A 72089-nucleotide genomic window follows, 5' to 3' on the forward strand; every position below is an offset into this window, starting at 1 on the left:
CAAAGAAAGGGGAGACATTCACTTCTTGAAGAATAGGAGCTCCAAAACAGTGTTCATCTGGGAGTGTCCCTGAGCTGCATGAATGGCAGCTGTACTAATGAATTTGGGCTATTCCTGAGACAATCTCATGTTTTCTATGACAATCCAGCTGCCCAATAAAGACCCCAGATGCTGCACACTGTGGCTCTGATTAGTGGTGGGCAGCATTAACATTTTTCAAAAGGGCAGATGATAATTCCAAATTCAGACAAGAATTCATGAGGTGGCATTTCACCTTGGTAAAGTGCAACCAGACCAGACCAGTGAAATAATCATTTTCCCTGGAACTGTCCAGGTTTATAGGAACTGTATTGTCATTTTCATCAGATCCCTCAGGTCCTTCTTGTGCCCTGTATTTTCATACAAAGCATGCAATTTTTCCCAGTCCTTCCCTCTCACATGAAGACCATCCAAATTTACCCACTACCAGAAAAACCCGAAGAAAAGAAGTGATCTGACCAAGTGTCTGTATGGAGATGCACAATGCAATCGAGGAAGTATGTCTTCATCCCATAATGCAGTCCTGATTTTTTCCTAGTATGCTAGACAGTTATGCTACAGTCCAATGCCAGAAGTCTGTGGAAGTAGATTAAATAGCAGTTTAGTAATCAGGAGATTTGAATATTGTTCCTCCCTTGGCCAGAGACCTGCTGTGCCTCCTGGAACAAATCTCTTCTCTGCATTTCTTTTTTCTCCTCTCACCTTTCCTTTGCCCTGCCCATTTATATGACCAGCTCTTCAAGGCAGTCTGTTTTGTTCCATACTGATCACCAATGGACCCCAGTCTCATCTGAGCTGTCTAGACACAATCATTGCTGAAATAATAATAATCATGCTGAAAGCAAAATGCCAATATTTTTATTCCGATGTGACGCCTGTTTTGTATTCCTCTGGCTTTGTCCCCTACATTAGTGATGCTTAGAGGCAAAACAAAAAGCTGATCATCTTACCACCGTTAAATGTTATTAATGACTTTTAAACAATTGTCAGTGAACTTAAGTGCTTGTGTGAGTGAGGGGTTAATAGTGCCAACCTAATAAATATCTCAGATGCTGGCACACCAATTATGGGCAAACTGTCAGTGACGCCTGGCCTCAAAAGTCTCCATATGGAGAAGCAGCCAAGCAGCACACAATGACACTCTTGTCTGAGCCATCCTCCTTGCTCCCACCCAGGACCCACAGCTCACTTTGTCAGTCCTCCAGTCTACTCTCTGTAATGCAGCCTTCTCTTCTTCCCCATTCCTACCCCACTAATGTTTTTCCCCTGGTTGCTTCATAGCCTCCCAAAATATGTTCTCCACATCCTGCCTAACACCTGCCCCTTTTTTTCCTGTCTCCTCCACTAGACACATTATCCAGGGAACACAAGTACAGCACTGTTCTCGTGCATAAAGGACAGAAGAGACTTACAGGATCAGTATGATATGGTCAAAGAGCACATTATGCTCAACTGCAGTCCTGGTAGAAATAGAAACCAGTGTGAGCTTATGGTGAAATCGGGGACCTGAACAGCACATTATATTATTAAAGTGACCCAGCATAATAAGACAGTGATGTCAGTAGAAAAGTGATGCCCTTATATTTGATTCTTCCAGTCTGTGTGCCCTTTCCAAGCTCTGGAAAGGTAAATAAGTGTTGTTACATCCATTTCACAGGACTCTGCCTGTGAAACTTTGGTGTAGAAAGGTTGAGTTATTTTGTCCAGATTTATAAAAAAGATACTTACGGCAGAACAGAGACATTAGTTCAGGTCTTTTTGCATCTTGATCACTGGTCTTTATTTCCTCTCTGTCTGTGATTGCCAGTCTCTAAATTTTCATTCATTCCCAGGAGGTAAGATTTTTGTGAGAATAAAGCTCAGTGTTTTTACTGGCTGCGTGAGGAACATGGCTTAATCAGATGATTCTGAAAACAAATCCCAAGTGCCTTCCAGTGACTTATTACCTTCCCTATGGTCTTACTGCTCTTCTGAGTATTTGCTCAGAAAAAACACTCATTTGCTCTTCTCTCAGGTATCTCCAATCCTTGCCCCATGCTGCCCCTTCTGCTTGGACCACGTCCCTGAAACCTTTTCATTGTCCCTTAACTATCTACCCATACAAACAGTGAACTCACTTCTGCATTACCCCCAAGGAAGAAAATTTCCTTTCTTATAAGCATAGCAAGAAATAAAACCCAAATCTGAACAAAAACAATGGCCCTTTCCTACTGTGACGTGCAAACTACTTTCCTGAGGCTGGTATCAACTCCCTCCAATTATGTAAAGCTCATTTGCAGGCACTCATCTATTCATAGTGGATGGGCAGTGAGCAGAGCCAGGGCTGCCTGTCACCAAGATGAATAGACAGATGGCAGGGACAAAAGTGGTCACATTTGGTCCAAGCCACAGGTGCCATTTTTAAGGTCAGGCCTTCATCTTGTAGTGGCCAAGAGGAGGCCTGTGATGATGATGACAGTGCATTCGGAATGATACTGCTATTTGTTTATCATGGGTTTTGCACAGCATCTGAGGATCTTCTTATCTGCATGGATGACTCTCTTTTTACCCACTGCACATCAGAGTTTAGATACTGAAACAAAAGCTGTTTTCTTTCCTGGGGAAACAATGAGTACTTCTTAGACATCGCTGAATTTCTTTCCATCTCTTGTTGGAAAGAACTACCTGTAACTCCATCGGAGTGGATTTATTTGGAAGTTTGGCAAGCATCACTATCCTCAGATGACTGGACTTAGTTTTCCCTGGTTAAACTGCATACATCACAAAAATGGCCTCCTTCCTCTTCTCCATTTGCAGCCCTGTGCAGACTGATGCTAGGCCACTAACACATTCTTCAGGTGATGAAAGCTGATGCAGGTTCTCAAAACACAAACATGATATGTCGATTTACCTTGAATTGAGACTTGTATAAACAAGTTCTAAACATCTCCAGCAAGTGCAAAGACCAGAACATAATTAGATTTCACTTTATCAGCAACCCTAGAAGAGGGCATTGGTGTTCAATGCATTTTCCTCATTAACTGAAGACTAAAACTTGAATCAGAAAAAAATATTTATTTACAAGCTGGAGATATGCTTTAAATAGGAAATTAAAAGCAGATAGCCGTACAATGTTATAAGAATAAATGAGGAGGAAGGCTGACAAAAAAATAGAGAAAAAACATTTTTCTCACAGCTTCGCATATGACCTCTTCAGAATGTGATTAAGAAATAAAAAACAACAAAAAACTTCCTTCTGGCATATGTAATGTACTTCTACTGATAAATAAAGAGTAATTTGGATTAGTGCTATGTCAGCCCATTGCAAAATGTAATTCTGTGCACGTGTGTGTTTGATTTTGAATATCAGAAGTCAAGTTCAGCAATGATGTGTCCAAAGAAGGGCAACGAAATTGGTGAAGGGTCTAGAGCACAAGTCTTATGAGGAGCGGCTGAGGGAGCTGGGGTTGTTTAGCCTGGAGAAGAGGAGGCTGAGGGGAGACCTTATTGCTCTCTACAACTACCTGAAAGGAGGTTGTAGCGAGGTGGGGGTCGGTCTCTTCTCCCTAGTAACAAGCGATAGGACGAGAGGAAATGGCCTCAAGCTGCACCAGGGGAAGGTTAGGTTGGATATTAGGAAAAACTTCTTCACCGAAAGGGTAGTCAGGCATTGGAACAGGCTGCCCAGGGAAGTGGTTGAGTCTCCATCCCTGGAGGTATTTAAAAGGCGGGTAGACGTGGTGCTTGAGGACATGGTTTAGTGGTGGACTTGGCAGTGCTAGGTTAACAGTTGGACTCGATGATCTTAAGGGTCTTTTCCAACCTTAACGATTCTATGATCCTATGATTCCATGATGTGATGTCAGGAAAAGGGTCCCTTTCCAGAACAGGAAGTAAATCAAGTTGTTGTGGTTCTGACATGATCGTGGTGCTATGGCAGCATAGAATTTGAGACTGGAAAGAACCAAAAGGTTGTGTGACCTCTTATACTTTATAACACAGGGTAAAGAAGGGAAAATAAAACATACTGCCTCTACCTCATTGTCTGCACATCCATCCTAAACTTATTTGACTGGACAGGTACCTACAGTCTCTCTGTCTGTCTGTCATGACCAAAAGAGGAACCAGGAACACCAGCCTGCCCGGATAATACTTAACCACTTACTATTCCAGGGCTCATTTCTGGAGTTAATGGGAAGTGGAATAAAAGGAAGAACACACTTGTGCCTTACGGATGTTCTGGGATTTGTTTCCTCACTCTTCTGCAGACACAAAGTGTAAACAGGAGAGTGGACTGAGTCCATCTCTGCATCCTCCGTGTGGAGCAGGGAAATCCAGTTCCTTTCTTCTAGCACAAGTCTATTCCCTTTGGTTGTAAGCTCCTTCTCATGAGAAGTCCCTTTACCTGTGCCATACTGTGTTTAGCCCAATGGGCAGATACTGATGGAAACCTAGAGTGACAGGGAGTAGGGGCACCCACTCCCTGTTTAACCATTTGCTTCCCAAATCATTACATGTTGCGTTTCCTTCCCTTCACCCTTCATCTCCAGTGAATGGTTTCTTTCAGTGATTTCCACTACAGTTTTTCCTACATTTTTGGGCTGCGTAGGGTGTCACAACAGCTTCTCCAAGACAGGATGAGACCCTCTGGCTGCATGTTGCCATGACCACAGGAGGAACAACTCAAGGAGGCCATTGCCTCGGCTCTAGTTGCTAAGGAAAGGATGGTGTCACCAGCGAGGTCAGCCTCACTTGACGCCTGGTGGCAACTGTCCCCATGTGCATCTTGGTTACCACCTTCTGGTGGGAAAATGTTTTTATATGCTTCCTGGGGAGAGCATTGTCTCATTGGACAGAGCCTAGTACCGGAGGAGGCTGCAGTTTATCAGCTCTGTCCTCACCACTCCACTCAAAGTGTCTGTGCCATCAGGGGGACTGATGGAGTTGGGAAAGCCCCCAAAACCATATAACTTGACATTAAAGAGAGGCTGTGAAGCTCTTGCAAGCAAGAGTATCTTTCAGGGAGACATGCAGAGAAAACTACTCTCTCTGGTGGATGACTTCTATCGTGAAGCTGCACAAAGCCATTACTGAAGAAAGGCACAAATTTGCTGGAGCTTGGAGGGGGGAGGAAAGGGGAAAGAACCAACAACAACAAAAATAAGACACATGCTGCTCTCTTTCCTCTTCAGAGGCTTTTGGAGAATCTCCTGAGGACTGGAGGCAGCTGCAGAGGTGTTGTGAGGAGGGGACAGTGCACAGGACCCAACTGTAAATTGACCCAGAGTAAGCAGTGCAATGGATGGTACTCCTGGGGTAGGACTACACATCCCACCCTGATAAATTCACCTGGATATCTCTTCCAAGAGTCATAGAATCATAGAATCATTAAGGTTGGAAAAGACCCTTAAGATCATCGAATCCAACCGTTAACCTATCACTGCCAAGTCCACCATTAAACCATGTCCTCGAGCACCACGTCTACCTGCCTTTTAAATACCTCCAGGGATGGAGACTCAACCACTTCCCTGGGCAGCCTGTTCCAATGACTGACTACCCTTTCAGTGAAGAAGTTTTTTCTAATATCCAACCTAAACTTCCCCTGGCGCAGCTTGAGGCCATTTCCTCTTGTCCTATCTCTTGTTACTAGGGAGAAGAGACCGACCCCCACCTCGCTACAACCTCCTTTCAGGTAGTTGTAGAGAGCAATAAGGTCTCCCCTCAGCCTCCTCTTCTCCAGGCTAAACAACCCCAGCTCCCTCAGCCGCTCCTCATAAGACTTGTGCTCTAGACCCTTCACCAGCTTCATTGCCCTTCTTTGGACATGCTCCAGCACCTCAATGTCCTTCTTGCAGTGAGGGGCCCAAAACTGAACACAGTACTCAAGGTGCGGCCTCACCAGTGCCCAGTACAGGGGCACTATCACCTCCCTGGTCCTGCTGGCCACACTATTCCTGATACAAGCCAGGATGCCATTGGCCCTCGTGGCCACCTGAGCACACTGCTGGCTCATGTTCAGGCGGCTGTCAATCAACACCCCCAGGTCCTTTTCTGCCAGGCAGCTCTCCAGCCACTCCTCCCCCAGCCTGTAGCGTTGCATGGGGTTGTTGTGACCCAAGTGCAGGACCCGGCACTTAGCCTTGTTGAACCTCATACAGTTGGCCCCGGCCCAACGATCCAGCCTGTTCAGGTCCCCCTGCAGGGCCTTCCTACCCTCCAGCAGATCAACACTCCTGGCCAACTTGGTGTCATCTGCAAACTTACTGAGGGTGCACTCGATCCCCTCATCCAGATCATCAATGAAGATGTTGAACAGGACCGGCCCCAACACTGCGCCCTGGGGAACACCACTCGTGAACCGGCCGCCAACTGGATTTGACTCCATTCACCACCACTCTCTGGGCTCGGCCATCCAGCCAGTTTTTTACCCAGCGCAGAGTGCACTTATCCAAGCCGTGAGCAGCCAGCTTCTCCAGGAGAATGCTGTGGGAGACAATGTCAAAGGCCTTACTAAAGTCCAGGTGAACAACATCCACAGCCTTCGCCTCATCCACTAAGCGGGTCACCTTGTCATAGAAGGAGACCAGGTTAGTGAAGCAGGACCTGCCTTTCATAAACCCATGCTGGCTGAGCCTGATCCCCTGGTTGTCCCACACGTGCCGCTTAATGGCACTCAGGATGATCTGCTCCATGACCTTCCCCGGCACCGAGGTCAGGCTGACAGGCCTGTAGTTCCCCGGATCCTCCTTCCGACCCTTCTTGTAGAGGGGCGTCACGTTTGCTAGCTTCCAGTCAGCTGGGACCTCCCCGGTTGACCAGTACTGCTGGTAAATGATGGAGAGTGGCTTGGCAAGCTCCTCTGCCAGCTCCCTCAGTATCCTCGGGTGGATCCCATCTGGCCCCAAAGACTTGTGGGCATCCAGGTGGAGGAGCAGGTCGGTGACTGTTACCTCTTTGATTATTGGGGCTTCATTCTGCATCCTATCTCCATCTCCCAGCTCAGGGGCCTGAAAACCCCCAGGACGACCAGTCTGACTATTAAAGACTGAGGCAAAGAAGGCATTAAGTACCTCAGCCTTCTCCTCATCCTTTGTGGTGATGTTTCCCTCCACATCCAATAAAGGATGGAGATTCTCCTTGGCCCTCCTTTTGTCGCTGATATATTTGTAAAAACATTTTTTGTTTTCCTTAACTGCAGTGGCCAGATTAAGTTTCAGCTGGGCCTTTGCCTTTCTAATTTTCACCCTGCATAACCTAACAATATCCTTGTAGTCTTCCTGAGTTGCCTGCCCCTTCTTCCAAAGGCGGTAAGCTCTCCTTTTTTTCTTGAGTTCCAGCCAAAGCTCTCTGTTCAGCCAGGCCGGTCTTCTCCCCCGCCTGCTCGTCTTTTGGCACATGGGGACAGCCTGTTCCTGCGCCTTTGAGACTTCTTTCTTGAATAACATCCAGCCTTCCTGGACTCCTTTGCCCTTCAGGACTGCCTCCCAAGGGACTCTCTCAACCAGGCCTCTAAACAGGCCAAAGTCTGCCTTTCTAAAGTCCAGGGTAGCGGTTTTGCTGACCCCCTTCCTTACTTCTCCAAGAATCGAAAACTCTATCATTTCATGGTCACTGAGCCCAAGACAGCCTCTGACCACCACATCGCCCACCAGGCCCTCTCTGTTCATAAACAGCAGGTGCAGCGGGGCACCTCCCCTGGTTGGCTCGCTTACCAGCTGCGTCAGGAAGTTATCATCTCCCACACACTCCAGGAACCTCCGAGACTGCTTCCTCTCTGCTGTGTTGTATTTCCAGCAGAGATCTGGTAAGTTGAAGTCTCCCACGGGAACAAGGGCTAGGGATTGTGAGACTTCAGCCAGCCGCTTGTAGAATGCTTCATCTGTTTCCTCATCTTGGTTGGGTGGTCTATAACAGACTCCCACCAGGATATCTGCCTTGTTAGCCTTTCCCCGATCTTTACCCATAAGCACTCAACCTTATCATTACCGTCATTGAGTTCTAGACAGTCAAAACACTCTCTAACGTACAAGGCTACCCCACCACCTCTCCTTCCTTGCCTGTCCCTTCTAAAGAGCTTGTAGCCATCCATTGCAGCATTCCAGTTGTGTGAGTCATCCCACCATGTTTCCATGATGGTGACCACATCATTGTTTTCCTGCTGTGCAATGGCTTCCGGCTCCTCCTGCTTATTGCCCATGCTGCGTACATTGGTGTAAATGCACTTCGGTTGGGCTATTGATCTCATCTCCAACACAGGCATGCCACCCCTAGGCTCATCCCCAGCAAGCCTGGTTTTGTCCCCTTCCCCCTTTGCATCTAGTTTAAAGCTCTCTCAATGATGCCTTCTAACTCCTGTGCTAGGATCCTTTTCCCTCTTTGCGACAGGTGAACCCCATCTGTCTCCAGCAGGCCTGGTGCCATGTAAACTGCCCCATGATTGAAAAACCCAAAATTCCACTGCTGGCACCAGCTTCTGAGCCACGTGTTAATGAGGTGGGTCTTCCTGTTCCTTTCCGTATGCCTCCCGGCTACTGATGGGATGGAGGAAAACACTACCTGTGCTCCCGATCCTTCAAGCAATCGCCCCAGTTCTCTAAAGTCCCTTTTGATCATCTTTGTACTTTTCTTGGCTACCTCATCGCTGCCAACCTGAACAACCAATAGTGGGTAATAATCAGATGGTTGCACCAGCCTAGGGAGCTTCCTAGTAATGTCTCTGACCCGGGCCCCAGGGAGGCAGCAGACTTCCCTATGGGATGGGTCCGGTCGGCCCATTGGGCCCTCTGTTCCCCTCAGAAGGGAGTCGCCTATGACAATTATTACCCTTCTTTTTTTCTTGCCAGTGGCCGTTGTAATGCGGGAGCTGACTGGTTCCCCCTAGTCAACCCCTTGGATGGATCTTTGTCTGCATCATCATCCTCCTGGCCCTCGAGTTCCAGAGCCTCATACCTATTGTGTAAGGGCACCTGGAGGGGCGAGGAAGGCTGGGAGAGGATTTGTCTGCTGCGCCGAGCGGGGATCTGCATCCATCCTCCTCCGTCTCTCGGGTCCCCTCCCTCCGCCTGGCGGCACGAGGGCAGGGGAGCCTCTCCTTCTCTTGATGCTTCCATCTGGCGTGCTCGTCTCAGGGATGGTAGGGAGTGGCTCCACCAGCCTATCATCTCCCTCTCGCACTCCCTGATACTCCTCAGTCTTGCTACTTCTTCTTTCAGCTCTGCCACCATGCTGAGCAGATCCTCCACCTGCTCGCACCTCACGCAGGTGTTGTCTCGGCAGCCCTCCGTCACCAGAGCAAGGCTCTGGCACTCCCTGCAGCCAGAGACCTGGGTGGCTGCATGTTTTAGTGGGAGCTCCGTCTGCGTCGCCACATCCCTTCTGGTGATGGCTCTTGTCCGAGTAGAGACCATGGCTAAGTCTCTTCCGGGAGGGCGTAGACCACAAGGAGAGCTCGCCAGCTGCCTGCTTGCTCTGCCTGCGCAAACTGCCACGCAAACTGCCGCGCCATGTCCTTTCTGACGCGCCATGCCCTGTTTGCCCGTCCTGGTCACCGTGCTCCCCAGGTGCCTGTTTAAATCTCCCGTGGTTGCCCCAGCAACGCCCAAGCCCCGTCTGCCTCACTCGCGAGAGCAGCTGGTTTTTCTTTGGCACGAGGGCCCCACCAGGCTCTTTATTGGGTTCCCCGGCACAGGAAACCCCCTTTTCCACCCCAATCTAGCGCCCAATCGCAGGACTTACCGTTGCTGCGGCCTAGGTTGTTGCTCGGTGAGCTTAGTATTGCCGTGGCTGGTTTGCTAACTGTATAAGAGCTTGCAGCCTGCTCAGGTGTATCTACATGGGACTGCTGCAACTACAGCAGGTGGATCTTGTGGCTTTGTGGCACCCTGCACCGTGGGCAGCCTCACATGGAAACACTCGCTGTCAATAACATTGCGGTGCAGCAGTGTAGGTGAGTAAGGAGGACTGAAGGATTTCTTTTTTTTTTTACCTGCTGCATAAATAGAATCAAGGAAAATATAATATAATATAAATAAAAACAAATGGCTCAGTCAACTCATCTTTAATGCTTTGCAGCATGACATCTATTTTGTCTAATGGAATACAACTTTCATACACCAACTGGAAATTTAACCTTGGCCAAAAGTTATGATGTACATTACAATACACTTTTATTATGTTACACTGTATTGTTGTTGTTTTTTTAATCTATTGCTAAGCCCCTAACAGTATGTCTGTGTTGATGAAACCCATCTGTGAAAAGCACAAAAGCACATTTACATATTATGTAAATGTAGCTGGGTCTTCCTTTTGTGGAATTGGGGGTGGGAATTTAATATACTGTCCTAATATTGCAGCCAGATGGAAAAAAAGTTTATGAAAAATCTTTTTTTTTTAAGTAAGAAAAAAAAAATTCTAGGTAAATTTGGCTTTAAAAAAGTCAGATCTTTCTCCTCGCCCTTCCCAGTAAGATCTTTTAGAGTTAATGATACAGTTTCTAATAAAAAATAAAATAAAATACATGAGAGACTTTATTAAGTGCACCGGGAGACAGATAGGTCATTAATATCAGTACTGCTGTCTTTTCTATATTACACTCATATTTCAACAACCTACATTTTGGGGTTATTCTTTTTTTTAAAAGGTGCCATTTTGGATTATTTCTTTATTAGGGTTTGTTATAAAATATGCACAAAGGTATGTAGATTTCTGGGAGAGGCATGGGTGAGGAGGAGATTATTTATTACAGTTCTTAAACATCAGCCAAAATCTATCCATCTAAATTGTCTTGCCTTAGATGCATTCTGCCATTATTTGTAAAATTAAGCCATTTGTCCCTGTGCAGGAAAGGGCCTAAAATTGAAATAGCCACTGTGTGAAATGAAGTATCTACACAGCCCTCCTCTGGGCAAGCTCCCAACCTGAGGAACAGGCACCAGGAGGTTTGTCACAATGTGATGCATGAAATGAAGTGTTTGTAGCTCTCTAAATCCAGATTACCAGCTGATTTCCTCCCCTAAATTCCAAGGCACCATCTGTTGAAATCACGAAGGCCTCCACTATCAGGGTCTCTGAGATGGCAAAGTGTTGTCATCTCCATCTCCACAGATGGGGTGCTGAGGAGCAGAACAGCTGAGGGTGTGTTTGCACAAAAAAATTAAGGTATATTCACAGCATAAGGAAAGGCACTCACATGCTGGCTACATTTCCTTAGCACAGGTAATGGCAACAAGGAGCATATGACAGTGGAAGGTTTAGCATGGACAACAAGTATTTATGGCCCCCTTACAGTCTGGATCATCCTTTGGATCCTGAGTCTTTCCTCCTCTTTCAGTGAGGTTTGGTGAAAGCTCCTCCTCTTTGGGAATCCTTTCTAATTTCTTTGCAAAGGAAACCATGCAAATGGCATGGTTTAGTTGAAAGACCTTACCAAAGCACGTAGATATCATTGTGGGCCAGTACATTTCTAAGGAAGTAACAGAAAGCACCAATAACAGGTCTGGGCATGTCCTGTAGGACTTACAAGGAAATTTAGGTGCCTAATTCCAAAACTGCAACCAAAAAGGCATGACTCCACAGCATCTCTTTTGTGCAAGCTGTTTCCTTGTTTGATGAGAAAGTTTTTAAAGTATGTGAGGAAAAAACTTTTGTTTGGTGCATTCACATGGGCAGTGGGAACACTATGTTTTCTTCATCCAGAGTGGACTCAAGCTACCTCAGCTACCACCCAAGACAAAAGCACCCTTATCCCCAGGCAAGCTCACTGGAGGAAAAATCCATCCCTGGTCCCAGATGGATCACTGTGCAAAAAGGAGTGTAACAAACACAGGTGATGTTAGTACCCATTGCCATTTTTGGCAGAAAGGGGAAAACATTTAACTTTGGAAACGCTTCTCTTAGTCCTCGAGATCTTGGAGGTCTTGGAAGGATCCAGTTTGCTAATAAAAAGGGTCACTGGATGCCTATATGTGTTCCAAGACTTGGCCCGAAACATCTAGGTCCTGGGGATACTAAACAGCTGAGTGTCTGTTTCACATCTAAGTCACGTTCAATAGACATCTTCAAAGCATTTGACAAATTCTTATGCTAGAGAAAGGTCTCTTTTATCCAGAAGTTCAGAAAAGAAAGTGTTCACACAGGAATATAGTAACTAACTTTTCTTTTTGAAGTGAGTTGAAGCAATTTCTTTTCCTTCCCTGAAGCATTAACTAGCATAGGGTAATTAGAGATAGGTGAAATGCTTGGTGTCCATGGTGGAAATATTCTGTACCCTAGTGACTGAGAAAATCATTGAGAAAAATGGAAACCCTAATTTGTAGCCCCTGTCCCCATTTATTAAGTTATTGTGTGGGCAGGGATTTTATCTCAGTATTTGCATATTACGGTACACAGAAATGGCAAAACCATTATGTTTGGCTAGCTATGCCCAGGTCTCAGGTCTTGAGTTTAAGTTTATCCTTTATCTCATTTAAAATGAGAGCTGGAGGTGCTGGAGCACCTCAAAGCGTGTGGCCATGGATAAGCCCACAACAGAGCAGGTACACCCCTGGAGGGACTGCAGTCATGGGTAAGGCCATGTTGGAGCAGGTTTACTTCTGAAGGGACTGTAGCCGTGGGCAAGGCTACGCTGGAGCAGGTATCTCTGAAGGCATTGTGGCCCATGGAGAAGTCCACCCTGGAACGTGTGCACCTCTAAGTGACTGTGGCTGTGGATAAGTCTATGCCACAGCAGGTATACCCCTGGAGAGACTGTGGCTCATAGATAAGGCTCCACTTGGAGCAGGTACATTCCTAAGGGACTGCAGTCTATGGATAAGTCCAAGCCGGAGCAGGACCAAGGGGAGGAGTTCATTGCAGTGTTAAACCCAATGGTCTGGTCCAAAGGGGCCAGGGGTGGAGATTGTAATGGAAATACCTTTAAATTGTTGTAACCTGGGATTTGAGTTGCATGTTATGGGAATTGCTATAGCAGGAACCACTGGAACCAATGGAGGAGAAGCCTTACAAGAAGCAGTGCAAGTGCAGCAGTGACCCGACCTGAGCTGGCTTTGGTGCCCAATAACTCCACGCAACACACCACCTCTCCTGTCCTGAGCGACCACCATCACAGATGGAGCCCAAAGTCATGGACTAAATGAACTCAGTGGACATTTTGTGGACATTTATGGATGTTTATGGACATTTCACAGACATTTCACAGGGGTGGTCCATAGACTAAGGGAATGATACCTGTGTATTGTATCAAAGGATGGGAAGGGGGGTGGTGGTTAATGAGGATGTATTGGATAGTGTGGGACCTGAGCATGATGTAAACGGTATGGCATTGGTGGAAAATGTGCTGCTTTCAGCTGGGATGACAGAGTTAATTTTCTTCATAGTAGCGAGTACGGGGCTATGTTTTGGATTTGTTCTAGAAACAGTGTTGAAAATACAGAGATGTTTTCTTTATTGCTGAGCAGTGCTTACACAGCGTCACGGCCTTTTCTGCTTCTCACACCACCCCACCAGTGAGTAGGCTGGGGGTGCACAAGAAGCTGGGAGGGGACACAGCCAGGACAGCTGACCCCAACTGACTAAAGAGATATTCCATACCATATGATCAGCATATAAAGCTGGGGGAAGAAGAAGGAAGGGAGGACATTCGGAGTGATGGCGTTTGTCTTCCCAAGTAACTGTTACGTGTGATGGAGCCCTGCTTTCCTGGAGGTGGCTGAACACCTGCCTGCCAATGGGAAGTACTGAATGAATTCCTTGTTTTGCTTTGCTTGCATGCGCGGCTTTTACTTTACCTATTAAACTGTCTGTATCTCAACTCATGAGTTTTACTTTTACTCTTCTGATTCTTTCCCCTGTCCCACCAGGGGGAAGTGAGTGAGCAGCTGTGTGGTGCTTAGTTGCTGTCTGAGGTTAAACCACGACAGGCCCAAAACTGAACACAGTACTCAAGATGCGGCCTCACCAATGCTGAGTACGGGGCACTATCAACTCCCTGGTCCTGCTGGCCACACTATTCCTGATGCAAGCCAGGATGCCATTGGCCCTCGTGGCCACCTGAGCACACTGCTGGCTCATGTTCAGGCGGCTGTCGACCAACACCCCCAGGTCCTTTTCTGCCAGGCAGCTCTCCAGCCACTCCTCCCCCAGCCTGTAGTGTTGCATGGGATTGTTGTGGCCCAAGTGCAGGACCCGGCACTTAGCCTTGTTGAACCTCATACAGTTGGCCCCGGCCCAACGATCCAGCCTGTCCAGGTCCCTCTGCAGGGCCTTCCTACCCTCCAGCAGATCAACACTTCCACCCAACTTGGTGTCATCTGCAAACTTACTGAGGGTGCACTCGATCCCCTCATCCAGATCATCAATGAAGATGTTGAACAGGACCGGCCCCAACACTGAGCCCTGAGGAACACCACTCGTGACTTGCTGCCAACTGGATTTGACTCCATTCACCCCCACTCTCTGGGCCCAGCCATCCAGCCAGTTTTTTACCCAGTGAAGAGTACACTCGTCCAAGCCATGAGCAGCCAGCTTCTCCAGGAGAATGCTGTGGGAGACAGTGTCAAAGGCCTTACTAAAGTCCAGGTAGACAACATCCACAGCCTTCCCCTCATCCACTAAGCAGGTCACCTTGTCATAGAAGGAGACCAGGTTAGTGAAGCAGGACCTGCCTTTCATAAACCCATGCTGGCTGGGCCTGATTGTCTGGTTGTCCCGCACGTGCCACGTGACGGCACTCAAGATGATCTGCTCCATGACCTTCCCCAGCACCGAGGTCTGGCTGACAGGCCTGTAGTTCCCCGGATCCTCCTTCTGACCCTTCTTGTAGATGGGCATCATGTTTGCTAACCTCCAGTCAGCTGGGACCTCCCATCTGTACATGGTACATCTGTACCATGACTGCCTTAGCAGAAGGAAGAAAAACAAAAGTTTGTTCACAGCTCTTACCATTTCTAGTTGCCCTTCTCTCTCCCTTTTCTATTTACTATATCCTTTCTTAGCCTGGAGCGGAGCGGAGACAGAAATGTACACAGGACTCAGGTGCACTTTTTATTGATAATGGCATAATGATGTTTTCTTTTTATTTACATTTTTTACCACTGCTGAGCAACATGCTGCTGCTGGTAGTTTCTGCTGTGTTTCCCAGATGACTTTCTTGAGAGATGAAAGCCTAGCACAGTGTCTATATAGTTAGGGTTTTTCTCCCCCTTTTTCATTATTTTGCATTTATCAGCATTGAATGTCACCTGCCGTTTTGTTGCCTGATCATTCAGCATCATGAGATCTGTGCTCCTGGCTGTCAGATTTATTTTTATTACCCTGAGTACCTCAATGCCATCAACAGATTTTGTCTCCACTGCAACAGAAAGGATCCCTGTGGGACTCCCTTGGTCACCTCCTGCCAATAAGAAAACTGACCATTTATTGCTGCACTTCACATCTACTTCTTTAAGCAGTTATTAACACAAGAGAAGTCTCTCCTATTTCTTTCTGCAATACCCTAGTTTCTTTACAAGCCTTTGGTAAGGGACTTTTCGAAAATCCAAGTGTGCTTTTATTCATATGCTTGCTGACTCTTTAAAAGCATTCTAATAAATTTTGTAAGGGGTAGCTACGTCCTATAAAAGTTGTGTTGCCTCTTTCACATTACATTATATCCATCTACTTGTCTGCCAGTTCTATTCTTGATTACACTTCCTTCCAATTTGCTTGATATTGTGTCACACATGCTGGTTTGCGGTTTCCCATTTCTCAAAATTAAAAGAAATCCCTGATAAAAAGAGCTCCTGTTTAGCAAGAACTAATAATCAAATTATAGATGACCATGAAGTACTCTTGATTGCTAATAATACTGTGAGGCTAGAAGGAGTTATTTCAAGTTACTGAGTGTCATTTCATTTTATTTAAAAACTTGCAGGCTATTTATAATCTGAAGAAATTATAAAAGGTAGAAGCTAAATCTTAATATCTGGCTCTCTGGATGGTGAATCAGGGTTGATTCCCTTCATTTAGTCTCTTGAACTGGATTCTTTGTCATGTCATAGTTAAAGGAAAAAAAGAAGAAATGAATGATTCTTTGCTATGATCATTTTATTCTCAGAAAAAGGGACCTAAATTAAAAGCAAAACAGTACACAAACAGTGATTACTTCCATCATCTCCTGCATATTTCTCTATAAAGAGTTTTTGAAAGATATTACACCTTGGAGAGTCAGCTGACTCCTGAGGGAACCAAGTACTCTATTATCAAAATTAGTAGCAGACAAGTAATATTGTATCACACGTAATTAAAACAATTTGTAGATGGGCAAAATTCATTAAAGGGTTGGTGAATCCTATTTGGTATATCATGGAGAACCTAAGCAATTTATAAGTGGGCAAATGTGACTAATCTTAAATATATCCTATGAAACCAAAGAAAGCCTTTAAGTCAGTTAATCAAAAGAAGTCAGTCAAGCAGTTGTCTTGAGACAGGCAAATCAATGAATGTCAAGAAGCTTAAATCTGTATTAAATCCCATTACTTATCTTTTTGTACCAAATTTTAGCCTCAGTGTCCTCTCCAGGAATATATATTCTAAAAAAGCTGGCATTCAAAAGTAGAAGCCCTCAGCCGTTTGCATGACAATAGCATTTCAACATCCTGGTAAAATTGTTCAAAGAGAATTTAAATTAAGTTCTGTGGCAAAGCTTCCCAGCTGCACATCACCTCTTCTAATGTCATCTCAGTGATGTCATTACATGGTAGGAATAATGCTGAGTTATTGAATACTGCTATTTTATGCCGAGTTGTATTGTCTTTTGTTCTCAGTCCTTCTTCTTAGGCCTCTGGTTGCTGCAAACTCCCAGGAGTGAACTGGAAGAGCTGTTGGCCATACTATAAAGCTGAGCAGAAGGAGAGCTGCCTCTTTATTTCAGAGGATTTTATAACCTTCTGTCTTACTTTAGGCAAGGAAAAATGTGCATCTCTTTCAGGCTTGGCTGGATTCAAAATTAGTTCTTCTCATCCACTCCTTAACATCTCCATGGCCTTAGAAACATAGCTCAGGACTATGTAGTCAATTTAATGCATATGTAGTATACTTCTAACTGGTTTTTGTATGTATGTGTATCTGGTAGGAATGACTCAGAGTTCCTTTCAAGGCAAAGTTTTAACTTTTTGCATTTATTCAGGCCATTTAGTTTCATAAGGCTTAATACAAGCTGAAATTCTGCTTCAAATAAATTGCAGTGAACTTCCCTTTTATAAAAGAGTAAGGGAAGTCTTCCACTTCTCAGAAGAGTCTTTTTAAGAGTTGGTCTTTAAGAAGGCTTTCCAAATTGAATGATCAGGAAAAAAATATTGCTGTTTTCCTTAGTAACCTGTGTGTACAAGCTTTAGCTTCTTTTATTTTTTTTTTTCAATTGCTAAGAAAGGCTATAGCTATAACATAAGTTGCAAGCAAGAAGAATGGTTCAACTTTTCTGCTGAGTTGATCAGAGCATGTAAGAATTTGGTTAAAAAACACTAAGCCTAAATGAATAAGCAGTACTGAGAAGGAATGTTAAATTTTGTTCAGTAGTGCAACTTTGCAACACACTTCTGCTATGCCTCAACAATGGGCATAACAAGCTCTCATAATCCTAATCTTCAGCATAGATATACCTTAAAGGTACATCCAGTGCTAAACAACAAATATGTGGTCTTACTGAAGTCTTAATTTTATACTGTATACACTATATAACAGTATACAGACTTATATTTCAAAGGCTTCTGTAAACTTCATAAGTAAAGATGATGCAACTAAACTTTACATGTTCCTAAATTTGTTTGTATCCTTAAGCAGCACACTGAGCAGTCTCTCATTTCTCTGTTTAAGTGAAAAGAAATAAGCCTTTGAAGGCTGTCAAAGAAAGATAATGTCTATGTAAGTTTAGGTGTTTAAGGTAGCTGGACACACTCTCCCCTCAGAAAGAACCCTATGAAGATATCAACCTTTTCCTATTGACTTGCTGGAAGTTTCATCATCTCACTTGTCTTCAGCTGTGTAAATTTTGCATCTCATTCAAATTGGTCAGTTAAGATGTCTTCTTTGTCAAATAGGTAGTTGCAGAAGATTGTGTTTTGATTGGTTTCATTTTATATGCCACACATCTTAAATGACAAACATCATAAGGTATGAAAGCATCACTATTCCTGTATTCACTACAGGGGGAGCCTATGAGGCTAGTTTAGATTAGACTCCTTTCTGCTAGGTAGTAAAGTGTGGTAAAATGAATCACATTTTTATTTTACGATAACTGCCTCAGTTACTGCTACAGGTTAGGCTCATATCATGTACAAACTAAAATCTAATATTTACAGATAGATATATCTCAGAAGAATTTTACTATTTCATGGTTATCAGGAGATAAAAAAAAAGCATCTATAAGATTAAGAGAAAACATGAGTAGTATAGAAGTAATCACCTTCTCCTATAGAGCCTTTTCGAGCCATAAATATATGTTTCTTCAAGTTCAAAAACTTAGAGCACTTTTAGAAGTGTTCAATAAGAAATCATCAGGAAGTTTTGATTTGATTTCAACAAGAAGTTTTTTTAGTGTGTGGAATGAGAGCTGTTTATGATATATTCTGTTAACATACCCCTACGTTCCTCTTTGCTCTTTACATTTTTGAAAGTCAGGATTCTTTCTAAAGCTTATTTTATAAAATCTGGTTTTGTGAGATTATGATAATGTCTATACCAGCTGGATGTCTAGTACAAGGAGTCTTGTTCTTTGAGGAGACATTCATGTTAGTTGCTTGATTCTTGACCAAATGGTTCCTAGCTTTACAACTGCATTGCATTTACAACTTTGCAATTACAGGCTCTTGTAAAATACTCTATATAAAGCACAAAATGTAATACTTATTTATAGTTTAAGCTCTAGTTTAAATTTACTAAAAAGATGTTAATGATTTTCTTATTGAAAGTGTTTTCTTCCATAAATGCTATAAAATATTCAATATTTATAAATATATTGCCAAGTATAGCTGAAGACAGTGAAAGCTAAAACATGTTATAATTATAAAAGCTGATTTTTAGACTTTGTATAATACTGGCTGTTCTATAGCCTGTGGTATTATCTCCTTTAACATGTACAGCCGATTCTTGGATGAAAGCAATAGGACCAGTGTGGACTATTTTTAATTAGCTTGAATATTTGAACAGCCTGAATATTTTAGTAAAATACACACCCAGATACTTTTAAACCTATTTTAAACATAGGAGATTTAAAACAATTACAAAGCTATCTTAAAATTTCCCAGCAAGCTACTAACCACCCAGAGTAAATTCTGCTAAGAATATGGTCCAATGCTATCTATAGGTATTCAAGGATCAGGAGTGATTGCACCTCTCTAGCATTCTGCTGCAGGCTTGTATATCTCAATGTCCTTTAGTACTGGTTTCAAATTCATTAGGCACAGCTGGGAAAACAAAAACACAAGGAGAGAAATGACTTGCCAAATGGAAACCAGAGGCAAACCCAGAAATTTCCTCAAGACTACCCCCATGTCTTGATGACTGTTTGCACGGGGTCACGAAAGAAGTTTATGGTGGATATAGACATTACAGTGCAGGTCTGTAGAAACACAGAAGTAGTGGTTCAACAATGCAGCTATCGGTTTCCCCAGTACTGGGTAAGGAATTGGAAGAAGCCTTCAGGGTGGTGCACAGCAATAAAACAGTGTCTCCCAGAGTGTAAGATCTAGACACTTTACTTATTCAAATATCTATTAAAAGGCAAGAAAAAGTTACATTTTATGTTTCCTGACAGTTCAAAATTTTCATGCATCCCTCCTCTTGGATGGAATTAAACATATACTAAAAGTAATAGAGTACCTTGGAGATCTGAAGGTGATGATTTTGTTTCTGGGGAGAAAGAAGGAATCATGGTAGCTAGTGGGGAGGAAGAATACTAAAACTTTGTGTTTCTTTTTTTGTTTGTTTGTTTAAAAAAGACTGTCATTTCAAAAAGTCAAATGTATTTTTTTGATGTTTTTAGTGTCTGCCTCAAAGAAAGAGCCACCAGTGCATACGGAAACCACCAATAATGGTATTCCTAGAAATAACTTTTCCTCTTGTATATACGTACCTGATATTATCTGAAGCATCCGAAAATGTGTTTGTGTACAGCAGCACTATAATAGGATTTTGTGAATTGTTCTTATCTAAGTGTTATATATGCATCCAGAGGGAAAACTTTACTTTAACCAGGTACATTATCAGAAAATAACAATCTGGGGCATAAACATCCCAAGTGTGCACCTTTTTTATGATGTCAAAGAGAGCAAACAATGCACATATTTTCCCATTATTTTATGTTTGATTTTTTCATTATTATTATTATTATTATTATGTTAAGCTGCCTGTGTTGGATTTGTAAATGGGCTATGACTGTTATATTATGGCATCTGCTTATCCAAACAAGTCTCTCCTGATAATGGCCCAGCACTGCAGGCCAGGCAGTGGCAATGGGAGATGAAACAAAGGGTTTCAATTCAGCACAGAAGAGTTTTTCAAAAAGTTATTTCCAATGGGAGAGCATGAATACAATCCCCTAAACTGTTCAAAATTAAGATCAGAGAGAATACTAAAGACTCTAATGGCAATGGTTCTTTCAGTTAAAATTCACAGTCCTGTGAGAGCAACACACAGGAAAAGAGGAGAAACAGGAATCAGCAATGTGAGTAGGCAAAGGTAACATTCTTCATATTCTTGCTATGTTCAGGAAACCTTTTTTTTTTTTGCTCTGATTTCAGCACTTCTCCACTGCAGTGTTATGTGTATATTCCCAGCTGTAGAAGACAAGCAGTCGAGATGAGCTGAGCAAGTTTTCATCAAAAGAAAGTTTGCAGGACTTCAGTTGCAAAGAATAGAAAAATAGATCTAACTACTAAGATGAGAGAAAGACACATTTCTTTAGAGACTTTATGGATAAGCGATTATCATTTTCTTGGTGACAATGTCTGTCTTTATCCGTTTTCCATCTGATCTTGGATTAGAGGCAGACTGGTCAATAGTTTACCTAAAGAACCCTTTAAAAAAGTGATTTCTGTGAGTTCCAGTAACCAGATGCTGGAATCTGATCCAGATGGTGACAGAAAAGAGGTATAGAGAGGTGTGGATGGTCAAAAGTGGAAAGAAGACCCTCAAGATCATGATAAATATTGCTTTTCATTTAACACTCTTGCTACAAAAACCTTATGCTTGGCTTGAACCACAGCTGGCAGAGCCCTGCTGTGGCATTTATTTTCATTAGTTGTAGGGGCAAGTTCCTCATTTTTCAAACTGAGGGTAGGTTGAACCCTTCTGCAACCCCAAGAGGTAAATTTGGTGTAAGAAATAAATAAAATAAAGATAAGATTCTCCATGTTTGAGAAAGCATCCTTTTTTCAACTACCTGAATACAGTAGAATAAGTAGAGACTCCATGTCACAGCTTCAAAACGTACCTATTTCACTGCACGATAAGAGCGTTTATAGTCATTTACTCTTTACACTCATGAAAATTAACAAGTATCACTGGAAAATTCTGCAGTGCAGCCTTTTCTGAATTTGCAGAAAAACACATAGCATAAAGATTTGCTACCTGGATTGTTTTGTTTTGTTTTTTTTCTCTGCCAAAGAATACTTCTGCATATAACTACCACTAGGTTAAGTGCATGTACATTTGCAGTGTAATGCTACCTAGGAAATGACTTAGGCAGTGCCATCAGCTATGACAGAATAACTTTATAATAGCCTGATGTTCAAAGGTGTTGAGTTACCTTCACTTTCATTGAAGTTGATTTTCATTATGGCAATCAAAATCCTTTAAAAATCAGTCCTCAGCTGCAGTAAGAGCAGTGAAGATATAAGCAACAGACTGTTTACAGAAACTAAGTATTGGTAAAGTGATCATGATAATTTAAAGTCTAGCTGGTGAAGCTACCAATTTTTTCTCTCTCTTTTCATTTTGTTGGGGTTTTTTGTTTGATTGTTTCTTTTTTGTTTTTACTTCTGAAATACTCTAAAAATGAAGAATCAATTCATTAAGGCAACTTTTAATTTTTTGTCCAACTCACGGTACAACCTCAGTTGCAGCTGGTGTTTCCTTCAGAGTCCACTTAGCATGGCAAGTTCCTGGTAAACTCATCACCTTATCACAGCAGTTCCCATGCTAGGAAGCATCATTTGGGAGAAGATGCTTAATATTCCTCCTCTCCCTTTGCAGTGAAACATTTGGGAAGCACCATGAAGTGGCTGCACATGGACTGTTGAACAGTAATTTGCCACCTTTGCACAATAACATGGAGCACTACGCAAATGCAAGGGTAGTTGGACCCTGGTTCTTCAAGCCCCCATGATTGTTCAGTCCTGAGGCTGAGGAAAAACATGAAGGTAATTTATTACTTCTCATTGCTTGCTTTTTCCTGAAGGGGAACTTTTACTCCCACACACTGGTTTTAGGTACCTATCACTTCTGTCTGTCCAAAAGAGGATATAAAACTTATCATGTGATGCTATCCAGAAATGAAATCCTTTGCATCTGATGAGATGGACTGCAGATGAACAACACTCAAAGCATGATGATAATACCTGGCATGAATCATTAGCTCTGGAGAGTAGAACCACCTTGAGAGCTTCCACTGCATGTTAATAAGTCCTCCGAAGTCAGTAAAGTAGTTTGGCTACCACAGGTTTTGATTCCACGACCCACATTAATGGCACGGTAACATCGATGCCTCTGTCCATTGACTTCAGTAACACTATTTTCCCAAGTAATTGTTATCCAAGCTGAATAAAATCTGCAGAATGTGATCAGTGGTTTGTGAAGCTACTAAGTGCTTTGCAGTGGAGTTTTAATATAGCTAAGGCAAATGATATAACAAAGACATCTATTTATATTTAGAAGTGATACTGTAAATAGTTAGGATTCCATTTAATGCATTGCAAAGTTAGGTAACACAGAAAACAACCTGATAACAGGCAGGCTTTCAAATCCATTAAGTGCATTTGAATATTGCATCCTAAATGTCCATCTCTATTACAGGATTTTATGTGACAGTACAAATATATAGGACTTAAAAAAACCCTACACTGAATAAAAAGACAGTAATAAAATAGAAGCTTACTGAGTTTCTTCTTTGACTACTCTTTCTTCTTCCTTTTAATCTTTATTTGACACTTTATTAAAAGTCCAGAGCTCAGAATTTCAACCCCTGGTTAATCACCACTTAATTACTTGGCATATGTTAAATACACATCTCTGCTGCATTGGTTTTCCTCTTATAATACTCTCCTGATTAAGCATCAGGCATTACTGTTCATTAATTGGCTACATCAGTTCTTTGAGAGCTGTCCCAATAAGGCATCTATCTTGACTTTCTCAGTCAAGTGAAGAACAGTCCATAACAACATCTGCTTTAAAAAGAAGTAAACTTGTTTGGGAGATAATGATTACTCCACAGTCCGGATACTGAAAAGGGCACTGTTTTATTTCTATCATGAATGAGAACGCTTTTTGTTTCTAAGTTTCCAGATCCTTTGATGTAAATCAGCATCTTTTTTACTTGGTGTCTCTTCTGCTGTTCTGCCTTTTCCCAGTCATGTCTCTAACTTAGATGTGGTCAATCCACCTTCTAAAACAATGATGTCAAGCATAGATGCTAAAAAAATGACATGGAAACATGGGTCACCCTTGAAACAGAAGTCACCCTAAACTGTTTTGTGGGCTCCAGAGCAAGCATACAGGAATGGGCCGTGGATAACTCAGTGTCTAATCTTGCTCGCAGCATCACCACATGACTAAAAGGCTAAACTTTAAGGAGCTGCTTTGTACCATGATCCATCTGGTGACTGAGCTGGTGAAATTGGGAAGCTGTGTGAGTCTACGTGGTGTTTCAAAACCGCACAATTACATCTTGGAGTAACTGTTCGGAGATATGTATTTGGTGCTGACTACAATTAATAGATGGATGTAAAGAATCATGTTTTCCCACAGCACTGCAGAAGTAGTGCTGGAACCAGTTTTCCTTCCACCTAACTTTTATTGCCTTGTCTACATGGCACTTCCTCCTCCTGTGAATTACAGAATTAATCACAGCAGCGATATGCAGGCAGGGATGTACAAAATCTTTGAGCCGAGATGGATGATTGACATAACGAGTCGTACAGCGACACCATGGAACCCGTCAACTGTGATCATCGCCTGGGCACTGAAAGCAGCCTGAGAGTTTGGGATATTTTCTGTAAACACACACATCTTTATTTTTCCATGTGTTTTGCAAACCTGTATGGTGGAAGGATTTTCACACTTCCGTTTTAGCAGAGTTTATAAACAAGCTACATTTGTTCTTTTTATTGGCTCAAGAGGGCAGCTGTCTATCAAGTGTTCCTGTTTACAAGATCTTCTATGGTAAGCCATGCTTAGAGACCTTCTATGGGTTATCAGGAGCTGTTATATAAATAACAGCGTATTGGATGAAATCTGTGATATTAGTTCATGTGCATTTTCTTCCCCTGCACTGAAGTTCTTTTGTAGGCAGTAGTCCAGAACAAGATCCATTCACATCTAAAATGTCTCCCAAGTCCTCTTTGAAGGCCCTATGTTAGATCCTGGCAGACAGTGCCCTAGGGTTGCACGGATCATATGCTTGCAATCTGTAGAGGACTGCATTTCAGCCATAATGAATTAAGCGATTTCTTTCTTCAAAAAGCAGGAGACGTTTGTCAGAAAAGCTAAGAAACACAGTGCCAAAGAGGGAGGTCTGTGCTGTCAAGAGGTGTCAAACTGACAGAGCTGGAGACCTAAACCTTCTGTTCCCCAACAGGGAAAAACAGATTTCAAACCACATCACACACTAGAAGCGCTGGCAGTGGAAGCATTCATGTAAGTTAGCCACGATTTAGAGGCACCAGATGTAGAGACATGAGGAGATTTTAGCTGCCATCCCAATTCCAGCCTCAACTTTAGAGGTCTGGAATTTAGTTCCCCAGAACTTTGTCCAAGACTGCACCATTTATTGCCATAACACTCCCCAACACAACCCCAGTGCTCATCAAATACAAGATTTTGGTTCCAAAGCAGTTGAAGATTCACCTTTCCTTTGCCCAAACATCCCCCAATTATACAAATGAAGAAAAGCTCTCAGCACATGTTTAACTTCATCTTTTAGAAGTAGTAAATGCTCAAATTCTTATGGGCACTGTCCAAGTTAAGCATATGTTTAACCAACGTCCTGACTCAGTTGTTGCCCTGTGTGTGTGGGCTCAATGAAAAATAAAAAAAGAAATCCTGATTGTAATCCTGACTTTGGACCAGGATTTTATTGCAATGTTTATAAATAAAGACATGAGGGCATTTAATTATTTAAGAAACAAACTGGTTGTGGAAATTTCACAGAGATGTAAGGTCCTTGGACTTGTACAAGAGATTAACTTGGCCCACTTTCCTGTGACTAATATATATAGTAGAGAAAAAGAGAAGGGTGAAGGAAAAGCCATTTTCTTTCATAACAGGAACATACAATATTAAGGAAACTGAAAACTACATTTCTAAAATTGTTTCCATTTCAGAGTCCTTCTGCCTATGGAGAATCAATACGCCAGAAGAGCATAGCCTTAAACATTAATATTACAGAATAAAATTCATTTTTGATGGATTGATGGGCACATTTTCTTAAGGCCAAGAAATAATGAATACAAATTTTTTTTTCTGATAGTCTATCTTTCCCCTCTCCCTGCACAGAGGACGTAGAGAATAATAGGACACCACTTGCCTGTATATAGAAACATCCATTGTTAAGCATCAAGAGGTTTCACTAGGACGCGTGTCCTCACCCCCATATATCCATTTGTAACAGCAAGGGGAAATCAGAATACAGGAAAATGCTGCTGTTTGCTCTTCTGCAAACCCAGTCAATCAAGAAAAGGTTGGCTGATGTGATGTTGGCTAATAATTCCCAGAGGATACTCTGCCCTAACTACACAGTCCCTAACCATGCTGAGCTTAAAAGCAAATCCATGTACACCCTAATTTCAACATGCAGTTTTACATCATGTCACGCTTTTCTTTCTGAATCAGCAATAACTACCAAGTACTTCCCTAGTAATTCTGATCTTAGATATGGACTGAGTTTGAAAAATAATAATTTGGTTATTGTCCTGACATTCAGTGATTCTTTGCAGGGAGGCAGCATGGGCCCATTTTTCTGGGGCATCTCTAAATTCCTGTGGCTCTAAGAGATGCTTCCAAGATCACTGGGTAAGTATTTAAGGTGAATTTCAAACTGAGTGTGTTTCACTGTCAGATACCTTTTTATTTCCTTTTATACTTTGTCGTGGTTTAACCCCAGCCAGCAACTAAGCACCACACAGCCGCTCGCTCACTTCCCCCCACCGGTGGGATGGGGGAGAGAATCGGAAGAGTAAAAGTGAGAAAACTCATGGGTTGAGATAAAGACAGTTTAATAGGTAAAGCAAAAGCCGCACGCAAAAGCAAAGCAAAGCAAGGAATTCATTCACTACTTCCCAGTGGCAGGCAGGTGTTCAGCCATCCCCAGGAAAGCAGGGCTCCATCACACGTAACGGTTACTTGGGAAGACAAACGCCATCACTCCGAACGTCCCCCCCTTCCTTCTTCTTCCCCCAGCTTATATACTGAGCATGATGTCATGTGTTATGGAATAGCCCTTTGGCCAGTCTGGGTCAGCTGTCCTGGCTGTGCTCCCTCCCAGCTTCTTATGCACCTGGCAGAGCACAAGAAGCTAAAAAGTCCTTGACTAGTGTAAACTCTACTCAGCAAGAACCAAAACATCAGTGTCTTATCAACATTATTCTCATCCTAAATCCAAAACACAGCACTCTACCAGCTACTAAGAAGAAAACTAACTCTATCCCAGCTGAAACCAGGACAGTATCCACCCCTTATGCCATACCATTTATGTCATGCTCAGGTCCCACATTATCCAATACATCCTCATTAACCACCACCCCACTTATTCTATGGACCACTCCTGTAAAATGTCTGTAAAATGTCCATAAACATCCACAAATGTCCACAAAATGTCCATTGAGTTCATTTAGTCCGTGACTTTGGGCTCCATCGGTGATGGTGATCACTCAGGACAGGAGAGGTGGTGTGTTGCGTGGAGTTATTGGGCACCAAAGCCAGCTCAGGTCGGGTCACTGCTGCACTTGCACTGCTTCTTGTAAGGCTTCTCCTCCATTTGTTCAGGTGGTTCCTGCTATGGTAATTCCTATAACATGCAACTCAGATCATGGGTTACAACAATTTAAAGGTATTTCCATTACAATCTCCACCCCTGGCCACTTTGGGCCAGGATTAACATTGCAATGAACTCCTCCCCTTGCTCCTAGCCTGGCTAGCAACAAGGGGTTCCTGCTATAGTAATTCTCATAACATGCAACTCAAATCCCAGGTCACAACAATTTAAAGGTATTTCCATTACAATCTCCACCCCTGGCCCCTTTGGACCAGACCATTGGGTTTAACACTGCAATGGACTCCTCCCCTTGCCCCTGCTCCAGCTTGGACTTATCCACAGACTGTAGTCCCTTAGGGGTTTACCTGCTCCAAGTGGAGCCTTGTCTATGAGCCACAGTCTCTCCAGGGGTATACCTGCTGTGGCATGGATTTATCCACAGCTGTAGAGAACTGCTAATGTAAAAGAACAAGATGTCTCAAACAGCCTGGTGCTAAAACCACAATGCAGAGCGACGGTCGCTAGGACCCAGGACCGGACAGTACCCTGGAGTGAGGGTGAGGGAGGGAGTCCTGTGGAGACAGGGCGGCCTTGCCTCGGCCCCATTCCCCATGGTCTGTGAAGCGTCTTATCCCCCCCCCCCACCTACTGCCTGGGGGACAGCCCTGGTATCGCTCCTCTTGGTTTGACTGGTCGCTGATGTAATCTTCCAATTAGCAAAACTACTAACCACTTGTGCCTTGGGAAAGGAATTTGGGAGGGAGCTAAAAGATAACAAACTGTGGAAAACTAACAGCTCTAACCTTGAAGAAGAGCTAACAAGCCGACAAAAGTGAGCATCTTGGCACCAAAGACTGGACAGTGGCCAAAGAAGATAAAACTGCAGAAAGTAGGTGAAAGGTAAATGTGGCGAGGGGAGATCACGACCACCGACTCAATTCAGGACCGAAAAGACTTGCCCCCCCACACCTGAAAGGAGCATGCGTGCTAATTTACATAGCAAGCGAGGCTAATTTAAATACAGTAAACCAATAGTATACGAAATGTTAATCACTAACCAATAAGTGTAAATTTAGGCGGGTTTATACTAATAATGTAGCCCGATAAATGTGCTACAGTTTGTGTGTGTGTGTGTGCTCGTGTGTGTACCGGTACTCGTGTTTACGTTCGTGCTCATGCTCGTGCGTGCGCGATTTGTGGAATTATTATCACCGAGCATCCTGCGCAGAATCAACATCTCTATAAGAACCTTCACTTCTCCTCACTCTTTTCCTTCCCTCACCGAATACCCTTGTTGGCAGGACCAACGCTGGATCCAGGACTGGTGATTCTCTTTCTCTCTCTCTCTCTCTCTCTCTCCCTCTCTTTTTCACTTTTCCTAAGGCGATTAAGTTGTTAAAGTTGTTAAATTGAAGTCAAGTACTGCATAGCCTACCTTGATTTTCTGTAAAACCGCATAGCTGGGGTGAATATAACTGTGAGGGTTGGTGGGTATCGAATATTTGTACTCAATATTTGTCTCTATAGAAGCTTTCTATTAAAGCTGGTGTTTGTGTACGGACCTTGAGTGTTGGCCCACCTTAATCCACACCGAGAGGATTTGCGAATCTTTGTCACTCCTCCCCCCTCCTCCTCAGGTGGGACGTGACATTTTTTAAATTGGCGTCACGGACAGGATCCCCTCGGTGTTGGAAGGTCCTAAGGGGATACCGATTCTCCATCCGGTGAACACGGACAGGGAGAATCGGGAAGTGACCTCTCAGCCATAGGCCGGGAGAGGTTCGAGCAGTGGCAAGTCATGACTGCCCGGGAAATGTCGATGCTTGACTGCTCCCCAATCTTTGAGAAGTTGAAGGAGTACAAAGCGTGCCCTACGCCACCTGGAATAGCTTGGGCTCATGATAATTGGCACGACCCTGAGACAGTAGTAAATTGTATAGTTACCCTTGCGAAGGAGCAGAAGTGGCGAGCGGGTAAAGGAAAGGCTCTGGTGTGTGCTGTATTAGGAGCTGTGCTGACGGCGGCACAAAAGGAAAGGCATTTGGCGAGGCAGGCGGAAGGAGATACAATTAGGTCTTTACAGGACCAATTAACAGCAGAACGTGAGAAAAACGAGAGTTTACAAAAACAGCTGGAGAGCTTACAGAAACAGCTAACTGTGGAGCGTAATGCCACTCAGAGGGCTTGCGCGGCTCTAGCGGATGCATTGGACCGAGAAAAAATCTTACGGTCTGAATTAGTAGAGAATGAGCGGGGGGTTTACAATCAAACAGATTGTGACTCAATTCCGGATAGTGAGCCGGGATTTTCAAGTTCGGCAAAGTTAGACGAAAAGTCGGCATCCAATTCAAAACCTCTATACCCGCTCAAGGAATTGGAAATTAGTCAAGAAATTTTTTACCCTGAAGCCGAAAAAGAGCAGGCAATTCTGAGACCATTAATCAAAACGGAGACCACTGAAGGCCAAGGTGGAGGAGCTCCGCAAGTCACCACCCGGATGGTGCCGTATTCGGCAACCAAACTAACAAAAATCCAGGAAAAATATACTAGACGGGCTCAAGAATCTGAGACTGAGTATGTATGGAGGGTGTCATTGTCTGGCGGAGACCGAATTTTATTGTCAGAAGATGAGGCACAGGGATACTGGGGGCCTGGTGTATTTTTAACCACTGATGATCAAAGAGAGCCATGGTCGTTAACTCAACGAGCCGCATATTGGGCAGGAGGTTTAGACCCCCTGGAACGAGGAGACCCGGCATATATTGAGACCCCTGATATAAATCACTTAACCGAAAGCTTACAAAAGGCTGCTTGCCTCCAGTTGATGCATGACAGGCGTTTAGTCCCTCAACAGCCTTCCCCGATGTTGTTAAATGCACACCCTGATAGAATGACTCCCCTGATCCGGGGTCTTCCGGACTCACTGAAGCTGTACGCAGTACAGCTGCAGGACCATCTAAGGGATATCCTGGCTCCGAGGGGAGGAGGGAGACGAGACCAACGAGAGAGAGGGGCCATGACTTGGGGGGAGGTAGCCCAGGAACTGATAAATTATGGTAGGAGAATAGGTCTCACTAGGGGGGCTATAAAATCAAGAACTGCTGTAAGGAGAATGGAACAGCGAGAAAATCGGCCCCCTCCTCAGGCCTCAGGGGTGAGGAGAAACCTATTGTGGGCGGAGGGAATCGAGAAGGGGATTCCCCGGGAGTTAATGGATGGTATGCCTACCATAACCTTAGAGAAGCTCATTCGAGCGTGGAAAAACAAACAGAAAGTACCCCTCCGAATTGACCAGCACGCTCGAGAGAGTATGAGGGCGGAGCCCCGATCTAATGACATTGCGGGAGTTACCTCTAAGGTACCTAACGCCCCTGAAAAGGATTTGATTGATCTTGGGACGGAAAACTGGACACGCCGTCCCCAGTAAGTGAGCCGGGGGACGGTCAGTGGGTCCATTTGAGAAGGCTCACAGAAAATAATAAAGGGGACCTGTTAATTACTTTTCCCCTTGGTCCCTTTAAAACCCCAGTTACTTTCTTAGTTGACACGGGTGCTCAGATATCAGCACTTCAGGCGGATGTTGCTAATCGCAATGGCATAGTTGCTGATAAAAAACAAATTTGGGTCACAGATGCTTTTGGAAACTCTAAGCCACAGCCAACGGCTCGAGTCAGATGCTGGTTACCGGGAGACACATCTCCTGTTGAGACCACGATGATATTGGGTACTTTGCCTATGAACATTTTAGGACTTGATTTATTGAAGGGGAGAGCATGGACAGACTCAAAAGGAAGGGAGTGGAAATTCGGACTCCCCATGGTTTCTATAAGACTTCTACAATTGGCACCCATGCTCCCTCCTTCCAAAATTGTTAATGTCAAACCGTACCCTCTTCCCTTAGGGGCTCGGGAGGGTATAACCCCTGTGATAATGGAGTTGCGAGAGCAAGGGATAATTATCCCAACTCACTCACCTTACAACTCCCCAGTATGGCCAGTCCGCAAACCAAATGGAAAATGGCGACTAACAATTGACTATCGGCGCCTAAATGCCAACACAGGCCCCTTGACGGCTGCGGTGCCTAACATAGCCGAATTGCTCGCGACCATACAGGAGCAAGCACATCAGATTTTAGCAACCATTGACGTGAAGGATATGTTTTTTATGGTTCCCTTACAGGAAGCTGACAGAGACCGCTTTGCCTTCACGTGGGAGGGTGTGCAATTCACTTTCACACGTCTTCCCCAGGGATACCGTCATTCACCGACCATTGCGCACTACGCTCTAGCACAAGAGCTTGCTCAAGTCACTCCTGGAGAGGGCGTCAAGGTATATCAATACATCGATGATGTGTTGATAGGCGGCCCTGATGCTGCTGCAGTAGGACAGACCCAGATGGAGATAATCAATCACCTAGAGAATTTAGGACTCCAAATCCCAGCAGAAAAGGTACAGCTTCCCTCTTCCGAGGTAAAATTCCTAGGCATTTGGTGGAGGGGAGGAATGGCGTGCATTCCCCCTGAAACTCTAACTGCTCTTGAACAAGTAAAAATGCCTGGTAATAAAAAAGAACTGCAACATGCCCTAGGACTGCTGGTATTTTGGAGAAAACACATTCCAGATTTTTCTATCATAGCCCGTCCCTTATGATCTAACACGCAAAAGAGTCACCTGGGATTGGACCCCTATCCATGAAGAAGCCTTAAAGTTGTTGATTTTTGAAGCAGGCATGTATCAGGCTTTAGGGACAATACACCCAACAGATCCACTCCACATTGAATGGGGTTTTGCAATTCACGGGCTATCCATACATATGTGGCAACGTGGGCCTGAAGGTCCAACTCGTCCCATAGGATTCTACTCACGTAGTTTTAAAGATGCAGAAAAACGTTACTCAGTTTGGGAGAAGGGCCTTTTTGTGGTTAGTCTAGCGTTGCAGGAAGCCGAAAGAATCATACGGCAGCAACCAATCATCTTACGAGGGCCCTTTAAGGTTTTGAAGCCAGTGTTGTCTGGAACCCCACCTCCCATTGGGGTGGCACAGCGAGAAACAGTAAGGAAGTGGTATGCACAGTTGGATCACTATTACCACACACGGAAAATAGAGGAAGGAACCCCCAAAATACTCCAAATAGAAGATCCACCCACCGATCACCCAGACACAGAACCCCCTCCCTCATGCATAAAACTTGCTCCTCCATTTGAGCCCCATCTGAAAAATGTATGGTTCACTGACGCATCCTCTAGGAGGGAGGGAAAGGTGTGGAAGTACCGAGCAGTAGCATTACATGTTGACTCTGGGGACCAAATCATAACGGAGGGTGAGGGGAGTGCCCAAGTGGGTGAATTAGTTGCTGTGTGGAGTGTGGTCATCAGGGAAGCTGAGACCAGAGAACCAGTATATATTTATACAGACTCATATGCTGTGTTCAAGGGCTGTACAGAGTGGCTCCCTTTTTGGGAACAAAATGGATGGGAGGTAAACCGAATACCAGTATGGCAGCGGGAAAAGTGGGAAGAAATTCTGAATATTTCCAAACAAAAATCCTTTCTGGTAGGATGGGTTGCTGCACATCAAGCAGGAGACAATCCAGCTCACCTTCTGAACAACCAAGTAGACTCGCTGACCCGCCTAGCAAATATAGCTGTAGAAAGTGAAGGGGAGAAATGGGAACATCTGTTAGAGTGGTTACATGTGAAACGCGGCCATTCAGGGGTTAAAGACCTCTTCAAAGAAGCCGGCGGCAGGGGCTGGCCGGTAACCCGAGAACTGTGTAACAGGATCATTTCTGCTTGTAGTCAATGCCGTATAGGATTAGAACATGACCCTTTGAAAGACCCACCCTTACACTTACGAGATAAGAAGTGGCTGTGGGAGACATGGCAAGTAGATTATATCGGTCCCTTTCGACTTTCAAATGGGAAAAGGTATGTATTAGTAGGGGTAGAAGTGGTATCAGGACTGACACAAGCAGAAGCGGTGCAGCGAGCTACTGGGGAAAGCACGGTAAAAGGTTTAAAACTCTGGTTCAGTTACCTACCCAAGCCCCAATCGATCCAATCAGATAACGGAAGTCATTTTACTGCAGGAATAGTTAAGGAGTGGGCGCAGAGAGAAGGGATTCAGTGGATCTTCCACACCCCTTATCACCCTCAAGCGAATGGAATTGTTGAACGCACAAATGGGCTTTTGAAACGTGCCCTGAGGCCTCACGATCCTAGGTGGGCAGAGAGACTGCCGGATGCAGTTTATAAAGTGAACAGTCGCTGGGGGATAAATGGATGTCCACGACTCACCGCTTTCTGTCCCCAACCTCCCACCATACTTCCAGGAAGAAGAGGAACCAAGGACCCCATTCACACACGTCATTACCCAGGACAACCCGTGCTGGTGGAGCTTCCCACTGTGGGTACAGTTCCACTGGTTTTAACGAAACTTCTTGGAATGTAGACCTGGGAAGCTACTGACGCCCGCGGGAAGAATCACCGAATTCATACCCGATGGATTGTCCCATCCTATTAATCATTGTTCATCTTTATGTATATGTTTTACAGGTTGTCAGAAGCTCACCGTGGGACTTATGTTTTCTGTTGTTGGATGGGTCATTTTTTGTGTTGTTGGTCTGATTTTATTAAGCATATTTTTCTTCTTTACTAGGGATAAATGGTGTGGGAGAAGTTTATATTCTTACTTTGTGCATGTATAGTCTTGTCTCAGTCAACTGGGAATTTGAATAACCAACCCAATTTGGCATGGGAACTAATTACAGGTTTCATCCGGATCTGGAATCGAACAGACCAAGGTCTTTGTGTAGACCTCCCCACATCCGCGTCGGAGGGCTTTAAATTCGCCATCATTTGGTTAAATTTCTCACGAATTCTAAATTCAAAGCTAGAAACATTAAACCAAAAATGTATTCAAAATACACACTGGAAAGGAAAATGTTTGTGGGGAACTGACTCACTCCCATTCCAAGAGTATAGTGGGACAACTTGGTACCAACCCTCTCCAGTGGCCTATCGATTTCCAGTTAATATACCCTGGAGAGATATGTGGAATGCCACCTGTTGGAAGCAACAGCTCTGCAGGGGAACTATGAGTGCCACCCTTGCAGCCCGAAAAAATTGGACATTGTGTCCCCGGGAGGTGGAGATCCCTTGTAATCTTGTACTGAATTGGACATGGTGTCCCCGGGAGGTGGAGATCCCTTGCAATCTTGTACGTTGGTGGGACCCTCCCTCTCACGGTGAACCCTTGCAACATGAATATAATGTCCCGTTTTCCCCGGGTTGGTGTATTCAGATTCCTAACAAAGGGGGTGGCTATGCTCACCATAGCCGCTCTCATTATGAATATGCTTGGTCCCTTAAGCATTTTTTGTCCAACCCAGATAGTACAATTGATGCACAAGAAATAAATCCCCTACCCTATGAGGATACCCCTCTAATGACGTGTTCACGAACAGTTAGTTGTGGATTGCTAACGTGGGACCCCATAGAAACATGGTATATCCCCGAACTGCGAGTCTTTATTCGGGATATGTGCATTTGTTGGGGTTTTCCGGTAACAGGGTTTAAACGTGGAGATCCCATGTGTAATGGAACCATTACTAATCCAGAAATTGCGATTAAATGTGGAGTCACGCTTACCCACGAGGCAAAGCGGAATTTTGCGTGGGAAGAAGGAGTTGCAATAACCGAACCCCATGACCCATCAACATGCTCCACTGCTAAGTATCCAGCCCCTCAGGGTACCTTCTGGGCATGTTCAGATGGGAAAATGTACTCACACCTGCATGTATATGAAATGGCAGGTTTATGCTGCACCATCGGTGTTCCATCAATGTGCCCCTCCAAAACATTTGGCTTTAACAACCCCGAATATAACCGGAGGAAACGGGACGTTCAGGCACCTCAGACTGCACCAGAATGGGCAGTGCAGGGAGTCCGAATACCTGATTATTATACCTGGGGCATGACAACATCTTTGATGTTAGAAAATATATTTACTCCATACGTAACCCTTAAAAGACACCAGTTTGTCTTAGAAAACCTAACCTGGCAAGCACATGTTTTGAGTAATTGGACCAGACATGCTTTTGGGGAACTAAATTTGCAAGTCCAACAGGTGTCTAAAATGACTTTACAAAACAGATTAGCTTTAGATATGCTATTGTTAAAAGAGCAGGGAGTATGTGGAATGTTGAATCTCACCGATGGAGAATGCTGTCTCACCATTCACAACGCAACTACCACCATAGAAGAAGCACGAAAGAAGATGAGAGAGGTATCTGAGCAGACTGGAGAACTTTTCCGAGCAATGCAACCAAAGGACCGGTTTAACGGCTGGAGCCCTGGACCCTGGTTCAACTCTCTCCTGAAGTCTCTTGGACTCACGGGGTGGGGAAAATGGCTTGTAGATATTGGTATTATGATTTTAACGATATTTCTGTCAGTGGTAATAGGCCTTGCAGTAGTTAGGTGTATGATTTCTAAACTCCTGTCCTCTCTTTCTCCTTCTGTCCGCTATATTCAAATCACCACCGAAGATGAAGATGTAAAATACGGAACTCGAATTGCACCACTGTTTGAGCCACGGGGTGGTGTAGAGAACTGCTAATGTAAAAGAACAAGATGTCTCAAACAGCCTGGTGCTAAAACCACAATGCAGAGCGACGGTCGCTAGGACCCAGGACCGGACAGTACCCTGGAGTGAGGGTGAGGGAGGGAGTCCTGTGGAGACAGGGCGGCCTTGCCTCGGCCCCATTCCCCATGGTCTGTGAAGCGTCTTATCCCCCCCCCCCACCTACTGCCTGGGGGACAGCCCTGGTATCGCTCCTCTTGGTTTGACTGGTCGCTGATGTAATCTTCCAATTAGCAAAACTACTAACCACTTGTGCCTTGGGAAAGGAATTTGGGAGGGAGCTAAAAGATAACAAACTGTGGAAAACTAACAGCTCTAACCTTGAAGAAGAGCTAACAAGCCGACAAAAGTGAGCATCTTGGCACCAAAGACTGGACAGTGGCCAAAGAAGATAAAACTGCAGAAAGTAGGTGAAAGGTAAATGTGGCGAGGGGAGATCACGACCACCGACTCAATTCAGGACCGAAAAGACTTGCCCCCCCACACCTGAAAGGAGCATGCGTGCTAATTTACATAGCAAGCGAGGCTAATTTAAATACAGTAAACCAATAGTATATGAAATGTTAATCACTAACCAATAAGTGTAAATTTAGGCGGGTTTATACTAATAATGTAGCCCGATAAATGTGCTACAGTTTGTGTGTGTGTGTGTGCTCGTGTGTGTACCGGTACTCGTGTTTACGTTCGTGCTCATGCTCGTGCGTGCGCGATTTGTGGAATTATTATCACCGAGCATCCTGCGCAGAATCAACATCTCTATAAGAACCTTCACTTCTCCTCACTCTTTTCCTTCCCTCACCGAATACCCTTGTTGGCAGGACCAACGCTGGATCCAGGACTGGTGATTCTCTTTCTCTCTCTCTCTCTCTCTCTCTCCCTCTCTTTTTCACTTTTCCTAAGGCGATTAAGTTGTTAAAGTTGTTAAATTGAAGTCAAGTACTGCATAGCCTACCTTGATTTTCTGTAAAACCGCATAGCTGGGGTGAATATAACTGTGAGGGTTGGTGGGTATCGAATATTTGTACTCAATATTTGTCTCTATAGAAGCTTTCTATTAAAGCTGGTGTTTGTGTACGGACCTTGAGTGTTGGCCCACCTTAATCCACACCGAGAGGATTTGCGAATCTTTGTCACTCCTCCCCCCTCCTCCTCAGGTGGGACGTGACAACAGCCACAGTCACTTAGAGGTGCACCTGTTCCCACATGACCTTCTCCATGGGCCACAATGCTTGCAGAGATATACCTGCTCCAGCGTGGCCTTGCCCGCAGCCACAGTCTCTTCAGAAGTAAACTTGCTCCACCATGGCCTTACCCGCAGCCACAGTCTCTTCAGAAGTAAACTTGCTCCACCATGGCCTTACCCATGGCCACACGCTTTGAGGTGCTCCAGCATGACCTCATGCACAGCCACTGATGCTTCAAGGTGTACCTGCTGCAGCACGGACTTATCCACAGCCACAGATGCTTCGAGGTGTACCCTCTCCAGCGTGGACTTATCCTTGGGCCACAATCCCTTCAAGAAGTATACCTGCTGCGGCACAGACATAACCATGGCCACAGACGCTTTGAGACATACCTGCTCTGGTATGGGCTTATCCACGTCCACAGGCGCTTTGGGGTGTCCTGCTCCCACATGGACTCATCCACAGGTCACAGTCCCTTTGACTCGAGTTCACACTGGAGTTCCAGCCTGCCCAGTACAGCAGCGCAGAAACAGCAGCGATGCCCTGGCCATCTGCCAGCCCAGGGCATGGCCGTTGTTGTTATCAAAATGTTCCCAGGCACAGCAGAGTAAGATGATAAGCAGTTCAGCAAGTAGCAAAAGCAAAAAGCAGCCACTAACGAGCACTATACTCTAATATACAGTAAGGCAAGCAAGCCCCATGGCAAGTACAGAAGCCTGCTGATTAATAGCTAAACAGCACTAACAGCTATAAATTCAATCTAATCTAGCACATTCCAATTAAATCTGTCATTATCTCGAACCCTTCGAGCCCCATGTTGGGCGCCAAAAAGGACTGTCGTGGTTTAACCCCAGCCAGCAACTAAGCACCACACAGCCGCTCGCTCACTCCCCCCCTGATGGGATGGGGGAGAGAATCAGAAGAGTAAAAGGGAGAAAACTCATGGGCTGAGATAAAGACAGTTTAATAGGTAAAGCAAAAGCCGCACGCACAAGCAAAGCAAAGCAAGGAATTCATTCACTACTTCCCAGCGGCAGGCAGGTGTTCAGCCATCCCCAGGAAAGCAGGGCTCCATCACACGTAACGGTTACTTGGGAAGACAAACGCCATCACTCCGAACGTCCCCCCCTTCCTTCTTCTTCCCCCAGCTTATATACTGAGCATGATGTCATATGGTATGGAATAGCCCTTTGGCCAGTCTGGGTCAGCTGTCCTAGCTATGCTCCCTCCCAGCTTCTTATGCACCTGGCAGAGCACAAGAAGCTAAAAAGTCCTTGACTAGTGTAAACTCTACTCAGCAAGAACCAAAACATCAGTGTCTTATCAACATTATTCTCATCCTAAATCCAAAACACAGCACTCTACCAGCTACTAAGAAGAAAATTAACTCTGTCCCAGCTGAAACCAGGACATACTTACAGAGGGGTAATTCTGATTCCACAAATTCCCCCTTTTCCTTCCTACTCTCTTTCCTGCTTATCAATGATGGATTTGCTACCTGGAGTCAGATCCCAGTATCCTTTAGAAGGAGAAAACACCACTGGACCCAAGTAAAAAGAGTTTGTGTTGAGGTTGTTCTCCTGTTCAAAAATATTTCTACATGGTTATGTGAAAAAACAATTGTTCTCTATTTTGGATAAGCCAAATATGCTGTTGTGCTTTAACCCCAGCCAGCAACTAAGCACCACACAGCCACTCGCTCACTTCCCCCTGCTGGGATGGGGGAGAGAATCGGAAGAGTAAAAGGGAGAAAACTCATGGGCTGAGATAAAGACAGTTTAATAGGTAAAGCAAAAGCTGCGTGCGCAAACAAAGCAAAACAAGGAATTCATTCAGTACTTCCCAGCGGCAGGCAGGTGTTCGGCCATCTCCAGGAAAGCAGGGCTCCATCACGCGTAACGGTTACTTGGGAAGACAAACGCCATCACTCCGAACGTCCCCCCCTTCCTTCTTCTTCCCCCAGCTTATATACTGAGCATGATGTCATGTGTTATGGAATAGCCCTTTGGCCAGTCTGGGTCAGCTGTCCTGGCTATGCTCCCTCCCAGCTTCTTATGCACCTGGCAGAGCACAAGAAGCTAAAAAGTCCTTGACTAGTGTAAACTCTACCCAGCAAGAACCAAAACATCAGTGTGTTATCAAGATTATTCTCATCCTAAATCCAAAGCACAGCACTATACCAGCTACTAGGAAGAAAATTAACTCTATCCCAGCTGAAACCAGGACATATGCAAAAGACATGACATTTATACGCTTGATCATATCCAGTTTATGCAGAATTTAGAGAAAAGATTGACCTTTCATTGAATGTCACATTGTCACAACCCACAGTTCAGCCTAATCAAATTTTTAAATGAAGAGTAGGGAAGTGTATTGTCAGTTTAGTTCAGTGGAAAAATATGGAGGCTCTGTCTCAACTCCCTCCAGCATCCTTAGTTTCATACAGCCACTCTGACAGTGCCAAAATCAGTGGAAGAAGAAAAATGTAAGAAAAACCTTCTAAAATCAAAGGTTAAAGTCAGTATAAGAGTTCAGTTAGAAATCAGAATTGTACAAAGTCCAGAGCAACTTTGCCATCCCCTGAGATTCTTGGCAGCTTATCTAGCATCTCCCAGGATTCATGCTTGCAAGTACAGAACAGAATATTGTAGTTATTGATTGTATTTTATTATTATATTTTGAGTGCTGGCTGAGGGACTGCATTAGTGCAGCAGACAATGAAACCTGACTTATTCAAAACTTATGATTGTCTTGGATGGAGTTAAAGATATCATCACAAAAGTGCTTGTTATGCTACTGCTGAAAAGCCCCAGGCCTTTGGCAAATTCCAGTGCTCTGGCTTGTGCATACAACAGGGAAGGAACTTACCCCTAAGTCCCAAAGAACTTACAAACTAAAGCTTCCTTAAGAGGCCTACAAGCTAAAACTTAATGCTACAGTATTACATGTTGATTTGCAATAATATCAGTATTTGCACATCGTAATATGACTTAGGGATATGCTATTGATTTTCTTTCCTAACCATCCAGTGATCAACATTTCTGCTAAGGCTCCTCCATCTTCCATTTGTTGTACGGCAAGTCATTGTGCCTCTACAGAACTGATCCTTTCTTATTTCTTTTTTAGGTTATTGCAGACCCAGACTGTGCCAGGTGCTTCCCAAAGAACAAAGCTTAGGAAATAGCTTTGAGATCTATATAAAAGCTCATTATAATTATATTTTTGTCATTCTTCTTTATATTGAACTGTGTCTTTCAACTAGTGTAAATCAGAAGAGTTAGCAACTTACACCAAAGACTGGTCCTTTGTTAAACTTTTTCAAGGTTTCTTTTCTCCCTGTTTTGAATGGAGGGGGATACAGGTTCATTGGTTGGTTGGTTAATGAAATTCTCTTCATTCTTTTTTCTTTTCTTCTTTTTTTCCTTGAGAAGAAACAAATGTCTTTGTAGCTAAAAATATAGTGTAACATACCTCTGGTCAAAGTCTTCTGAAACATATTTGTTCTTATTTATTTTTCTGTACAACCATAAAGATCCCAAATACTTTACAGGAATCATAACTGACTTACACCTGGAAAAAGGGAATGAAATTTAACTGGCTGTCTTTGTAGGTCTTTCTATTTCTATCTATTTTGACTTTGAAGTTTGGAAACTCAAAACTAAAATGTCTCCTACTTTCTATGAGCTCCTTCCTTTGGGCCCTTTGTTCCCAGATCTTTTAGCTAAATGGCTATTTATGTTCATGAAAGAATTATTTTCGCTTTCAATCTGTCTTAGACCAAACAGTTTATCTACTGTTAGCAATTGCTCATTTTCCATGCGGCTCATCATCCATTTCCTGCACCCCATAGGCCCATCACACACTGAAATGCAGGTAACCATCAAAGTGGAGTTTCTTATGACCTTGAAAATTAATTGAAAAGTAAATGATTACCTTTTTCTTTCTTACCCACAAACACATAGGACCAGAGTACATCTTAATCAAAAAGTTTTTTCAACCAAGCACATTCCCACTGTTTGTTAGCCAGTTAGCTTGGATGGAGTTAAAGCAGTAGAGAAGTCTCTACCTTGGAAACCCCAAGATCTCATATATTCATTTATTTATTTACTTATTACTGTATTTCTAAGAATCTTTGCATGCACATAAATTTCTTATCATGGGAAATGTTAATCTTATGTTTAAAGGAAAGGGCTAGAAATCATTTCATCTAGCTTCTGCAACCAGGATTTATGCTATGACCTTTAATAAATCACTTCTTGATGGCTCAGTTTCCCCATCTGTGAGATTTGGATTAATATTGACCTTTAATAACAGTTGTAGTTCAGAGCAAGGCAGTGAAAGTGAGGGCCCAGTCCTGACCACTTTTACTTCAGCAGGTAGCACTTACTCCTGAGAGTAATTTTATCAACCTCAGTAGAATTACTCAGCTGAGAAGTTCACATGATTAAGGATGACTTGTTTAATATCTGTAAAGCTTTTAAATTCTTGAGGTTTAAGGTGGCATTTAAGCGAAAATTGTTTTTTCTTTATGAACGTCTCATTTTAGCCCAGACTGCTTCTTGCTAACCCAAATAATTAAGCACTCTCTATGAGGATGGAAGAGCTGCAAAAGTTTGATGCCACTTGGCTATGGTTTAGGTATCTTTTTATTTGGAAGTGGAGTGGGGAAGGACTTCTTGTATACATGTCATTTTTGCCAGCATGGGTTTACACCATCAGTTGACTGATGACATTCTCAGCTAAGGTGGACAGCAAAAGTGTCTCCAAAATCTAGCTCCTATACAGTCAGATACATGCAATATGACTCATTCTTTATCGTAGTGGTGTGCAAGGGCTATGGCATTGTCCCAAACAAAGGATGCACTCCAAATGAATTTCTCGGTGAGTGCAAAACATCATTATGGTGAAAATTAAAAGGTCTGAGAAACATTCTTACCATCTCCTGGCTGTTTTCAGGACTTCAGAAGATCTCCCTTTTCATACCAGGAACCCAAGACATTTTTCTTTAGCATCTGAACAATGACACATCTCAGAAATTGTGACACAACTGCTTTATCAAAATGCACAGCAGAAGAATTTTGATGTAGGTTCCTCCCACAGCTTCAGGACACCTCCTGTGGATGGCTCTATAGGCAATTCAGAGAAAACTCTTGACTTACTAGTGGCACAAATCTGTTTTTCTCTATCTTTGCGTAGATACTGAAAGCTGTATTAGGTGCAATGAAGTGAGGATCCAAGCTATGAGTCTCTCCACTACTTTCCTTTGATAAGCCCACAGTGCTTATTGTGCTCATAAAATTATCTAGAAGTTCCCTAATTATTATTTTGTAGTATTTGATCCATTATTTCAGTGTAGCTTTCAGCTGGACCTAGGAAGTGATAACTACCATGATCATTCTTTTTCTTTTTTCTTTTCAAAAATCAATATTATACTCATATTTCTCTTTTTCTGTTACCTCCCCAGATTTTCAATTATTTTTGCAAAGTATTTTTCTTGGATAAAATTAAAGCAATTACTGCTGATCTTGACAAGTAATGACACATACCCTATGAACTAGTGGTTCTTTTTGTGCTCTGAAAGCAGTCCTTCATGGAGCAACTGTGTTTATTTGTTCTTTTAATACTTCTTTCTCCAGGAAATAGTAAACTTAACTACCATGCCTTTTGATATACCAGAAACCTCTTCTTCTGCTGAGCTTTCAGTATGACTTTCTATCAGATTGTGCTCATTACTATTAGATTATACTACTAGATTTTTTTAATTCCACAAAATTTGTTTTCCTAAAATTATTTACCCAGCAAAGATCTTAAGCACTTCTTTAACTTAAATCATATAAATACTAGTACTAGTAATACTATCTCACAGACTTTGTATTATAGCCATATGTAGACGCTTTCTGAAGTTGAACTTGGTATCTTTGCCATGTTGCAATCAGTTAACCCAATATATACCATCGTAAAATCACGTAACAGCTCTTTTTCTGTTTTTCACCATGATCTGTCTGGTCCATAGTGACAGGGCTAGGCTGAGCTCGTGGGTGGGGGGAAGGATCAGGCTCACAGTGAGTAGCGAGTGTCAGACACAGCCCCGGGATGGCTGGGCAGGACCCTGGGGACAGGACAGGATGTCAGCCCATGGGCTGAGATGCTGTGGTACAAGAACTATTTGCACACTGAATCATAATGAACAAAAAGAATTTCATGCCTCCAGAACGGGCAAAGTCACGTTATTTCCTTTCTGTATTTTCAAGCAAAAATGAAACTTTCATTTTTTAAAAAGCTCCTTCAGTAATTTCAAACAAGTTAATAGATATGAAAACAAAACAAATTGGTCTTTTGTTTCTCTCCAAGGTTTTGTTGGGTTTTTTTCAGTGAGGAAAAGAAAAATCTTTTTGAATCTACTAGCCAAGTGAAAAATCAATCAGTTACACAGGTCTGTCTATTTGTTAGGATTAGCTATCAAACAATACATGCATTTTGGTAGTTATTTTTTCCCCATAATAGGACATACCATGGACTACAATACCATTGGATTTTTGTTTACACCTCTCCACTCAAGGTAGCATTTTTAGCACAATTCTTCAAGATGCAGACAAAAAAAAAATAATAAAAGATAAGAAAAAGGAGAAGCAATTCCATCTACATTTAAAGAATATATGTATCACTTTGGAAAAAAAAAGTGATTTGAAGATAATCCTACAAAATCCAGGACTCAGAGTTCTTTTTACATGAAACCTCAAAGTGAAACTTCATTTGACCCCCTCATTTAGTGGAATTCTGTTTGGTCACTATCAAAATCAACTGCTCACACCTAAGTTCGACTGGATTTTTTTTTTCCCCTGACAAGAAGCTAATTAGAGGGCAAAGAATATTATATTGTCTCCAGTCAGGGCTTGGCTAGGCATTATGTATGATCTTTCTCTGTCCCTCTTTTTTCTAATAGCTACAAATCCCTTCTCAAAACCCATTTTTTTTATAGGACACTTCTAAGCTGCAGCCTGTTAAGCATTTTAGTGTCAATATATTCAAGTAAGCACTAAACAAGGAATTAGTCCTAGTTACAAACATGTGTTTGATAGGTGAAGAAGTAATAACATGTGGCTAAACCATCAGCTGCTATGAAGTAGTCCAGCTCCACTGAGTCCAGCATAAGAGTTTCTGCTTATAACAGAGAAGACCCTGATGCAAAATCTCTGTTGGGAGGAAGAAACTGGAGAAAAAAATGCATATTCAAGAGTAGCCTAAGGAAGGCAGCTTACAGGTAAAGGATCAGATAAAAAACACATCATCTCACTGCTGCCACCTGAGCTGTTCACTATGGAAAAATAACAACTGATGCACAGGAAAGTTGCTAAGGAAGACAGGGAAGGACAGCTTCTTATGAACACTGCCTTGGACTAGTTAATATTCATCAGCAAAGGTCAAAGCCTTAAACAGAAAGCGTATTTCAGGAAATTGTATGGAATACCAAGAATCAGAATAGCCCAGAAGTGTTGAACTTGGAATTCAAGGGTCAAGGTTTCTAACACCTGAAATTTTGCATGTGACCGGACATTCAGGTGTTAGATTGTTTTCTAATTGCTCTAAATTTTCCAGTTTTTTAACCTGTGCACATAATCCCAAGAAGTTGCTTGTCTGAAAAGCATAATTATTAATTACCAGGAATCCAATGTATTATTAATTTATTCAATGCTGATGGACTGAATTGTGTCATGGGTAAAGACAGTCAAATAGCAGTGATTGGCAGGAATAAACCAGCTTCCCTGAATGGGGACAGGAAGGATTTTACTCAAGGAAATGGCAGTGAAACCCATCCTAATAAATAACTGAGCTGAGTTGACACTTATAATGCCAATGTCTGTGATAAGCAATGGAAACATTAATATAAAATGCTTTACCATAAACGAATACGGTAGAGTTCAGAATGATATATTGCAGCACAGCCATCCCTAGCATGGCATGCTTTTAAAGTGATGTTTATAATCATTATTATTTTGGTAACAATAGGGGAAAAAAAAGAACAGAACAGCAAAAATTGTTATCTGCTAAAGAGGAACTGCAATAGCAAAGTTTCGTGATAAGAACCTACATAATGATTTAGCCACAGTGAGAGAACAACTGTGCTCAGATACAAATGCAGTAACTAAGAACATGGTTGTAGCTTCTTCATTTCTAATTCTAGCTGTATGTTACAGTCAAATGGTGAAAGCAGTCATTTCATGAAATAACTGAAATTTTCAGACATTTCATGAAATGACCGGCATTATGGCTGTTCTATTACACTCTGACTGTTTCACACCATCATTAAGTTAAATGACTGGTGTTATTGTGAGAGTCACATTGGTGTGATTTTTATCACTTACATTTAGGTATCTGAACTTAGACGTACAGGTCAGTTTAGGCTCTCATAGTCATTGAAGGAAAGGTGGCATGTCCAGATGGCAATCCAGATGATCTACTTCAGCTACCTGTTTTTGGATGAGATGAACCATCCTTTGGATATACTGATCTCTCTTTCCCTTAATTATAAAAGGAGCCTAAGGTGATAGGTTCTGATAAAGATGCTTACCCATTGATTAATCCTTGTGACTCCTATTTACTGTGTTGCTTAGCACTATGGATGCTCACAACTGATAAGTGTTTCTATTATTCCATACTCTTGGAGACAGTCACCTTCTACTCTCTGGGCTCTTTGCCACAGGACACCTAAATGCATTGGAGCCATTTGCTCCCTCCTTTTATCTTACATTTCCCTTTCCCAGTGTGGCCAACAGGGTAGAACTAGTATTATATACATTTTTTGGTTTTGATCAGAACTAACAACTTGATACATCTTTCTTTACCCAGTCTGGGACATTTATTAAACCTCTCCACAGTCAGGGTTTTCCTAAAATCCCTAGACTTAAAAATTTGCCCCTGTTGTGACAGTCAAATTCTAGTGACAGATGAGCATGTTAAATGCCTTTATTGCCTTGAAGAAATTCTGTCTCATATTACTAGTAAATGCAGCATTTGTTGGTCCTTCCCCTTCCAGGCCAGAAAAGACTAAGACCCTGTCTTTATAACTGCCTCCCTGGGAAGTAAAAAGTTCTATCTTCAGACAGCCATGATAAAGTGGTATCATTCACAGGGAAGACAATATTAGTTGAAGCATGGATGTGGTGAATGTCCATGAAGCTATACGACAGGTTCACTCTTTCCTAACAAGAATCTAAGAGGTGCCAAGGGATTCTGCACATCAGATTAGGTAAGTCCAATACAGCTCTGATAGAACTGAGAGGCTGGAAACTACATCTCAAAAAAGTTCCCTGGCTGTGAGTACATAAGGTAGCAGGGGAGGTGCAGTTGTGGATTTTTCTGGGTCCTAGAAGGAAGGCAAAGCAGGCACCAGCAACACAAAGGAGAGCCTGTATCTCCTAGAGACTTATCATATCCCCTGAAACTGTAAAAAAAGCTGTCCTCATCCCAGGGAAAAGCATCATTTAAATGGATAGGGTTGAAGTTCTGCATGGGGTCAAAGATCACCTGCCAGTCTTAATCTTTCAGTCTTTCTAGGCTGTGATATATGAATAGGGTAAATATTAGTTCCTACTTCATCTGAATATAAAACCCAGAGCACGTCAGAAGGCACTGACTTTCACATCTGTTCACACAACTGGGTGCTCTGAATTTCTTAGGAACAGGCTTTTAAGTATGTACTCCTGTCTGTTCTTTTGGCTTTTATGTGCAGATATCCCAGAATATTTTTGAACCACTGGAATATGTATCCATGTAAACAAATGTTATACAAGCAGTAGAGCTTAGCAACCGAATAGTCCCACTGAACACACTGCCCACTAAAAGGCACAGAAACAATTCAAAGTCACCTGACAGAAGTCACATAATTCTGAGGCAAAACACAACCCCTTTGTGTTCTTTCCTGGTCCTGGTCCCATAAATCCCCAGAGGTTCCCCCTTTCCATAGTCAAAGAAATGTAAAAAGAAATTTCCTTCTGATTTAGGTCCTTTTTCTTTTACAGTCTGCCCTGAGAGAGAAATGATCAGCTGAAATATCCTTTACAGACTGCATGGCTATGAAGCAGTAGAGATACTTGCCCTGAACTCCTGCAAAACTAGACATTAGAGAGAAGATGAATTGTTGGAGAGGAAATAGGAATGTGATCCCAGACAAGAAACACCAATTCTCTTCCTGGGCTTGCTCCTAAGGAGGTGAGAAACATTAGTTCTTTGGGCTTGGTTTTGTTGTTGGTTTTGTTTTCAGATGTCATCCAGAATTAATTTTAAAAAATATTTGCCTTCTAAGTCTTTTTTTTCACTTGAGTTTTCAAGGATTTTTTAAAGGCTTGACTAGGTTATTTACAAATTAGCTCATTTAAGGATTAAACGGTAAATCGCATAGGTTGGTTTTTATTTATTTAATGTAATATTTAAAATCTTCCTGAGAGGTTTGTTTGTTGGTTTGGTTTTGGGTTTTTTTTATAAATGAAAAGTTATTTCATTATTTATTTTTTCTTGCATGTTATTTATTTGACTATTGCTTTAATTTTTTTCTGATATGGACAGAATTTAACCATATGGGGTTTATGGCTATTTTTATGGTTATTATGGTTTTCAGTAGAACATCTACAATTAGACCTTTGAGTCAGTACCTGTGAGGCCAGATAACCTGATTTCTGAACTCCAGCTTCCCAAATTTAAGATCAGAGAATCATCATAGAGTAATCTTGGTTGTGAGGGACACCTGAAGGGTCAGCATGGCTCAAAGCTGGGCCAATTTAAAAGTCATATCATTTGGTTTAGACCCTTGTTCAGCCAAGTTTTGAGTATCTCCAGGAATGGAGATTTCACCTCCTGTCTGGGCCTCTGCTTTAATGGAATATAATAATCACTTCCCTCAGTCTTCTGCCAATGCACTTGCTAATGTAGCCCAGTATGTGGTTAGCCATCATCTCCGCAAGGGTGCATTGCTGGCTCATGTTCAACTTAGTGTCTACCAGGGCCCCCCAAGTCCTTTCTGCAAAGCTGTTCCCCAGGCAGTCAGTGCCTAGCTGCTGGGATAATGCAGAAGTGCCTACACTTTCATTGTTAACAGTCACCAGGATCAGAAAGCTCTTGACCCACACAAAACCACTCCAGTCTTGACAGCATTCAGTGTCCTCACACACCAAAGTCCAGAAACACCCTGTAAATAGAAATGGCTACACCTCTTTCAGCCTAATGAGCAATGCACATCCATCAGATCAGGGTCCAAGACAAGGCAGTGGAAGTTGTATTCCTTCCAGGTACAGCTGTCTCAGGATGAGATGAATTGAGGATGACAATTTTCTTCACAAGAATTTAAAGCTTTAATACTGAGCTTCATTCACAATGGGAGAGACAGTGATTCAGTGAACTGGGATTGGGAGAATGATTTGTATCAAAATAAACGGAAAGTGTAACAAAACAGTTGTACATTTCCAGATGCTAATGAAATGCAGTTATATATTTGAACTGAACAGATGTATTATATAGGAATTGTTTTAAAACTATTAGAAATGGTTCAAGGTAGTAAAAGTACCTTAAGCCCCAGCTTGTTTCACCAAAGTGCTCAATAGCCAGAGCACCAAAAACCTTAGCTATACTTGCATATCCTCAATGGGTGGAAGAATAAACTTTCACTAGCAGGTAGTTAAATTATGTTGGATAATAATTCCAAAGGCAGGATGTATCTATTTTATGAATGTTGGTATAGTCTTGTTAACTTCCAAATAACCCAGGAGTTCCATGATAACACTCTCTGCAACTAAATTGATCACCTTCAATACTGATCCAAAACCAAAATAAATCATTGGAAATCTTTAAAACATGAGATAAGGATCTTATATTCTTCTTACCAAAGCTTGAAGCCTAAACAAGGTTTTAAATTAGGGGAGTAGATGGTCTAAGCTCCACCTAAAGTCAACACAGAGAGATCTGACCCTCTCCAGAGGGTGATTTAACCCTGTATCATGTGAATTACTGAATGATGGTCTCAGTCTGTCCAGTGAGAGAGCAAGCATGGGTGACAGAGCCTCTAACTGAGACATGTCATTTACATGCAGTAATGTTGGATGAAGTAAAATCTTAGCTTCTGTACTGGCAGTAATAGGATATATTGAGTATGTGTTATGACTGCATCTGGTCAGAAATATGTTGACAAATTGTGTAAAGTGAGGGTACAGGGTTTCATTGAAATTGAAAAGCTTTAGGAAATAAGATTGATTTAATTTACAGTACAATTTAAAGTAATATGGGAAGGATTCTGATGGCATTGTAATGTCTCTTTTCAGTATTTTTTGAACAAAAACTCAATATTTGTGTTGTAATATAATTTTTATGTTGCTATAACATATTGTCTTAGATTCTAATATATAGACAAGTTTTTAATGGCTTGAATAAAGATGGAACTTCACTATTTTGTTAAAGTATTTTGAGATTAAATATTATTTTTTCCTGATAAACTTAAACATTTTTGGTATATTTTATCCTGTTCGGAAAAAAGCCAAACTTCATAATCTCAGAAATTGTTGATGAAATGGAATTTGCTTCTTTTTCACACCTTTAGGTTAATAATATCCATTTATTGCACTATTTTTCGTTCAGCATCTGGTACTCATTTTCAGTTGAAACTTTCATTGTTGTGATGGTTGATTACTCGTACCAATTATTGCTGTTCTTCTGGTTGTACTCAATTTGAAAGAATAAGCACAGCAAGCAAATGCATTATTACCTATTACAACATTTATTATGTTATTTATATGTGTAGGGAATATATGCAGATCATTATTCATATGGTAGTTAGATGGTTCCAGAATCCTGAAATTCTCTATCATCTTTGATATCAGGCTACACCAGTTTTCCCATTTTATGTATTAGACATAGAAGGAAATAATTATTTAAAATCTTGCCCAAGGTTAGGGAGAGAAAATAAGTTGGAGCAGGGACACAAAGTCTTCTGACTCTAATTGTTTCTAGAGCAATATGTTTCATTGGATTAATGAGACTAAAGAGAACTAAGAGTGATAAAAGAAAAAAAGTCTCAATGGTAGAAATTTGACTTACTCCTGCATCCATGTCACCAAAATAGATTGTTTTCCAGATCACCAGAGTCGGTCTAGGTAAAACTTGTCTGAAATCCAGAAAGCCTGAATACAGCAATAAATACAGAATAAGCCAGTTCTCAGGGAAGTCAACAGGAGCTTTCCAGACAATTTCTCTGGGTTGGAGGGTTGGTGGATTTGCTTTCTCTTCAATTAAATTAAAATTGTTGAACCTGAAGGCAATGGAAAAGACTTGCCAATATTGAAAGTGAGTGGCAAAGATTGTGTAAACTGTAGCTATGGTTTTCAGAAAAACTTCTCATATTTTCTTAATAGTCTGGGATCCATATTACCACAATGAAAGCACAGAGGATTGATGGGATAGTCATGCCATTATATGTTAAACATTGCACTGAAGTAAGAAGTATAGGCACCCTCTGTAGCTGGTGCCAAAAGAAGGATTTATAACTCTCAGGAAGTAAGATAGATAGACTTACTTAAGATAGTAAGATAGAGCCTCCAGTATGTAATTCAATCCATCTGATTTAGGCTCCTTTTTGGTCCTTTGGAAGTGTTTGTCTCTCTCTCTCACTCTCCTTTTCAATCAAAGATTGGTTTTAACTTTTAATAGGTTAAGAGAGAGGGATCCCGCTCAAGAGTCTAGTTCTGGAGACCCCAAGGCTATAAACAGGTCACCAATGGTGAAAGAAATGAAGACTTGGAGCTGGGCAAAATCAGGTTTAGGGGTAAAAAAGAGAGCAAAGACCAAATATCTAACATATGTAGAAAACACTATGGGATGTAACATGAAGTTGCAAACAAGAAAGAACAATGTGTATAAGGATGTTAGGAAATACAAAAATAGCCCATGCCAATCCCCCCCAAAAGGAGGAAGAAAGAAGAAAATCCATTAACATCACCCTTTTTCCATTGGAGAACTTTGGACACTGATGACCTGGTCCAAATGTACCCTTGTTTGAGGTAGCATGGTGTCATACGATCCAGAGGGGCAGTGGAAGGGTGATCATAATGCTCTTAAAAGGGATAGGTACTACTGTGTGTATAACAATTATAACTGCTTTGTTAGATTACTGAGATATTTTTTTTTCTTGGTAGTAGTATTCTTTATTTTCTTTTTCTGTAATAAATCAATCTGGTCTAATAATATTTGTCAAGTTATACTGTTTAGATTTCAATTTTATTAATAATAAATTCTTGACTTCATGTATTTGCTATGTTTCCCTTTAGCCCATAACAAGATTTTAAGCATAATAAAAAGCTTAAAATTTTAACAGAAAATCAAGTTCCCATTTGACTAGCTTTCACACAACAGCTTCAAGAAGCAGCTAGGACAACCAGTAAAGTTTGTTTTGTCTCATTTTTATTTCTGAGTGGAATTTACTGCTAGCTAGCAAGAAGAGTTTCTGATCATAGTCAGTTACTCTGGAAAATATGTTTTATTACTTTCAAAAAAACCATACTTAAACGAAGGGAATTATAAAATATTTTTTACAGTAGTCCTTGGATAGTAAATTGTCAAGTCTTAAATATCAGCAGATTCTTTTATTTTGTTGGGATGGATCAGAATGCTGTAATCAATCACTCAGCCATAAAATGGCTTCATCATACATGTGTATTCTCTTCAAAATCAAGTTGAAACATTTGCACAGGTTGCAAGGCTAGTCCAAGCCAGTGTTCAATATTATCTGACATTTTATTGGCTACTACACAAAGTTTTGCCTAATACAGTAATTTTACTTAGAAAAGTTAATTGAAAGGTTGCCTGTAATAAAGCTTTTTTTTTTTTTTAATGTAGGAAGAGTAAGGTAAAAGTACTTGATGCATGGGAGGAAGTGGGGACACAGCAAAATGTGGGAGAGAATGAAGGAGAAAAAGGAAACACTCATTCTAATGGGAAATGGAGTTGGAAGACTAAGTTTCATAAAGTGAATTCATTCCCTAAGGGAGCTTAGTCTGCACTGGGTGCCTGGATCAGCACACCTTCCTAGGTGAAAAGTATAAATCACAGTTATGATGTGATGCATGATGTTTATTTAGAACGAGACTTGTTAAAGAGGTGCTTAGCAGGAAATCTTTTCTTCTTTCAAGGAATGAGGTCTTGAAGCAGGCATTTAGAAAGTATAGAAGGGAAGACAGGAAGTCTTGGGCTGGTAGGGGAAAACCTCAGCAGAGTGGAAAAAAGGGCCATCCTCAATTCATGAGTATCTGGGCTTTGTCAGAGGGATACAAAAGCTATGGAGAGGCCTCCACAGGAGGTTTCAGGCAGGGGATGGATCTAGTTTACATGTGGAACTTGTGAAACAACCTGTTTCATTTCAAAGGAATGAGGTTTTCCAAAAAGTAAAATAAAAGTCTTAGTCTGCCTGGAGCTGCTTACAAATCTAATTGATGTGTTGGCTGATGGAAATGCAAGAGGGAACAATCTAAACAGAGAAATAATAAAAACTAAAACCCATGTTTTGTCATTTAGGTATATTTTTTCTTTTTTTTTTTCTTTGCATGTCTTGAAGGCCTATCACTCAGTTGAAGAAAACTTTATAAGGCCTTATTTTTAGAAAGCTTTTTCTATCTATTCCCAGTTACACATCTAGCATAGAAGGGAGCCACACTCACTTCCCAGTTCTGAAAAAAAGACCACCATTGCCTGAATCTACCTCGTATTTGACATTGAATGTATATGCTAATACATGTATATGCTAGTAAAATGTTGTGAAAAACAAAGTAAAGAATGAATAAGCACGGAAAGTATTGTTAAAGCTGGGTCCCTGCACCTCAGATGGCCCCTAAATTTATGTTTAGGCAGCTAACATAGAATAGCAATAAATAAAAAAAAAAAAAAAATAGCCTAACCCCTAGAAGTGCTGCATCTCCATTATTGCTCATTGAAAACTCCCCGAGGAATGTTATTCCCTCAGGAGGTGATGATTCAGAGATATACAAATATTTTATGACAGCTGTTGAATGCTGACAGAGTTGTGTTGGAATCTATGACTGGGTTCCATTAAAAAAGTTGTCTTCTCTTTGGTCAGTGCCTCTCTCCATTTTCTCCGTTAGTTGGCTATGGGGATTGCTGGGATCCCACTGTGCCTCTTTAGATGGAAGGAGAGATGAAAGCTTGGAAGCTATTGGAGCCTCAGTTCCTAAAGACCTTGGCCCCTCCCCATCTTGCTACTCATCAAAGTGGCTTCCCATTTTAATGTGTAGGATAAGAGAAACAGAAAACTTGTGGAACCGCTGTACAGTCACCCTCCCAAGAGCTTCCAGTATTTATACCTTCAGGATGGCTCTATTGGTGGGTTTCCTGAGGACCATGACATTTTTTCTTTTACACAAAGAATTTGAAATGTGAAGTTCTCTTTCAGTTTGCAGCCGGACCCATCCCATAGGGAATTCTGCTGCCTCCCTGGGGCCCAGGTCAGAGACATTACCAGGAAGCTCCCTAGGCTGGTACAACCATCTGATTATTACCCACTATTGGTTGTTCAGGTTGGCAGCAATGAGGTAGCTGATAGAGGTACAAAGATGATCAAAAGGGATTTCAGAGAACTGGGGCGATTGCTTGAAGGATCGGGAGCACAGGTAGTGTTTTCCTCCATCCCTTCAGTAGCAGGGAGGAATACAGAAAGGAACAGGAAGACTCACCTCACTCATTAACACGCAACTCAGAGGCTGGTGCCAGCAGTGGAATTTTGGGTTTTTCAATCATGGGGCAGTTTACATGGCACCAGGCCTGCTGGAGACAGATGGGGTTCACCTGTCGCAAAGGGACTGTCATGGTTTAACCCCAGCCAGCAACTAAGCACCACGCAGCCGCTCGCTCACTCCCCACCAGTGGGATGGGGGAGAGAATCAGAAGGGTAAAAGGGAGAAAACTCGTGGGTTGAGATAAGAACAGTTTAATAATTGAAGTAAAATAAATTAGAACAGTTAAATAGGCAAAGCAAAAACCGTGCACGCAAACAAAACAAAACAAGGAATTCATTCACTACTTCCCATCGTCAGGCAGGTGTTAAGCCATCCTCAGGAAAGCAGGGCTCCATCACGCATAACGGTTACTCAGGAAGACAAACACCATCACTCCGAACGTCCCCCACTTCCTTCTTCTTCCCAACGTCCCCCACTTCCTTCTTCTTCCCCCAGCTTACGTACTGAGCATGACGTCATATGGTATGGAATAACCCTTGGGCCAGTCTGGGTCAGCACCACCCCCCACCCACCCCCCCCCGGCTGTGCCCCCTCCCAGCTTCTTCTGCACCCGGCAGAGCAGGGGAAGCTGAAAAGTCCTTGACCAGTGTGAGCGCCACTTAGCGCCTATTTAGCAACAGCTTAGCACTACTTAGCAAGAACCAAAGCATCAGTGTATCATCATCGACATTGTTCTCATCCTAAACCCAAAACACAGCCCCATACCGGCTACCAAGACGAAAATTAACTCTATCCCAGCTGAAACCAGGACAGTATCCACCCCTTATTCCATACCATTTACATCATGCTCAGGTCCCACATTATCCAATACATCCTCTTTAACCACCACCCCTGTTGTCCCAAAAATGTCCATTGAGCTCATTTAGTCCATGACTTTGGGCTCCATCTGTGATAGTGATCACTCAGGACAGGAGAGGTGGTGTGTTGCATGGAGTTATTGGGCACCAAAGCCAGCTCAGGTCAGGTCACTGCTGCACTTGCACTGCTTCTTGTAAGGCTTCTCCTCCATTGGTTCAGGTGGTTCCTGCTATGGTAATTCCTATAACATGCAACTCAAATCCCAGGTCACAACAATTTACAGGTATTTCCATTACAATCTCCACCCCTGGCCCCTTTGGGCCAGGTTATAAGGTTTAACACTGCAGTGGAGTCCTCCCCTTGCCCCTGCTCCAGTGTGGGGTCCCTCCCACGGCACAGTCCTCCATGAACTTCTCTAATGTGAGTCCTTCCCACGGGCTGCAGTTCTTCACAAACTGCTCCAGCACAGGTCCCCCACAGGGTCACAAGCCCTGCCAGCAAACCTGCTCCAGCATGGGCTCTTCTCTCCACGGGTCCACAGGTCCTTCCAGGAGCCTGCTCCAGTCACAGCCTCCTTTGGGCATCCACCTGCTCCAGCATGGGGTCCTCCATGGGCTGCAGGTGGATCTCTGCTCCACTCTTAACTTCCATGGGCTGCTCTGACATGAGATTATCCACATCCACAGACACTTTGGGGTGTCATGCTCCCGCAGGGACTCGTCCACAGATCACAGTCCCTTCAACTCGAGTTCACACTGGAGTTCCAGCCTGTCCAGTACAGCAGCACAGAAAAACAGCAGCCATGCCCTGGCCATCTGCCAGCCCAGGCACATGGCCATTGCTGTTATCAAAATGTTCCCAGGCACAGCAGAGTAAGATGATAAGCAGTACAGCAAGCAGCAAAAGCAAACAGCAGCCACTAATGAGCACTAGACTCTAACATACAATAAGGCAAGCAAGCCCCATGGCAACCACAGAAGCCTGCCGATTAATAGCTAAACAGCAATAACAGCTATAAATTCGATCTAGCGCATTCCAGTTAAATCTGTTGTTATCTCAAACCCTTCGAGCCCCATGTTGGGTGCCAAAAAGGACTGTCGTGGTTTAACCCCAGCCAGCAACTAAGCACCACGCAGCCGCTCGCTCACTCCCCACCAGTGGGATGGGGGAGAGAATCAGAAGGGTAAAAGGGAGAAAACTCGGGGGTTGAGATAAGAACAGTTTAATAATTGAAGTAAAATAAATTAGAACAGTTAAACAGGCAAAGCAAAAACCGTGCACACAAACAAAGCAAAACAAGGAATTCATTCACTACTTCCCATCATCAGGCAGGTGTTCAGCCATCCCCAGGAAAGCAGGGCTCCATCACGCATAACAGTTACTCAGAAAGACAAACACCATCATACCTAATGTCCCCCCTTCCTTCTTCTTTCCCCAGCTTATATACTGAGCATGACGTCATATGGTATGGAATAGCCCTTTGGCCGGTCTGGGTCTGGGTCTGGGTCTGGGTCTGGGTCAGCACCAGCACCAGCACCAGCACCAGCACCAGCACCAGCACCACCCCCCACCCCCCCCAGCTGTGCCCCCTACCAGCTTCTTGTGCCCCCGGCAGAGCAGGGGAAGCTGAAAAGTCCTTGACCAGTTTGAGCGCCACTTAGCACGTATTTAGCAACAGCTTAGCACTACTTAGCAAGAACCAAAGCATCAGTGTATCATCATCGACATTGTTCTCATCCTAAACCCAAAACACAGCCCCATACCGGCTACCAAGATGAAAATTAACTCTATCCCAGCTGAAACCAGGACAGGGGGAAAAGGATTCTAGCTCAGGAGTTAGAAGGCATCATTGAGAGAGCTTTAAACTAGATGCAAAGGGGGAAGGGGACAAAACCAGGCTTGCTAGGGATGAGCCTTAGGGTGGCATGCCTGTGTTGGAGAAGAGATCTATAGCCCAACTGAAGTGCATTTACACCAATGCACGCAGCATGGGCAACAAACAGGAGGAGCTGGAAGCCATTGCACAGCAGGAAAACTATGATGTGGTCACCATCACAGAAACATGGTGGGATAACTCTCATGACTGGAGTTCCACAACGGATGGCTACAAGCTCTTTAGAAGGGACAGGCAAGGAAGGAGAGATGGTGGGGTAGCTCTATATGTTAGAGAGTGCTTTGATTGTATAGAGCTCAAGGATGGTAATGATAAGGTCGAGTGCTTATGGGTAAAGATCAGAGGGAAGGCTAACAAGGCAGATATCCTGGTGGGAGTCTGTTATAGACCACCCAACCAAGATGAGGAAACAGATGAAGCATTCTACAAGCGGCTGGCTGAAGTCTCACAATCTCTAGCCCTTGTTCTCGTGGGAGACTTCAACTTACCAGATCTCTGCTGGAAATACAACACAGCAGAGAGGAAGCAGTCTCGGAGGTTCCTGGAGTGTGTGGGAGATGATAACTTCCTGACACAGCTGGTAAGCGAGCCAACCAGGGGAGGCGCCCCGCTGCACCTGCTGTTTATGAACAGAGAGGGCCTGGTGGGCGATGTTGTGGTCGGAGGCTGTCTTGGGCTCAGCGACCATGACATGATAGAGTTTTCGATTCTTGGAGAAGTAAGGAAGGGGGTCAGCAAAACCGCTACCCTGGACTTTAGAAAGGCAGACTTTGGCCTGTTTAGAGGCCTGGTTGAGAGAGTCCCTTGGGAGGCAGTCCTGAAGGGCAAAGGAGTCCAGGAAGGCTGGATGTTATTCAAGAAAGAAGTCTCAAAGGTGCAGGAGCAGGCTGTCCCCATGTGCCAAAAGATGAGCAGGTGGGGGAGAAGACCGGCCTGGCTGAACAGAGAGCTTTGGCTGGAACTCAGGAAAAAAGAGTTTACCGCCTTTGGAAGAAGGGGCAGGCAACTCAGGAAGACTACAAGGATATTGTTAGGTTATGCAGGGTGAAAATTAGAAAGGCAAAGGCCCAGCTGAAACTTAATCTGGCCACTGCAGTTAAGGATAACAAAAAATGTTTTTACAAATATATCAGCGACAAAAGGAGGGCCAAGGAGAATCTCCATCCTTTATTGGATGTGGAGGGAAACATCACCACAAAGGATGAGGTGAAGGCTGAGGTACTTAATGCCTTCTTTGCCTCAGTCTTTAATAGTCAGACTGGTCGTCCTGGGGGTTTTCAGGCCCCTGAGCTGGGAGATGGAGATAGGATGCAGAATGAAGTCCCAATAATCAAAGAGGTAACAGTCACCGACCTGCTCCTCCACCTGGATGCCCACAAGTCTTTGGGGCCAGATGGGATCCACCCGAGGATACTGAGGGAGCTGGCAGAGGAGCTTGCCAAGCCACTCTCCATCATTTACCATCAGTCCTGGTCAACTGGGGAGGTCCCAGCTGACTGGAAGGATCCAGGAGTTCCCAGGAAGAACTGGAGCTCCATGCCCAGTCAGAAGATCTGGATAGGCTGGAAGAGTGGGCTAACAAGAACCTTATGAAGTTTAACAAGAAGACAAGTGTAAGGTCTTGCACCTGGGAAAACATAATCCAGGAGTGCAGCTCAGACTGGGATCCACCTGGCTAGAGAGCAGCTCCATGGAGAGGGACCTGGGGGTCCTGGTGGACAGGAAGCTCCATATGAGTGAACAGTGTGCTGCTGTGGCCAAGAAGGCCAATAGGATGCTGGGTTGCATCAAAAAGGGCATCACCAGCAGAGATAAAGAAGTCCTTATCCCTCTCTACTCGGTGCTTGTCAGGCCACACCTGGAATACTGTGTACAGTTCTGGTCCCCGTTATACAAAAAAGATGTGGACAGGCTGGAGGGGGTCCAGAGAAGGGCTACCAAGATGATCAAGGGTCTGGGAAGCCTGCCATATGAGGATAGGCTGAGAGAGCTGGGCTTGTTCAGCCTTGAGAAGAGGAGGCTTAGAGGTGATCTCATCACCATGTACCAGTACTTAAAGGGGAGCTACAAAGAAGATGGAGACTCCCATTTTACAAGGAGTCACATGGTGAGGACAAGGGGTAACGGGTACAAGTTACTCCCAGGGAGATTCCAATTGGAAACGAGAGGTAAATTTTTCACAATGAGAACAGTCAATCAATCATTGGAATAATCTCCCCAGGGAAGTTGTTGACTCTGCTACGCTGAACACGTTTAAGACTCAGCTGGACATGGTGCTGGGCCATCTCATCTAGATTGTGCTCTTGCCTAGAAAGGTTGGACCAGATGATCCTTGAGGTCCCTTCTAACCTGGTATTATATGGTTCTATGATAATGTGACACCCATCTACCAGAAGGGTTGTAAGGAGGATCCGGGGAACTACAGGCCCGTCAGCCTGACCTCAGTGCCAGGAAAGGTCATGGAGCAGATCATGTGTGGGACAATCAGGAAATCAGGCTCAGCCAGCATGGGTTCATGAAGGGAAGATCCTGCTTGACCAACCTGATCTCCTTCTATGACAAGGTAACCTGCTCAGTGGATGAGGGGAAGGCTGTGGATGTTGTCTACTTGGACTTTAGTAAGGCCTTTGACACCATTTCCCACAGCATTCTCCTGGAGAAGCTGGCTGCTCACGGCTTGGATAAGTGCACTCTCCACCGGGTAAAAAACTGGCTGGACGGCCGAGCCCAGAGGGTGGTGGTGAATGGAGTCAAATCCAGTTGGCAGCCAGTCACAAGTGGTGTTCCCCAGGGCGCAGTGTTGGGGCCAGTTCTGTTTAATGTCTTTATCGACGATCTGGACGAGGGGATCGAGTGCGCCCTCAGGAAGTTTGCAGATGACACCAAGTTGGGTGGAAGTCTTGATCTGCTGGAGGATAGGAAGGCCCTACAGAGGGATCTGGACAGGCTGGATCGATGGGCTGGGGCCAACTGTATGAGGTTCAACAAGGCTAAGTGCCAGGTCCTGCACTTGGGTCACAACAACCCCATGCAACGCTACAGGCTTGGGGAAGAGTGGCTGGAGAGCTGCCTGGCAGAAAAGGACCTGGGGGTGTTGGTTGACAGCCGCCTGAACATGAGCCAGCAGTGTGCTCAGGTGGCTACGAGGGCCAATGGCATCCTGGCTTGTATCAGGAATAGTGTGGCCAGCAGGACCAGGTACTTGGCACTGGTGAGGCCGCACCTCGAGTACTGTGTTCCGTTTTGGGCCCCTCACTACAAGAAGGACATTGAGGTGCTGGAGCATGTCCAAAGAAGGGCAACAAAGTTGGTGAAGGGTCTAGAGCACAAGTCTTATGAGGAGCGGCTGAGGGAGCTGGGGTTGTTTAGTTTGGAGAAGAGGAGGCTGAGGGGAGACCTTATCGCTCTCTACAACTACCTGAAAGGAAGTTGTAGCAAGGTGGGGGTTCATCTCTTCTCCCAGGTAGCAAGCAACAAGATGAGAGGAAATGGGCTCAAGTTGTGCCAGGGGAAGTTTAGATTAGATATTAGGAAAAATTTCTTCACAGAGAGAGTGGTTAGGCTTTGGAACAGACTGCCCAGAGCAGTGGTGCAATCACAGTCCCTGGAAGTATTAAAAAAACGTGTGGATGTGGTGCTTAGGGACAAGGTTTAGAGGTGGACCAGGCAGTTAGGGTAACGGTTGGACTCGATGATCTCAGAGGTCTTTTCCAACCTTAATGATTCTATGATAACAAAGTCAGCTATTCTGAAATATCAAAGCCCTTTGTGAATTGGAATGACCTTTCCCTGGTTAGCTCCTGCCCTTTAGCAATGGGTGTTGCTAGTTGCTCGAAATTCACATACATGGCCACTTTTTGCAAAAAGGCTATGCGAGGGAAACCTTTCTTCAAAAGGTATTTAACTTAAAAAAGTCAACCACAGGCATGAAAAAAAGAGAAGTTCTGCAGGATATTCAGCTTTTGACCTCTTTACTGAAATTGCCAACATGGAGAGGAGCTGCGATGAAGCCTATTCATTTATCTGCGAAAATAATGTTTAATATCTGTCACTGCTTTGGGAGATGATTGACCTGATAATGATAGGTTTTATATCAGCAGGTCCTCGAGTGCCGTTCTCAAAGTCACTATATGGGGTTTGAAAATTGACTTCTTAATGATGACAGTCCTGTGGAATGGAAAGGAATTTCATTGCAGATGAATTTTCTGATGCAAGTGCATTGTCTTTACCCAGATTGATGCCCATGTGCTAAGTATGTTGCAAAGAGCAAAACTTAAGGGAATTATAGTGCTATGACATTACATTGAGCTATATACCTTTCATGTCACGGAATAATTTACTCTTAAACTTTCTCTTATGATGGTAAATGTGGTTCTCACTGAAAAAAAACATACTTACAGGAGAGTTATATTTAAATTTACGAGTATATAGCTTGGCCTTAAGAAAAAAAAGTCTTAATTTGCGTCTTGTTTTCAAGTTTCATTACAGTCAAAGTTTCCTTCCAGAGAAGCTTCTCACAAAGGTCAATAGAAATTATTGGAGATTAAGGATGGAATTTTCAAAACTGATTACTGCTGGCCTAAGTCTGATCTCACTGGCTTCAATGAACTACTGTTGACTTTAGTGTGAATAGAGATAGTCCAATGTCAAGAGCTTTTTGGAAATCCAGTATGAGTGATGTGGTTATTCATCTGACAGTGAGACAAGAATAGAGTACAGGACCCTCATAGTGGGTTATTTATTTCCCTCCCCTGTCCTCTTTCTTTTCTATGAAGTGTAGATATTCATTTCTTGGAAACATATAAATGCAATCATACCAAACAAATAAGCAAATATAGAAAGAGGTAAAAACCAAAATGGATGAAATTGAATGGCCAGGAAAAAAGGGGTTAACAATGATAAATATAGATAAAAGTAAACAAAGACAAATCCAATGAGATATTGCCTTGGAAAATTGCTACCTAATTTACTTCCTCATTAGCATTTTTGAAACTTAACTAGGCCCAATTTCATAGTAAATAAGAAAAATGAATTGCAGATCCCAACTCTGTTTATGTTCAGTTTCTATGCTGTGTTTTGTTCCCTCTGAATTAAAGAAAAAAATTGATCTTGTTTGTTCTTGAATTAATATTATTATCAATGCAACTTTCCATGGTGTTTGCAGTTTGTCACTATTATTTGTTAGATACAGTATGATAACACCTAAAGAACAACCAAGAGAGGTATTCCATTATGATAGGCAAGACTGAGACACTACCCATTCCCAGTTTTGCCTATTTAAATAGTTCATTTTTAATCAGCAAAGCAGGCAATAGATTTAGGGGGCAGGGGAGAAGAATACATATAACACACAAAGTTGAGAAATCAATGTCATGATTTGTAGACTTCAAACTATTCTTACATTTTTGGGCAACTTTGAGGGATAGCTGCAGTTTTTCAGCAATTTTCTAAGGAAATTCAGTGCTTATGATCACAAAGCATAAGTGTCAGATTTTCAGTCTCTGTTTCAGTAGGTTTTGAATCCATTAGCCAATTTCAACCAATTTTGCCAGAGGGATAGAAGTAACAAAAAATGCTAAGTTTCTACACATTTAAAGAAATTGTTGGTCCAAATACAAGAAGGAGGCACTGCAAGTGAAAACTTAGTAACACCACCTCTCATTAAACACCAAGGAATCCACACCAGGCAAGATGTAGAGCAGCAGCCTTTATCAGAGCTATTCCTCTTGAAACAGCTTTAGTTGACCAATGTATTTATTCAATGATGGTAATTAAACAAATATAAACCTTTTCAATCAATGACTTTATCACATATAACATATTGCATAGAGATTTAATAGTAATGAAGGTGGGATTTACCCATGGACAGGTAGATACCTCCATCTCTGTAGGTCATAAGACCTCACTCCACCGTCAGTGTGCAGATATAGGCACCTATAGGATGTTCCTAACGTCTAAACTATGACAAAACAATCACATCCTCAGCATACTGCTCTCTATTGACTATACAGCCTGTTTAGATGAGTAGTTCAGATAGAGAAGTCCATATTGTAGACACTAGAAGTTCAGTGAAATAAATCCCACTTGCCTATTCTTTTTTGTCCTATAAAGCAGGGTTAGTATGTGAACTTAGTGTGACTGATTATACTAATACATGGTGTTGTACAAAAAAGAAAGGTATTATTTAGTTTTAGCAAGTGTGCATTATGTTGGTAGTATGTGCAGTTGTCTTTGTACAGTGAGCCAGGTAGAGGAATGGCTGCATCTTTATGCAGCAGGAACTCCCTGTAAGAAAGAACCAGCTCAGCAATCCAAACTGGAAAAGTCAGGCTGTGCTTTGTACATATCCCAAATCTCTTTTGTTCCCACATCAGCCATATACATTTTTCATTTAACTGGATACTTCACGTATGGACTATAGGATACAAACTGAAGTTTGTATAGTATGGATTATCCTACAACAGTTGGACTTTATGTTCTAGTTAGGACAGCATGTAAGTATGATCCTGTTCTTAAACAGGTGCTTAAGTCTTTACGCTTACTTGTGTTGTGGCTTTAGGTCACAGTCCTGCATAGATGGGTACATATGTATACATGTAAATTAGTAAATTACATTATATTGTCCAATTAAATCAGCTACATCAGCTCCTGATGCACAAACTCAAGCACCTGTCTAGTCTTTTCAGCATCAAATCTTTGGGTTGAGATTCACCCCAGCTATGCTGCAAATAATTCTCAGTAGGTGACTGTTTTCCTCTGATAGCTGTGGATGTTGTCTAGGATGACTGCGCTGCTAGCATGGGTGCCTTAGTGCCTAACACATGACAGCATGACACTGTTCTAGAGACAAGGTTGTGTGTTAAATCAGTGTAGACTTCTGTGTATGTTTTGTTTCTTTGTTTTAGTCTAACATATATTCCCCCTCCCCCACAGCTAATCTATTTCTCCTGTCATAGTATATTTTTTCTCCAATTAAATCCACTAGACCAAACTTAATATAAGCACTGCAAAAATATGTTTCATTTTTAAAAAAGTCAAAATAGGTTCATAATCTTTTTTGCTGAACTGTTGCACATTAAATGTAAAGTAATTCATTTCCATAACAATGACTTTTACTAAATATAAATGGAATTCTGTTCCAGAGATTTCAAAGCAAATGTGTTTGGTTTGGTTTTTTTTTTTTGCATAACACAAACATTTATTCTCCCAAATATAGCAAGTCTGCTTACAAGCACTCATCCCCTACATGATTCACTTACATTGGCATTAGTCTGTCTAGAGACTGTCATCCAAACATGTTAAAGCACTGAAAAATATCAGGTAATGACTTATAATTGCTACTGCTGACTGGCTATGGATTTTGTATGATTAATTTTGTTCCTCCTTACCAACCTCACCTCTTTATTAGGACACTTTTGTTACATATTTTCTTTCAGGCTGCAAATTCTGTGGAATAGAAATTATACCATTTGATTTATTTTTAAAGCATCTAACATAATGTGATTCTAAATATGTTTGCATATAATCAGTGCTATATCAGTGTTAATAATAAATAATAAAATCCCTGTGAGATTATTATCCACTACTCAGGTAAAGAAACATTGAAATAAGTAAGTAGGCAACTACCCTAGGATCCTCTACAAATCAAGGCCAGAAACAACCTTCCAAACCAAAGTAGATTAAGAGTCACTTTCAAGGCATGACAGAAGGATGTGTTTCTTTAAAAGCGCTATTAAAAAGTTGACATCATCCCATATATGCAACCAAGAGTGGGTTTCATAGCAGATCACTTCAGTTGTCTTAAAAGTTAGGCATGTAATTTTCCTTTACATCAAGGAGTGAGCGATACCCACCTCCCAGCTCTCTCTCCCTGCTGACTCCAGAGGGAACCAAGACAGCTCAGAAATTTCTGGACATTTAGGGCTCAGCTCAGTTACACGCACTGACAACTGGCTATCCAAGGCATCCAAGCTGGGCTGACAGATAGGATACAGGACTTCCAAGTGCCTTCTGTCCTGCAATATGAGCTTAGCACTTAGGATCCTTTCCCAGGTACAGCCAATGTATTCTGGAGAATAATCAAGCTCTGCCTGAAGTAGGCACAGCATTCGATCAAAGGAATCCCTCTGTGGGGTCCCACAATCTTAGCAACTAGAGCTCAGAAAACCAGCTCGTATGTAGACACTTACCCTGCAGATAACTAAAACTAGGTGAAATTAATCCCAAATTCATAATTTTTAAATAGCTATAGTTATATTAAGTGCAAATGAGCCACCGAGCTGGGATCTGCAGTAATTTCTGATCAAAGATTCCAGAGTTGGGCTGAAAGATGATGGCTGATAAAGTTCAGGAACAGGCTATAAGAGGAAATTAGGGACCTCACACAGGACTTTTAAAATGGTACAAGGAGACACTTCCAATAGATGTGCTTCAAATCTATGTGAAGGAAGGTATTTGGGGAGTATAAAAACTTTATGCTAGCACCAGGATTATGCAAACAGGACTGGTTGATATTTTTCATATTTTTGGCTTTTTTGAGAACTGTGTATCAGATTTCCACCCTTGAAAATGCTTTTACTAATTGTAGAAAGGAACTCTTTGTACTTAAAAATCAGATATGTTCCTTGCTCCAAAGAGCATAAGGTAGAGATCTGGATCAAGAAATACTTAAAGAGATTATTTTTAAAGAAAACTGAGAAAGACTGTCAGGCTGACAGGCCCTTGCATGTGTTCCATCTGTATGGAATAAAGTATTGAGCAGCAAAAAATATAATACACATACATGAGAAAAAAACCATATACATAATAAAAAGACATAATGAGGAGCATTAGAAAGAGCCATGGTGCCATTCAGAACGCTAGTCTGATGCAGTCAAATAAAGAGGAGAGGAAGACAGCATTTGGATGTGCCTCAAGGAAGAAAGATTTTGCTTTAAGTCAGTTGCCTGTCAGCAAAAATTTTTTTTTCAGTTAAAACTGGCTGAAAAATGAACAAACACAGTTAACAAGCAATTTAAAATATTGGGGGGGGGGGGGTGTTTTCTATTTTTTCCCCTTAAGCATAATTAAGGTAAAAATGTTGACTGTACATTTGCAGGTAATGGGTTTCAGCAAATTAAAAAAAACCCAGCAAACAAAACCATAGACATTTCTGAAAAAAACATTGGAGGTCATTTTCACCCCAAAACATTTGTGGGCTTTTTTTTTCCAAATAAAACTCGTCTGGAATTGCTTAAGAACAAGAAATGGTGACTACTTGTAAGTGACCTAGATTTGTGATTTCAACACAAACAGTGAGAACTCCTGACTTCCTCCTGCTTTATTCACTCCGACCGTGAATACCTTGAAAAGGAACAATCACTTTCAAGAAAGCCATAAAAGCTACAGGTCTAGTTTTCTTACTTATGTAAATCACTGTGATACTTACTGACTTCAGTGAGTCATTTTTATGACGATCAACATCAGCTGAAAATTTAGCTAGACTGAATCTGCAGTATATCTGCTTGGTAATCCAAAAATGTGACTGCCTTTCTGTGTGTGTAAAGTTAAATAGCTTTGTGCTAAAAAGGGTCACTAGAGGCTCTGAAACCTTGACCAAACCTGGACAACTAAATAGTTGAATAGCTAGTCTACTGAAGATGTCTGCTGTTGTTGTTCAATGTCAGTAAAGTAGTTGCCTATAACTGCAAAACTAATGTCACAACTTGGGGTTACAGAGAAAATATACACCTATAGGTGAACTTCCACAGGTATTTCCAAGATGCAGAGAGCAGGAAACTGCACTACACGCAATAACTACTACACTTGGCCCCATGTACTGCTGTGACTGCTGCTGTACGTATTAAAAAAAGGCAAATGAGAAATGAGATGAAGTCATAAGAACAGATATAGCCAAAAAAGAGACATTTCACAAGTCTTAATTACAGTTAAAAATATTTCTATCATCTCTGAGTGAAGAATTTCTGCATCACTAAGATATAATTTTAGTCATCTTATACCTACACTAACAGAACAGCAGTTCCTGACTATCTAAAGGTAGCAGAAGCCATGTTTTCCTAATCCTGGTTGTTTTTTCCCAGGATAGGGAATTAATAGGAATAGGATTAAACTGTGGGCACTGTTTGTTTGTCAGTCTTCTCCCTTAAATAACTTCCATGTGAGACGGGAAATTAATGTTGCAATAAGTTAGTTCCTGTTGTGGGCCCAACGATAGAGCCAGCTTAAAAAATCATTGGCTTAGTGCATTAAAAAAGTCATATATAGTTTTACTCTGAATGAAATGCTCTGAATTTATCACAGCAAAATATTTGGACTGACCTTCACCTCCCTCATTTTTTTTTTCCTCCAGGGAATTTCACTTTGCAGCAAGAGGTTTATTTGTTTGTTCTCAGGGTTTGTTTGTATTTTATGAATGGACAAAGAAAAATCACAGTTTTAGACTTCCCTATCACACAGGAAAATCTGTGTATCCTCTCTCCCCAGGTCTATCACCATCTCACAGCTTTTCTGTAGGAAATGAATCTGGTTCCCTCAGTTTGCTCCCATGGGGCAAAAGTAATGCTCAGAACTGTCCCAGCATGCAACAACAAGGAAAGATGGCATTTTCAATTGTATAATTGTGGGGTTTACCTGTGTTCCAATAAACTCCTTGAAATCCCCGTACCCAGAACTGAGCTCCATGGGTATGTTACTGCTCACACAGGTTACAAAAATTCCCCTGAATTTACAGTCTAGATGCCAAAGAGAAAAGAGAAGGGCAAGTGGGCAAGGCAGGAGCAAGGGTAAGAGAGAAGAAGGTCACACTTCAGCTGGAAAATGGTGAGCTTTTATTGATGATTGCATGACCAGTAGAGTTACAGATACCACGTCCTCATCTGAGGCCATCCCTTCAAGTTAGAGCTCATGGGACAGGAGGGAATCTTGGGCTGTCACTGCCCCATGCTAGAGATAAATACATGAGTTCAATTACCAGGGCTGCTGCATCTCATCAACACTAAATTTACTTTAAAGAGAGAGAAAAAAAAATTGCATGTAATTTATTATACAGAGGAGGTGAGGAATGCAAGCAGCATGAATCTCAGCCCAAAGCGCAGGAGATAATTTCCAATGTGAATAAACAGAAGGTTTCTGGAGCGGAAGTGCATTCTCAAAGTGACTTTATAAAAGCTTTCTCCTCACTCCAGCTTTCTCCCCTGCTCAGCAGCCTCCTTGAGATCTCATGTATCATTGTTTTGTGCACACCACTTTCCATGAGATGAGTTTAACAGCATTATAAACGTCACATTGTGCACAAATTGGGAACTTCAGTGACTCGGTAACTGCTCTGATGCATACACACTTGCAAAGTTTTCAAAGTAGAAATGTTGAAGGCACTTCAAGGCACAAAAACATCCTTGGCTAAATTACTTCCTATTAGTATGTCACATATATCTTATATATGACGCTGGTTTCATGAAGTGACAGCCACGCCTGACAGTAAAACTTTGTACTCTTTTTTATTTATATTTTTCCTGATTTTTTTATTTCTTCTAAGTATATAATGTCTGATGCTAAACCACTCATCTTCCTGCTACCAGTGAGACCAGTGCTGCCTACTTTGCTTATCAATAAGCTAGAGCATTTCCACCCCACACCTCTGCCTGAATATTAAGCAATTCTAATCACTGCTGGTTATCTCAGGCAGCAGAAGGAAGCATGGATAGTTTTAAAAGGTGGGTAGGTTTTAAGTCCTGTGACCCATTTAACATTAAAGCAGAAGAACATGAAAGTAAAGCTGAGTATCTAAAAAAGTGATGTTTCCTTGTCTGGATAAATTCCACCTTAGATCACAGAATCTCACCCTTTTTCTAATATCATGAAGCTATATAGCAAGAACAAAAAATACCAAGCCTTCTCTCTCACCTATAAAAGGAAAAGATAAGCATAGCTTCTCCCTGTATGAATCCCCCAAGTTGTCTGCAACCTTCCCCCTTTCCAGATAGTGACTCCAGGGTGAGTAATTTGGGTCTCAATTTTTTAATGAAGAATCTGATCTCCTTTTTTGTTGTGTTTTATGCTTCTGCATAATGGGACACTGAAATTGGAAAATCAGTTTCAGTTCAGGTTTACAATCTATTTCACTTCCTCATTTCCAATTACAATTTTGGAATATATTGTTGTTTGCATTTAAGACATCATATGGAGATATTTAACACTTCAGATCTCGTAGGTTAAATGACACTTTTAATGTACTGTTAGGAAAGTTTAGAAATACATAAAAACTAGGGAAAAAAAATCTGTTTTTTCCACTTTTCTGACCCCCATCCCATTTATACATCACTTTGAAACAGAGGAATCGCATCTCCTTAACAAGTTCTGATAATTTTGATAGCCCCTGTTTAATTTCCACTAGATTATATTTCTCAAATTTTATGGCTGAGAGAAAGATGGATTAGATATAGCTAAATTACAGAAAATAGCAAGTGGATCAAACCTACATATTAATCCTGAATTAAATTTACAGTGTTGTCGTGGTTTAACCCCAGCCAGCAAGCACCACGCAGCCGCTCGCTCATTCCCCCCTTGGTGGGATGGGGGAGAGAATCAGAAGGGTAAAAGGGAGAAAACTCGTGGGTTAAGATAAGAACAGTTTAATAATTGAAGTAAAATAAGTTAGAACAGTTAAATAGGCAAAGCAAAAACCGTGCACGCAATCAAAGCAAAACAAGGAATTCATTCACTACTTCCCAGCGGCAGGCAGGTGTTCAGCCATCCCCAGGAAAGCAGGGCTCCATCACGCGTAACGGTTACTTGGGAAGACAAACGCCATCATACCCAATGTCTCCCCCCTTCCTTCTTCTTCCCCCAGCTTATATACTGAGCATGACGTCATATGGTATGGAATAGCCCTTTGGCCAGTCTGGGTCAGCACCCCCTCCGGCCGTGCCCCCTCCCAGCCTCCCGCGCACCCGGCAGAGCAGGGGAAGCTGAAAAGTCCTTGACCAGCGTGAGCGCCACTCAGCACCTATTTAGCAACAGCTTAGCACTACTTAGCAAGAACCAAAGCATCAGTGTATCATCATCGACATTGTTCTCATCCTAAACCCAAAACACAGCCCCATACCGGCTACCAAGACGAAAATTAACTCTATCCCAGCTGAAACCAGGACAAGTGTCCATTTAACTGAGCTACAAACACTGTTTTTACAACTATGGGAAAGGTTTTCTAAATGTTTTCCAGTTAAACATCTAAAAACGGTCACATCTGGGCAGAGGAGAGTATGGGAGGGGAAGCTCAGTACTTAGTAAGTTTTTTGAAAATGTAGCTGCAAAATCTTCTTAAAAATATCTTCTTTTTTTTTTAGGAAGTAGACAGCTATTCAATCCCAGATCTTGATCTGTTGGAGTTTTATTTTTTCAATACTATATGACATCAGAAATCAAGGGGGTTGCAGTGGACTATAAGGCTAAACCTCATCAGAGAAAGCTTTATTCCCAATGGGAGTTGCTTTGAAAGGGAATAATTGACTACAGAATAGAAAGAACCAATTCATATTCTTTGAAGTCAAATCAAATTCCTCATCCTGAAAACTTCCTTTCACACGTTAAGGGCCAAGTTTTCTTCTGCATTCTGTGAAGCACAATAAATTAGCCCGGTATGAATGAGAGGAAAACCTGTCTACAGGCATTTGCTTCTTAAATCAGAAGCAGAATATTTTTATATGCATTGATTATTCTGCTCACAATTTCACTGTAGCAAATCTCTATGCGGCAATTCCTAATCTCTATTTTTCAGCATATTTATACTTATATTCCCCCAAAAGCATTTTTGCTCATTCCAGTAGCACCTCAAGGAATGTGGCTGCCAGGGTTAGTTATGTCTGAGTCTGTCTTACTCTTTCTTCTGATAAGAAAGTTCTAATTTTTTAACTGACTATCTTATATCAAGGCAGCGTGAGTTGTTTGTAAGAACAGCAGAAGGAATCCAGAAGTGCACTTGACACCCAGAATGGAAAGTGTTATGATTTATACAATGGCTCTTTCTTCTTACAGAAATTTGTTCCACAGTCACAGTGTCATTTCTAAAAAAAAGTCCTGTCTTCAGTACAATAAACACCTCGCAGTACAAAGTCTCTGTCTTCACTGAGGACAGTTCCTTCTTTCACAAGGAGAGAAGTTTTTTCACTAATTGGCTCAGAGTGTTTATTAGTCCCCAGTTTACCTTTCCAGAATTTATAAAGTAAGGTTCAAGACTCTGAACTTGACCTGATGTGTGTAAGAAAGCAGAGTAAAGAAGAGAGGACGGAACAGATTTCCTTCCAGCAGCAAAGGGATAGATGGGGTGGTGGTGGTAATCCTTCTCTATGAGTATAGGCAGTAACTATCAAAAAAGAGTTGGTTATATATTCTTGAAACAAGGCAGAGTCTTACCCACTTTAACCTGGCACAATTTCCTGCACTGACTTCAACTGGGCATCCCGTGGTATGGGACACTTCTCTCTGTGCAAGCATGTGAAAATCTGGGCCAACACATCACAAGGAAAGAAAGGGGAGACAGCTGTCTTGAGTAAAGCCAGAACAACATTACCAAGCTCTGGTCTTTGGGAAATTCAGTCCTTTTCCTACTGTTTGTGTGGCCTTTGATGATACAGTCTCACCTTTGCAAAAGACATTTTGCAGCAGACATTTCAGATCGCTGTCCTTTAAATCCAGACATTACAACCAGCTGGAAGTCTGCAGTCACTGCAGAGCAGAATAAATCAGTGACAAAGTGCTAGAATCATTGCAACAACAAAAGAGATTCCTCCCTCCTGGAGCCTGTGAGTATTTTAACCTCTTTAGATGAGATTCTTGTTTCCTTACGTGGTCCTCTAAAAGTTAGACATCTAAGTCTAAGCTAACCATTTAGGATTCCTTAAGACTCAACAGAAAGAAACACATACCTCCAAAAGGGCAGTTCACCTCATCCTAAAATAGGCTTCAGCTATGAGTCAGCAGTACTGCCCTCTGCATTACCCATATCTGTCCTTTGAGTATAATGGATGGTGAGGGCACCTCATACCTGTGAATTTCAGACACTGAATTTATATATGAGGACTTCCACTTTCTTTATGGTATTCCAATTTTCATTCCTGCAGAATTATGCATCAAAGAGAGGGAACAATGAAGGCCACATATTCAAGTCTTACCTCTTATAAGTACTTGGCTAGGTAACATAATCACAATATGAGTTGAGGACTGATTTGAATGGAAAAAAGACTTATGTTGGTCACCTTAGTTATTATGGAAAAAATGTACCATAAACATAAAGCAATAATATCAATCTCACTTTTATGTTCACACACACACAAAGAAAAGGAAACAAGGTAAATTTGGTCTCAATTTACGTAGATGGATAATAAAACTTTCAATTATTGTGGCATTATTTGTTAGTATGTGGATGAAAGATTAGGTGACAATATGCAAAATATATTTTCTGCATATTATAATATTTAGTAATGTAATTTGATTTTTTATATGTTTCATTAAATTGTTTTGTGTCTTTATTATCTACACAGAATATCTGCACAGC

Source organism: Platalea leucorodia, assembly GCF_965183815.1.
Source record: "Platalea leucorodia genome assembly, chromosome: W".
Taxonomy (NCBI): Eukaryota; Metazoa; Chordata; class Aves; order Pelecaniformes; family Threskiornithidae; genus Platalea; species Platalea leucorodia.